The sequence below is a fragment of the Nicotiana sylvestris genome, chromosome 7 (assembly GCF_000393655.2).
Source record: "Nicotiana sylvestris chromosome 7, ASM39365v2, whole genome shotgun sequence".
NCBI lineage: Eukaryota > Viridiplantae > Streptophyta > Magnoliopsida > Solanales > Solanaceae > Nicotiana > Nicotiana sylvestris.
In genome coordinates this window covers 16,225,440-16,297,528 of record NC_091063.1, presented here as the reverse complement: position 1 = coordinate 16,297,528, position 72,089 = coordinate 16,225,440, and the positions used below count along the sequence as shown (strand labels likewise).

General features: G+C 37.1%; 3 protein-coding genes across 3 annotated transcripts; 1 reads left to right on the top strand and 2 right to left on the bottom strand.

Moving 5' to 3' along the window:
* The first annotated feature begins 30,917 nt into the window (after positions 1 to 30,917).
* Positions 30,918 to 31,922, top strand: LOC138872780 (uncharacterized). Its single transcript, XM_070151196.1, has 4 exons — positions 30,918 to 31,032; positions 31,120 to 31,295; positions 31,380 to 31,463; positions 31,608 to 31,922. Exons 1-4 carry the CDS (start codon positions 30,918 to 30,920, stop codon positions 31,920 to 31,922), a joined length of 690 nt encoding a protein of 229 aa, XP_070007297.1.
* Positions 31,923 to 39,556: 7,634 nt separating this feature from the next.
* LOC138872779 (uncharacterized) lies at positions 39,557 to 42,445 on the bottom strand. Its single transcript, XM_070151195.1, has 6 exons — positions 42,228 to 42,445; positions 40,814 to 40,962; positions 40,618 to 40,706; positions 40,134 to 40,328; positions 39,738 to 40,070; positions 39,557 to 39,583 (listed from the first exon to the last, which is right to left on the bottom strand). The coding sequence occupies exons 1-6, from the start codon at positions 42,443 to 42,445 to the stop codon at positions 39,557 to 39,559; spliced, it is 1,011 nt and encodes a 336-aa protein (XP_070007296.1).
* Positions 42,446 to 51,061: 8,616 nt separating this feature from the next.
* LOC104231099 (nudix hydrolase 2-like) lies at positions 51,062 to 54,906 on the bottom strand. Its single transcript, XM_070150911.1, has 9 exons — positions 54,872 to 54,906; positions 54,096 to 54,239; positions 53,513 to 53,578; positions 53,292 to 53,429; positions 52,701 to 52,772; positions 52,238 to 52,288; positions 52,086 to 52,120; positions 51,506 to 51,614; positions 51,062 to 51,410 (listed from the first exon to the last, which is right to left on the bottom strand). Exons 2-9 carry the CDS (start codon positions 54,222 to 54,224, stop codon positions 51,237 to 51,239), a joined length of 774 nt encoding a protein of 257 aa, XP_070007012.1. The 5' UTR covers positions 54,225 to 54,239; positions 54,872 to 54,906; the 3' UTR covers positions 51,062 to 51,236.
* Positions 54,907 to 72,089: the final 17,183 nt, after the last annotated feature.

Genomic DNA, 72,089 nt, shown 5'->3' with positions numbered 1-72,089 from the left:
AATCGCTATATAACCTTACCATGCACATACCCGGTGTGATCCCATGTCACCATATCTCATATAGGTCTGATAACACAATGTAACTAAAATTTCACAATCCAACCTAACCCATAAACTTTAGAACCACATTTCCACTTCTGAAATCATCTACAAGATCAGAATCTTACATCTATACTTTGAATGAGTCCAAAAAAGCTGTAGCAAACCATATATGCAACCCTAAATGCAATCACGAAATATACCATATAACTCAGACACTTGCAGCGATAACTTCAAATCACAACAGCTGTAAACAACAACCGAATATCGATAATAACCTCTTATCAATTAAAGTCTCATACCAACACTTTCATATAATGCCAACTATAAATGACAGACTTAGAAAGTCATAAGCACTCCTCAGATCAACCATTCGTGAAGCCACTTCTCTTTTGGCAAGTACCATGGCAATTTCTAAGCCGAACATCGATATTATCCTCCTAACATGCTGAAATCAAATCTGTTCGTATTCATTATAGATCCCCATGATCACATCTAATCCAACACAACTACTCTGGTGACATGACACATCAATACAATCTAAAGCCACAACTCGTCAAGTTGCGCATCAATAAGCAACAATCCAAACATACTCAAATCATGAAAATGACTCAAATGAGAGAGCCGTACCTTAAGCTCACCAGTACCACCACAACACAATGCTAGGAACCCGTCACAAATCATAGAAACAGAACACATGAATCTAACCCGAAGGGTCATACTTTCACATAACTTTGCTGCAATATGCGACCTTATCCCATCACTAGTCCACATGAAACACCTCAAGTCACTATGCTCAAAATCGACAATCGCGCGCTATTTGATGTCTAGAACCAAAGCAAATCATCATAACCATGACGAAGCAATTGACATAACATTACACAAACCCGAAAGGACACAACTGATACGCCATCCATCGAGCAATACCCAATGCCCCTCCTGCTCGCATTCCACTGAGAGACCCCAATAATACCGCACCACATGTGTGCCACGATCCAAACTGGAGGGCCATGACTAGCACCCGACCATACTTGCCGAGCACTAACATACATTTTATCTAACCTTCTTTATTATCTTTTAGGGTTGATGAGATCAATATAAATGGTAGACATGGATTATGGACAACCAACAATAAAAGATGATGGCATGAACATACATAACATAGGATGACTAAACAATCAAGAAACTATATATAAGGTACGAGCTACCACGCTACCATGAAAGACTATACAATAAAAATTCAGCCGACAAGGCATACCAAACTATACATGAGTCGACACTTGTCTATGAGCTTCTAAAGGAACATACGTGTTGCAACATAGCTGGAACAGAGCCCCGCCATACCTATAATGTCTATAACAAAAATGCATACCAAGACCACGGCAAGTTCGGAGAAGGGATCTTGCCAATAACCGTTGAACTGGGCAGCCTACTGTGGTGGGGGAACTGCATCTACCCATCTATCAGGACCTGCAGCACGACATGCAGCGTTCATAAATAAAAAGGACGTATATACGAATAAAGTACTGAGTATGCAAGATAGAAAATCATAAGTATGAATAGTAATGTGAATAAGGATAGAGAATATACAACCTATAACATCTAGATACCTCTGTGGCTACTGACATGAAATGCATAATACAAACATATATATACATAAACTTTTAAAACACACACCTCTGTGGGCATCATCATTATATCGTACCCGGCCTTAGAGAGGACTCGATAAAATCGTACCCGGCCATCATAAAGCTCGGTAGAATAGTACCCAGCCATATGGAGCTCGGTAAAACCCAACTGACCACTAGTTGCACAATAGGTGCTGTACCCGGCCGACTATAATGCGGCTCGGTGGAGTAAAATAGATACATATATATAATGCATGCTGGACTCATTAGAATAATATTCTGAACCTTTCGGAATGACGTAAGGTCGGTATCCTCTATACACTTTTATTAGGACTAACTCTTCATTATGAATCTTATAAGAATAAGGAAACAACATTGATAACATAAGAATAAGAGAGGCAACATCAGCATCAATCGCTCCATAAGAAGGGAAACAATGTAAGTACTGCTAGCTTCTAAGAGTAGAGTATCTTTGGAAGCTCGTTCATTACATTATGTACAATCGGAGTCGTGCAAAAGAAGGAAAGGGATAGCCTCACATACCTTGTATATACTTCCCCAATCTCAAGCTATGCAATTGTCAAAACTCCTTAGTCTACAATAAGAGAAACGATACTATCGTTATCATTTAAGCGTCATAACTATTATGTATCGACCACAACCTATTTTACGATGAAACGGACAACACCTCCCCTATATATATGACCTCACACCATTCAAAACAGTCACCAAACAGCCCAAACAACATCAATAATAAACATATTGAGCCTCCCAAAATAGTCCACACACAGCCTAATCACTTCATACATACGACGACCACCGTAGTCGTGTCAAACAACCTGGAAATGTTACAACGAACGACCATCAAACCACCCTTCCATTATGTGGTGTTTCTCCACACCCTTTCTCTTCTGAACTCCATAAAAATAGTAGCAAAAGATACAATCCAATAGCAACATGAAACAACCCCACAAGTTCAGCAACTCAAAATTTATTTTTCATTTTACTTAAACATGTTTCGACTTGACTTTTCTTTCAAATTGATAAACACAACCAAAAGTACATAATTAAGCCTCTTATCCAGTAAACCATCCATGAATTTAACTTAAAAATAAGTTCATCAATAGCCAACTATGATGCAAGGACAAACAACATACCACTCTTTCGAAACTCGCTAGGTCTAGTTCTTACGATAGAGTTACAACTCGCAAACGCACAGATAATAAAAGGAGGAGCATAACCTTACCTTGTACTGAATATAACCCACGAAACCTGGTACTTCTTAATCAAAAACCATTTCCTCAACTCAGTTACAAGAAGGAGAAAGAGAAACTAGCAAGTTGTTCAGACTTTTCGGCACTAGAATCACGTCGTAACACTAGAAATACCCTAGGGTTTGTGTGGGATTTTTGGGAAGGAGTTGCAGGGGTTCAATTTGGTTTTGAAGGTATTAAATATGGGTGAAATACTGAGTTGATAATCCCTTAAAAGTCCCCTCTTGGCCGACTTTAGGGTTTTTAATTTTGTCCTCTCATTTTGGCAAGTAGGTGATGCACCTACTTGTCACCTTACCAATCTACGCAGGCTCGGAAAAATACAAATATCTCTACACTCCAAGGTCATAAATATGAATGGTTTAATGCGTTGGATACTAGACTCATAGATGTTTAATTTTGTGGGTCGATCACCCCATAATTATTAGTAAATTGGGAGAAAAGTTTAGTAACATTCGACCTAAAGTTTAAGTAAAACTATGAACCTAGGTTGCGACTACTTTTGTCGACTTTTGTTTTATAACTTGTTTGACTTCAAGACTTATGATACGGATATTATATTATTCAAGTACCTTAAAACACAACCTCTTGGGTATATTAAGCACCGCTACGTTTACCCAAAAATACGAGTTACAACATCATTGATTCATATACACCCTTGTATCACTTAAGACCAATAGGGTTAACTTCTTATCATCTCAAAGATAATTCCTTCTTGGATTTACGTTGACTAACTTATGGCATGAACTAACGCATGTGGATATGGGTTGTAACACCTCCCCCTCCCCCTAGGAACATTTGTCCTCGAATGTAAGGGTTCATGGGGAGTTTAAATCATCGTGGATTCCGGCCGAGTTTCTACCATAAATAGAGGACAAACTTGCAAGCAGTTAACTCAACGTATGGACTTACAAGAGTATTCAAAGCATTATGGACATGTACATTATCTGCATATCACCATTTTATATTAAGGAAGAGTATTCTCAAGCTATTGCTTACCTCATAGAGTTGTTCCACCTTCTAATGCATCCTGCATTCCCCTAGAATCCTCGTTATCTTTATTCTAGAACAGGTAAGGGTATTTAGACTTCATCTCCTCTTCTACTTCCCAGGTCATTTCTTCCATATTCTTGTTCCTCCACAATACTTTGACGGAAGCTACATCTTTTGTTCTCAGCTTGCGAACTTGTCGATCTAATATAGCCACTGGCACTTTTTTATGTGATAGATCCTTTGTAACTTGTACATCTTTGATAGGGACGACTCAAGAAGGGTCTCCAACACATTTCCTCAACATAGATACATAGAATACCGGATGGACAAATTCCAATTCGGATGGCAATTCTAACTCATAAGCAACCTATCCAATTCGTCGAAGAATTTTATATGGACCGATATACCGCGGACTAAGCTTACCCTTCTTCCCAAAATGCATAACACCCTTCATCGACGAGATCCTCAGGAAAACCCAATCACCGACATCAAACTCCAGATCATGACATCAAACATCGGAATAAGACTTTTGCCTGCTTTGCACCGTCCTTAATCGCTTTTATATCACTTTCACCTTCTCAATGGCTTGGTGAATCAAATCTGGCCCATATAATTCTGTTTCACCGATTTAGAGCCATCCAATTGGTGATCTACATCTCCTCCTGTATAGTGCCTCATATGGAGCCATTTTAATACTGGAATGGCAGCTATTATTGTAGCGAATTCTATGAGTGGAAGATGGTCATCCCAATTCCCCCTGAAATCTAGAACACGTGCTCGTAGCATATCTTCAAGTGTTTGAATGGTACGTTCAGCCTGTCCGTCAGTCTGCAGATGAAATGCAGTGCTGAGATTCACATGTGTGCCTAAAACCTTCTGAAATGACCTCCAAATTTAGCCAAAATTGATCTCCTCGGTCTGATATAATAGATATTGGTACACCATGAAGCCTAACAATCTCCTTGATGTACAACTTCGCATAATCTTCAGCCGTGTAAGTTGTCTTAATTGGCAGAAAATGGGCATATTTGGTAAGTCGATCAACTATCACCTAGATGGAGTCAAACTTATGATAAGAGATAGGTAATCCAATAATAAAGTCCATATTAATCACCTCCCATTTCCAGGTCGGAATCTCTATATTCTGAAGCAATCCACCGGGTTTGTGATGTTCGATCTTTACTTGTTGACGATTAGGATGCTGGGCTACAAATTGTGCAATAGACTTCTTCATGTTATCCCACTAATACTGCTCCTTAACGTCATGATACATCTTTGTCGAGCCAGGATGGATGGAATATCGGGATTGATGAATCTCAATAATAATATTCTCCTGCAACCCTTCCATATTAGGCACACATAGTCGACCATGGTATCTTAGTGCCCCATCTCCTCCGATCTCAAAAGCCGTAATTTTACACTGTTGAACCAATCGTACTGAGATAGGATCTTCATATTGCCGTGCTTTTACCTCGGCTACCAAAGATGATTCTGATGTATTCTGGACAGTAACACTTCCGTCATAAGAGTTTAACAATCTGAATCATATATTGGCTAGCTGATGAAACTCTTTAGTCAACCCTTGTCTACCTACCTCAATGTGTACTAAGCTTCCCATTGACTTACGGCAGAGAGCGTCTGCCATAACATTGGCTCTACTGGGATGGTACAATATCTCGACATCGTAATCTTTCAGTAATTCAAGAAACCTACGCTACCTCAAATTCAACTCCTTCTGCTTGAAGATGTATTGTAAACTCTTATGATCTGTGTAGATGTCAACATGGACGCCGTATAAATAGTGCCGCCATATTTTCAAAGAATATATTATTGCAGCCAATTCCAAATCATGGGCCAGGTAATTCTTTTCATGCTTCTTTAATTGTCTTGATGCATAAGCAATAACCTTCCCACGTTGCTTCAATACGCACCCCAAACCTATACCTAAGGCATCACAATATACCATATAACCTTGTGTTCCTTCTGGGAGAGTGAGCACTGGCGCGGATGTCAATCGATTCTTTAGCTCCTGAAAACTTCATTCACAAGTGTCAGACCATTGGAACTTAGTAGCTTTCTATGTTAACTTGGTCAATGGTGTTGATATAGAGGAAAACCCTTCTATAAACCGCCTATAATATCCTACTAGCCCTAGGAAGCTACGGAATTCTGATGGTGTTGTAGGTCTCGGCCAATTTTTTACTACATTGATCTTCTGAGTGTCGACACTAATACCCTCGTCAGATATCACATGGCCAAGGAATGCTACTGAGTTCAACCAGAATTCACATTTGGAGAGCTTAGCATATAACTTACGATCCTGAAGCGTTTGTAATACTATCCGCAAGTGGCCCGCATATTCTGCCTCCGAACGAGAATACCCACCAGAATGTCATCAATGAATATGATCACGAACACATCAAGATAGGGCCTGAATACAATATTCATGAGATCCATAAAAGCTGATGGGGCATTTGTTAGCCCGAACGACATCACCAATAACTCAAAGTGCCCATATCTTGTCCGGAAGGCCATCTTTGGAATATCCTTCTCCTTAACCCTCACCTAATGATACCCTGAACATAAGTCAATCTTGGAGAAATACTTGGCAATCTGGAGTTGGTAAAAAAGGTTGTCAATCCTTGGAAGTGGATACTTGTTCTTTATAGTAAACTTATTCAACTGTCGATAATTGATACACATCCTTAACGACCTGTCTTTCTTCCGCACGAACAGAACTGGCGCACCCCATGGTGAAATGTTAGGCCTAATGAAGACTTTATCCAGCAAGTCCTTCAACTGCGCCTTCAACCTCACAACTCTACCGGGGCCATCCTGTATGGAGGAATAGATATGGGTTGAGTGTCAGGCAACACATCAATGCTAAACTCAATCTCCCTTTTAGGAGGAAGGCCTGGTAGTTCATTTGGGAAAACATCTCGAAATTCATTAACCACAGGGATTAGTTGTATAGTAGGATTATTCGCCTCCGCATCCCTAACGCGAACGTGATGATAAATATAACCTTTTGAGATCATCTTCCTTGCCTTAAGATAGGAAATAAACCTACCTTTTGGCGTAGCAATATTCCCCTTCCATGCAATGGCGGGTTCACCAGGAAACTGAAACCTAACCATCTTCGTACGACAATCAACATTTGCATAGCATGAGGCCAACCAGTCCATCCCCATTATCACATCGAAATCAATCATTTCTAACTCAAATAAATTTGTCGAGGTTTGACGACTACAAATCATCATTGTGCAACCTCTATATACCCGTTGTCACACCTCCTTTTTACCCGCGCCGCTAGGGCACAGAGGGAGTTTTTCCAATTAAAGGACAATCGAAATGGGATTTGTTTATTTAGTTCAGAGTCGCCACTTGGGAGATTTATGGTGTCCCAAATCACCGATTTAATCCCGAATCGAGGAAAAGAATGACTCTGTTAACAATCCGCGAATCAAAAATCCGGATAAGGAATTCTGTTAACCTGGGAGAAGGTGTTAGGCATTCCCAAGTTCCGTGGTTCTAGCACGGTCACTCCACTGTCATATTTGGCTTAAATATCTGGTTTTTATACGATTATGAACTTATGTACAAATTTTAACTTTTAGCTGCTTTTATTATTATTATTATTATTATTTTTAAGAATGTGAACATCGTTTAAAACATGTCTTTGAATTGCGTCACATGAAATGCACCCGCAATCCGAAACACATTTTATTCAATGTTTTGGGATTTGGATTTGGGTCGCATGAAATGCACACCCGAGTTTAAGAAGGTAAGATTATTAGAATGCGTGCCTAAAACGACTAGCGCGTGGTTATTTTTTGGAAAAAGCCGTGAATTTCGCTAAGCGGCTGATCCCGAGTTCTAAGTAATTAATACATACATTTGTGGGGGCCCCGCAATCTATACATTTTACTAGGCTCATCTCATCTCATTTATTTTTTAAATGGACAATCCTAAAATGACTACATTTTTCTATTAAAATTAGTCTCTAAAATAAAGAAAGAAAATCCTAATTAATTAGGAGCTTTCAAAAAATTAAGAAAACGTAACATACTAATTGCTAGATTAAGACAAATATTAGTGGAAAGGAATTTTACTAAAAAAAAGAAAATTCGAAATTATAAATAAAATAAGAAATTCGACAACTAATATTCAAAAGAAATCAAATATAGTTAGATTGAAGCTCGCATTGTTATATAAAAAAACTATTGGAATTAATTATTCACAACCATTTGAAACTAAATTTAACCATAATTACTAAAGCTTAATAAAAAGTTTATTAAACTTAAACATTATCTAGTCTTGTTTGGCCTTAACTAAATTTAGCTACCCATTCATGATTAACCTACTATTGACCATATTAAAACCTTCATAGCTAGTGAATTAACCCGTTTTGCCAAGCTGATTCACTAAAGACCAACTTATGTTATTTTCCTCTTATTCCAATTATTAAACAGTAATACATGAAATAGCCTAAATACAATCAGGAAAAGAAACGAAGACAAAGCGAAATTAAAACTTCAAAGTTCCATTCTTCATATGTATTCATGCTTTCACATTTTCAGCTTACAATATCGACAAGGTTACAACCATGTACCTGGTATTGAATACAAGAGAAGAGGAAGATGAGAATCAGCAGCAGTAGTAACAATACAACACAGCAACAACAGTCTAGCAACACAGGAATAGACCAGTAACAGAATTTGCAAACCGGCAGAGTAGTAACCCAAGAAAGAAGCTTCAAGCTTCGATGAAAACAATAGCAATTAATGCTGATTTCAAACAATGAAGGAAAGTAGAAGATTTTTTTTCCAGTTTTGTTCTCTCTCTCCCTGTTCTTTTTTTTTTTCAATTACGTGTCAAATGAGTCCTCTTATATCCAAAGCAAGACTCCCTTTTCTTTTTACCTCTTTACTTTTTCCCCAATATTCTTCTACTATCTATACTTTTTAACTTTTTATTATTACCTATACTATGTCTGATTTTTACTTAAATAAAAGTAGTCAACACGGACCCCACGGTTCCCCTCTTTTTGAATGGTCAAAGAAGACATCATCATTAACCCCCTCTTTTTAATTTACATCATTATGCCTTGTCCCCCACTACTATATGTCTTGTCCCCCACTATAATATTTTAATATTATTAATGCCTAGTGGATGAAGCACTTCAAATTAAATAAATTTGCAATTGATTAATTCCCCTATTACCCCTAAAACTACTGTTGCTTCCCTGATTCAAAAATCTGTTCAAACTTCAAACATTATCTAAAACTAAAATCCAAATAATAGCTACAACCAAGTCACCTAATCAATTAACCAAAATATAGCAGCTATAATCAATCCTTAATCAAATTCAATCAACAAATTCAAATTAAACGATGAACAACAAAGAAACAACCGGAATTATTTTGACTGAACAATATTTTTAAACAACATCCTATTTTCAGATTCAACAACAATAACAAACAAACATATTCAATTTTTTTTAAATTCAAATTAAGCTTAAACGGAACAAATAAACAGATTCAAATCACTAAACTACATAACCAATTGATCCTCAAACTAGATCTAACAATATTACAGTCAAGACGAAGGATTCAAGTTATCAAACCGATATATTTCTATATTAAAACTAAATCCTTTTAAACGAATAAAAACAAACTGAAGAAATAATTAATTGAACTTCAACTTAAATCTAACGACATTATAATTAAACTAACAGTTTCTTTATTAAAAATAAACAATAACAAATGAAACAACCTGAAGCAGTAATCAAGAAACGATAAACATGAACAAAAACAAGAATCAAACATCTACTGATTTCATATCCGAGAATATCAAAACAAAATATGGACAGAAATGAAACTTAAACCCACTAACCGGATCGGAACGACGACGAACTCGAACGAAAACAAATCTGCCCGGAAACAATTATCGCACCAAAATAACTTGCCGCCGAAGATGACCACGAACGGACGATCGAAGAAGAAGGTCGTTTGAAGACGAAGCAGTGGCGGCGAGGAGGCGGTGAAGCAGTAGTAGCTGCTACTGCTGAACATGCTCGACGGAGGGCAGCTTTGGAGGTCGTCCATGGCTGGACGTAGCAGAAGGCAGCAGAAGCGATGGGGTTTGTTTGGACGTGATGTACATGGTTGGACGTAGTAGAAGTAGCAGGAGCGATGGGGTTTGTTTCAGGTGGTCGTCCGACATGGTGAGGAGGAGATACTGTCGAAGGCAATGAAGAAGATGAAGGAGTAGCCATGGCGGACTGGACTGGAGGTGCAGCAGCAGGTGGTGATGAAGATACGGAGATGAAACAATAGCCATGGCTGCGTGTGTGTATTGACGGAGACGAAAACGAGCAGCTATGAGAGCTGGAGTCTCGAGGGTGGTCGACGACGAGGTGGGGGAGGTTGCCGGACTGCTGGTCGTTTGAGAAGGCGAAGCAGCAGCGATGGCTACTTGTCGTGGTGGAGTTGGACGATGAAGCACGAGGGGGGGGGCAGCCACGGATGTGTGTGTTTTGGAGTTTTTTGGAGAAGATGAAGAGAGAGGGGAGGGCGGATGGTTAGGGTTTTTTAGGTTAGGAAAATGAAAAATGAAAAAATGAAGAAAGGGGTTGGGTCTTTGGGGTTATGGACTGGGTCGACCCGGTTTGAAATGGACCGGGTCGTAGGGGAAGGTTGGGTATCTTTGGGCTTGTGGTTTAAAATTGAAGAAGAGGCCCAATTCCGATTTTCTTTGTATTTTTTGGTCTCTTTTCTTTTACTTCCTAATTAATAAAGCTAAAATTCTAAATTAAGTTATAAACTAAATTGACTAATCAAAAATACTAATCAATTCCTAGCAACAATTATCGCACATTTAAATAGCAATTAACGATAAAATTGCACAATTTGGACGTTAAATGCTAAAAATGCAACGTGCATTATTTTATGATTTTTTTCATTTTGTAAAACAAACTTAATTACTCCTAATTGTAGAATTACATATTAAATGCAAATGTGACATATTCTTATATTTTTTTATTAATTTAACACATTAACATGCACCGGTAAAAATACAAATAATTATCGAAAAATGTCACGAAAATTCAAAAATTGCACACAAAGGAAAATTATTTTATTTTGAAATTTTTGGGAGTAATCCTCATATAGGACAAAAATCACGTGCTCACACCCGTCTAGCAATCACAGAATCTCCTATCAAAGTAGATACCTCAAGTGGTTTACTTATCAATTCAGGTTCAACGCCAAACTTATTAGCCACAAAGGGTGTAACATATGATAATGTAGATCCCGGATCAATCAACGCATATACATCGTAAGAAAATGCAGACAATATACCTGTAACAACATCGGGAGACGACTCGAGATCCTGTCGACCTAATAGAGCATATGTTCGATTTTGAGCACCACTCGAACCCGGCATTACACCTCTACCTCTACCATGACCTGTCGACTGCTGAAAACCTCATGCTGGAGGTCGAACTGATGAGGAAGAACCAGACATAGATCCAGTCGGCTGAGCCATACCACTACCTCCTCTGTTAGGACAATCCCGCATCATGTGGCTAGGCTGTCCACAAGAATAGCATGCATCAGAACCTCGATGGCATAGTCCAAAATGGGCCTTGTCGCACTAATCACAGTGTGGTGTTGGGGGTCTTGTCTAAATAGTATCCTTATGATATTGTGAGCTTGATGCCCGCGAACTCTGACCTAGACCAAAATAGGTAAATCGATCATATCGAGGCCTCTGAAACTGTGGAGGAACACTAGCTACAGATGGCGCCGAACTCCTCGAAGACTAGGGCCTCACACTACCTCTGAAGTCATCAAAATACCCTACAAATATCGCCCTCTTATGCTGGCCCCTATCCTGCTCCTTATCTGCCATTCGCTGGCGCTTACGATCCTCTAGGGTCTGGGCATAAGCCTAAATATGGGAAATATCCATGCCATCCACCACGGAGGCTGTCGTGCACTCATTTATCAGATGTGGTCCCAACCCGTTCACGAACAGATGCACCCTATCTCTCATCTCTGCTACCATATGGGGAGCATACCTTGCTAAAGAATCAAACTGCATACTATACTCTCGCACACTCATATTACCTTGTCTAAGGTTCAATAACTTATCAGCTCTAGCTCGTCGTATCTCAACTGGCAAGTAGTGACGAAGAAAGGCCTCAGAAAATTCCTTCCACACAGCTAGAGGAGCGTTCGGACCCCTGGATCTCTCCTAACTATCATACTAGAAAACCGCTAAATCCTGTAGCCAATAAGAAGCTAGCTCTACTGCCTCTGTATCACTAGCATGCATAACCCGTAGTGTACGATTATCCTGATCAATAAAAGTCTGTGGTTCCTCCTTGGGGTCTGATCCGGTAAACACTGGAGGGTCTAGATTAATAAAATCATGAACTCTCGTACTAACCAGTTTATCAACAACACCGGTATTCTGCCTCTAAGCCTGAGCAGCTACCAAGCTAGTCAACAACTGCACCGCATTCCGCATATCTTGGTCTGTAGTGCTAGATGGAGGAACAGGTGGTCCTGGGTGCCTCCTAATTTCCTCTGGAGGAGACGGAGTAGATGAGGTATGAGACAACTTCTCACTTTGGCCTGCTCTGGCTTGGGGCACCTGACTGGTACCCTCTCTCATAGTTGTATCAAGCCGTCTAATAATTATTTGCTTCCTAGTCGAAGGCGTCGCTGAAAGAAAACAAAGTGAATATTAGAGACGAACACTTACGACTCAACTCTACGCACGATCTAGATTCAGGAAGAAGGTAACAACCCTAGATGTCATGTAGCCTCCTGATTATAAATGTGGCGCGCTACACATCTATAATCAAGACTCCACTAGACATGGCTCATAGATAACCCCTAGAACACATTTGCTCTGATACCAAGTTTGTCACGACCCAAACTAGAGGGTCATGACTAGCACCCGGCCATACTTTCCGAGCACCAACGTACATTTTATCTAACCTTCTTTATTATCTTTTAGGGCTGACGAGATCAATATAAATGGTAGACATGGATCATGGACAACCAACAATAAAATATGATGACAAGAACATACATAACATGGGATGACCAGACAATCAAGAAACTATATATAAGGTACGAGCTACCATGCTACCATGAAAGACTATACAACAAAAATTCAGCCGACAAGGCATATCAAACTATACAGGAGTCAACACTAGTCTATGAGCCTCTAAAGGAACATAAGTGTTGCAACATAGCCGGAACAGGGCCCCGACATACCCATAATGTCTATAAAAAAATGCATACCATGACCACGACAAGTCCAGAGAAGGGATCTCGCCAATAACCGTTGAACTGGGCAACCTACTGTGGTGGGGGAACTGCGTCTACCCGTCTATCAAGACATGCAGCATGGCATGCAGCGTCCATAAATAAAAAGGACGTAAGTACAAATAAAGTAATGAGTATTCAAGGCAGAAAAGCATAAGTATGAATAGTAATGTGAATAAGGATAGAGAATATACAACCTATAACATCTGAGTACCTCTATGGGCTACTAACATGAAATGCATGATACAAATATATATATACATAAACTTTTAAAACACACGCCTCTGTGGAATCATCATCATGTCGTACCCGGCCTCAGAGAGGACTCGGTAAAATTGTACCCAGCCATTATAAGGCTCGGTAGAATCGTACCCGACCACGTGGAGCATAGTAAAACCCAACTGATCAGTGGTTGCACAATAGGTGTCGTACCCGGACGACTATAGCGCGACTCGGTATATATAATGCATGCTGGACTCATTAGAATAATATTCTGAACCTTTCGAAATGACGTAAGGTCGGTATCTTCTCTACACGTTATTAGGACTAACTCTTCATCATGAATCTTATAAGAATAATGAATTACCAACAACATTGATAACATAAGAATAAGAGAAGCAACATCAACATCAATCGCTTCATAAGAAGGGAAACAATGTAAGTATTGCTAGCTTCTAAGAGTAGAGTATCTTTGGAAGCTCGTTCATTACATTATGTACAATCGGAGTCGTAAAAAAGAAGGAAAGGGATAGCCTCACATACCTTGTATATTCTTCCCAACCTCAAGCTATGCAATTTCATGGCTCCTTAGTCTATAATAAGAGAAATGACACTATCATTATCGTTTAGGCGTCGTAACTATTATATATCGAACACAACCTATTTTACGAGGAAACGAACAGCAACTCCCCCATATATATGACTTTACACAAGTCAAAACAATCACCAAACAACCCAAACAACATCAATAATAATAATATTGAGCCTCCCAAAATAGTCCACACAACCTAATCACTTCATACATAAGACGATCACTGTAGTAGTGTTAAATGACCCGGAATATTACAGCGAACGACCAGAAAACCACCCTTCCATTATGTGGTGTTTCTCCACACCCTTTATCTTATCAACTCCATAAAAACAGTAGCAAAAGAGACAATCCAGCAACACAAAACAGCCCCACAAGTTCAGCAACTCAAAATTCATTTTTCAGTTTATTTAAACATGTTTCAACTTGTCTTTTCTTTAAAATTGAGAAACACAACCAAAAGTACATAATTAAGCCTCTTATCCAGTAAACCATCCATGAATTTAACTTAAAAATAAGTTCACCAACAGCCAACCATGAAGCAAGGATAAACAACATACCACTCTTTCGAAACTCTCTAGGTCTAGTTTTTACGATAGAGTTACAACTCGCAAACGCATAGATAATGGACGGAGGCGCATAACCTTACCTTGTAATGAATACAACCCACGAAACCTGGTCCTTCTTAATCAAAAACCAGTTCTTCAACTCAGTTACAAGAAGGAGAAAGATAACTAGCAAGCTGTCTGGATATTTGGCACTAGAATCACGTCGTAACACTAGAAATACCCTAGGGTTTGTGTGGGATTTTTGGGGAGGAGTTGTAGGGGTTAAATTTGGTTTTGAAGGTCTGAAATGTGGGTAAAATAACTGAGTTAATAATACCTTAAAAGTCCTCTCTTGGCCTACTTTGGGGCTTTTAATTTTGTCCTCTCATTTTGGCAAGTCAGTGATGCACCTACTTGTCACTTACCAATCTGCGCAGGCTCGCGAAAATACAAATATCTCTATACTTAGAGATCGTATTGACAAACTATTTAATGCGTTGGAAACTAGACTCATAAATCTTTAATTTGATGGGTAGATCACCCCATAATTCTTAGCAAATTGGGAGAAAACCTTAGTAACATTCGACCTAAAGTTTAAGTAAAACTATGAGCCTAAGTTGCGACAACTTGTGTCGACTTTTGTTTTATAACTCGTTTGACTTCAAGACTTATGATACGGATATTATATGATTCAAGTACCTTTAAACAAAACCTCTTGGGTATATTAAGCAGTGCTAGGTTTACCCAAAAATACGAGTTACAACATATTTGATTTGTTTATCTTCTAATACTTGTTAATCACCTTTTACACCCTTGTATCACTTAAGACCAATATGGTTAACTTCTTATCATCTCAAAGATAATTCCTTCTTGGATTTACATTGACTAACTTATGGCAGGAACTAAAGCGTGTGGATATGGGTTGTAACAATGTACCTATAACCAACAACTCCTAATGCCCCCCAACACGGAAAGGTAACTCATAGATTTCCCCAGATCACTAATAAGCTCAATAACAATCGAATCAACACATCCCCCAACAATACAACTCGTAGTCAACCAAACAGACTCGATGTAGAACACACATCCATATTGGCCTACCAATGAACCCCTTATCAAGGAATTTCTGAAGCTGCTCCTTCAACTCTTTTAACTCCGTTAGTGCTATACGATACGGTGCCCGGCACCAAATTAATACCGAAATCAAAAACCCTGTCCGGCGACATGCCCGACAACAGGAAACACATCCGGAAGGTCCCTCACCACCGGAACTGAATCAGTGGTAGAAGTCTCTACACTGACATCCATCATAAAGGCCCAAATAAGAAAGACAACCCTTCCCAACCATCCGTTGGGTCTTCAAAAATGAAATCACCCTACTGGGAACATAGCCCGTCGAACCTCGCCACTCAATCCGTGGCATCCCCGGCATAGCCAATGTTGTTGCCTTAGCGCAACAGTACAGAATAACACGACACTAAGACAACCAGTATATATCCAATATCACAGCACAATCTAGCATACTAAGCAACAAGGATCCACTCGGTTCTCCAAACCTCCAATAGTTACCTGACAAGACCGATATACGCGGTCCACAACCACGACCTAACCTGTTATGAGAACTTCTAGTCTCCAAATCCATACAGCACGTGAATCACCATATCTGATCCCAATTCCATCGTCCAAATATACCACACTCCTCTAATACCCAATCATCCCACGAGGGGTACTCCTAAAATTCTTCTGTGCTACCAAGCAAACTCGAATATCAGCAGTCGATCCAACAAGAGAGTGCCGCAATACTAATGAAGTATCGTCAACTCAATCACATTTCCCTCTTCTAAAACGTATACCCTTATCAAGCCATCAATTAGTAATATCATTTCCCTAATCATCTGAAGCTGGCCGTGATGCCCAAGAATTTGTGACCTTCCTTTCAAAACTAAACTGTGACCTTACGTATGCCAATCTCAATCCTATACAACATACCACATATACTATACCCTCTTAGGATAAACATGAGAACTGCATATCCCTTCCGAGTCACAAGCAACTACGTCCTCACTCACCAAGAACTTCCATTGAGCCCATCCAAAAGAAAATCACTATACATCTCATGCTCCTCACACTGGTAGAAAATATACATCTCTAACCGTGGTAGAAACCATAAAGAACTCTCCGAATCCCATTTGCACAAAACTAAACCATTAGGACTGAATCCTTCTAACTCAACCAAGCTATGCAGTCCACTAAAACCCAAGAGCATTGCCGCGAGACACCTACAGAAGCTCATTACTCGTAAGCATCCAAAGAACTAATCATATCCTTACCATGTCGATCCGGCCTACTACCAAGCTATCCCATCTATCCTAGTTCCTTCTGATTTACCTTCAACTTGATACTTCTTCTTGCTATAACACTACAATTCCTCAACCCAGACTCACCACATGAGACCCAAGCATAAAACCACACCATCTAAGGTCATAAACCGCTGAATACTTTCTTAAATATTCCCAAACGCACCACATTCAAAATACCTACCCGGAAGTGACTCCCTACGAATCCAAAGCCATTACCTTCACCTTCTTGATACTGATATATATAAAATCCCATAATGATATAAAAATACCACAAGTCTTGACACCCTCCAATGCAAACCTCAGTTTCTATCCAAATATACAACTTGAAAATCTCCAATTATTACATGAAAAATCTTGAACCTATTAGAACCATTCTCGAGAGTCACCCACTCCACTCAAACCGCAATTAGACCGATTAAACGAACCGGATGACTTGTGCTCCATTAGCACTCCGACACCGCAGAATGTAACCTCACATTAATGTAACCAAGCAACTTCTTGTTCTATGCACCGTACATTCTTTACCAATAATAACTCAAGTCATTCCATGATTCTCATACACCCATAAAGCATAACATAACCTTTATTGAAATTTCCTTTACTCGAGCCATCCTCGGTCTCAACCTCCTTAAGCCATAACTGATTCACCAGTATGCCTTAAGCTGGAACCAACATAGCACATGACCGTGCAATCAACTAATCAATAGCAGACTCCCTCACTTGGCTTAAAGTCATAGATCAAAACACACAATAACTCATGATGCATATACTCTATTACTATCATAATACCATAGCGAGATTAAATTCAATCCTTCATAAGCTCGTGCAACACAGACCATCTAGTACTTCAAATCTTCTACAAATCTCACATTCACCCTCGTAATAGTCAAGTTCACTCTCTTAGGTGACCCATATTCAAATTGCAATACATATATTTCACTGGTAACAGAGATTTTCCAATAAACAACATAAAGGATCACACAAACTTCAGAACACTCTGCAGGAGATAATCCAACTGTCTCGCCTCAAACTAACATCTCTTTATACCCTTCCACCGTCATAAACATTTCGCAGTCACTTAATCTTCCTGAGTCTGAATTCGTATCACAACGTGAAATCTACTTCACTTCCCAACTAGGCAACATGAAAAGGTCCTTCAACACGCCCACAACTCGGGATGAACATCAACTCATGATGTAAGTCAAGCACCGGATAGCTCTTACTATACACCAAGCAGGCCCTTCTTGTCACGTTCAAATCATATGTACACATATCGCCATCACATCATACTTATCATATAGTTATCCAGTCATTACTCCCACTAATAGGGACACTGTTGGACATACAAATCCAAAGGCATGTGCTCACATGATCAATGCCTCAGTGCTCAAGCTATAGGCAAAACCCAGCCTCAAGTCCTACAGACTGCCCAATATCAACACACAGAGATCACACATTGCCCCTCGATAAAAGAATCACAAGTCATCGATGCATATCTGATACTAAGAACTCATGCGCGCATACGAATGTGTGGAAAGAAATCAAGGAGTTACATTTCAAGCTGAATCAAGGACGCATGATAAGAATTCAAGAATGTGAAGTTTTTCTTAAAGGTTCTGCAGCCTCCTGAGAATAAGTACAGACGTCTCCGTACCGATCCGCAAGACTCTACTAAACCTGCTCATGACTCGTGAGACCTATGTAGCATAGGCTCTGATACCAACTTGTCACGACCCTAAATCCAGACCTGGTCATGATGACGTCTCTCGTGAAGACAAGGACAACCGATACAACACCCAATTCATTTTAAACAATTATAATAACACAATTTAAGTCATTAATATGCTAATAAGCCCAAAATAAAAGTGAACTAGAACAATTTGCGGAAATCAACACAGCCTGACATCGGGGTGTCACCAGTCATGAGCATCTAAACATATGTCTAAGAGTCTGAAAGAGTTTATATAGTCTATTATGAAACTAGAAACAGAAAGTAAGATAGGAGGGAGAAACACTGGGCTGCGAATGCAGAGGAACTACCTAGTGGACTCCGAATAGCCTGCTGGGAGCAATCAACCCTCTCTGGCAGGACCTGAAGTTCATGAATCTGCACACAAGGTGCAGGGAGTAAAGTGAGTACTCCAACTCATTAAGTAATAACAATAAATGAAGACTGAGCGATAAGAAATCACATAAAACATAATAACATGCTATAAAGAGGCAGAGTAAAACCAATAAAATGCAATAAAACAATGAAATCTTATAAAAAACACCTTAGTTCAGTATAAGCTTTTTTTTAAAACATCTTTTTAACAGTTAAACAAGTAAATGAAAAGCAGCAAGGAAAGATAAACACATAAAATCCGCCCCTCGGGCACAATGTCAACAGAATCAGCCCCTCAGACAATAACATGGAACAACACCAGCCCCTCGGGCTATATCACATATCACACTGGGTACCCGTGCTCACTGGGGGTGTACAGACTTCGAGATGGGCCCCTTACGGCCCAAGCGCAATATCAAGCCATCTCGTGGCATAATCAATAGGCTCTTGGCCTCATATCAAGCCACATTGTGGCATACAACTCAGGCCCTCAGCCTCATAATCAGAATCAGAACAACACTGTTGCGGCGTGCAGCCCGATCCCATAATAATCCTCACAACACAGGCCCTCGGCCCTACTCAGGCAGAAATCTCTAAAAGCCACTCAGGCACAGTAAAATATGATGCTTAGCCCAAAATATCATTTAAAGTGTTAAAATAGAGTAAACATGGCTGAGTTATGAAAACAATATAATATAGCATGCCTGAGTACAGATAAAAAATCAAAACAGTGAGGAAATAGCAGTAAAAATCCCCTAAGGGTCCAAATAGTTGGCACGAGGCCCAAATATGACATTCAGCCCAAAACATGATGATAGCAAACAGTTTTTCAATCAAATACGCAGTAAAACAGTCATTCGGGATGCACTAAGTCACAATCCCCAATGGTGCGACCCCACACTCGTCATCTAGCATGTGTGTCACCTCAATATAGCACAACGATGTGAAATCCGAGGTTTCATACCCTCAGGACAACATTTAAATCATTATTCACCTCCATTCGGTCCAAACTCTAGCCCCTGATGCCTTTGCCTCTCAAATCGGTCTCCGGATGCTCCAAATCTAACCAAAATTAGTGCAAAACCATCAAAATATGCTAAGGGAACAAAGCCCACCCGAAAGAAATTAAATTACAACACAAATCCAGAAATTGGCCAAAACCCGAGCCCCGGGCCCACATTTCGGAATCCGATAAAATTTACATCAATAGAACCCTTACCACTCCCCGAGTTCATTCATATCAAAAGCACCAAAACCCAACCACAAACGACCCCTCAAATCCCAAATTCTAGGTCTCCAATTACAAGCCCTAGTTCTTTAATATTAAGGCTTAAATTCCACGATTTCCATGATTATTTAGATAGAAATCACATTAGGATTGAGTATTAAGTCCATAAATCTTACCTCCAAGTGATCTCCCTTGCCCTCTTCAATCCTCTTCAAAAAGCTTCAAAATTGCCCAAAAATGGAGGAACTTAGGCTAAAAATCGCATAAATGAGCTTTTAAAACATTCTGCCCAGTCATTTCAATATTTCATCGCGAACACGGTCAAAGCCTTGCATTCGCGAAGCACAACCTGACGATGACCACATTTTCCTTCTTCGCGAACGTGGCTCCCCTCTCGCGAACACGAAGGCTCATCTCCACAACCTATCGCGAACACGGCTCCCCTATCGCGAAGCGTAGCTCAATGACCCCAGCCCTTCGCGAACGTGGGATCTCCCTCGCGAATGCGAAGGCCAAACCTTCAGCCTCACCTACTAACCCTTTGCAAACTCAAGGTCCCACTTGCAAACGCGAAGGCCAACTGTCTGCAACATCAACACCAGAATTTCTGCAACTTTATCCAACTTGAAATGGTCCGTTTAACCACTCGAAACTCACCCGAGGCCCTCGGGAGCTCAACTAAACATGCCAACATATCCCATAACATCATTCAAACTTGTTCCAACCTTTGGAACGCTCAAAACAACATCAAAACACCAAATTTGCATTGGATTCAAGCCTAAGAATTCCAAAATCTTTCAAATTTTGCTTTCGATCAAAAAGTCTATCAAACCACGTTCGAATGACCTGAAATTTTGCACACACATCCCAAATGACACAGCGGACCTACTGCAACTCCCAGAATTCTATTCTGACCCCTTTATCAAAATCTCACTATCAACCAGAAAATGCCAAAATTCCAATTTCACCAATTCAAGCCTAAATCTACTCTGAACCTCCAAAACACATTTTGATCATGCTCCTAAGTCCCAAATCACCTAACAGAGCTAACCAAATCATAACATTTCCAATCCGAGATCATATACTGATAAGTCAAAACTTGGTCAAACCTTTCAAACTTTAAGCTTCAAACTGAGAATTGTTCTTTCAAATTCATTTCGATTACTCTGAAAACCAAACCGACAATTTGCATAAGTCTTAATATATCACATGGGGCTAGTCATGCCCGAGAACTGGCGAGCAAAGTGCAAAAGCTCAAAACGACCGAATGGGTCGTTACAATAAATAGCAACACTTGGCTTCACACAACTGTCAATTATAAATTCTAAAAGTCAAAAATAAGAGCTTACCTGATGACCTACTAGCCTGAATAGAGTTGTGCTGAGGTATCCCACCTCGATCCATATCTTCAATTTGAAATAGGTGGGGGTATTTAGACTTCATTTCTTCCTACGCTTCCCACGTCATCTCTTCCACATTCTTTATTCTCCATAAAACCTTCACGGAGGCTAACTCCTTATTTCGTAGCTTATAGATTTACCAGTCTAGGATGGCAACTGGAACTTCCTCATATGACAAGTCCTCCGTAATCTGTACATCATCTGTGGGAACCACTCGGGTGGGATTGCCAATGCACTTTCGTAACATAGATACGAGAAAACCTGGATGGATAGACTTTAATTCCGAGGGCAATTCTAACTCATAAGCTAGTCCATTCTATGAATAATCCTATAAGGCCCAATATATGATGGGCTAAGCTTGCCTTTCATAGGTGACACCTTTAAGAATACCCAATCATTAACCCCGAACTTTAAGTTTCATCGTCGCACGTCAGAATATGACTTCTAACGACTCTGGGCTGTCAACAGTCACTCTCCAATAAGCTTTACTTTTTCTATGGCCTGCTGAACCAGGTCTGGCCCATGTAATCCAGATTCTCCAACCTCAAACCACCTTATAGGAGATCTGCACTTACGCCCATACAAAACCTCGTACCGAGTTATTTGGATACTAGAGTAGTAACTGTTATTATATGCAAACTCGATATGAGGTAGATGTTCATCCCAACTTCTTTTAAAATCCAACACACATGTTCGTAACATATCCTTGAGTGTCTGAATTGTGCGCTCAGCTTTTCCATCAGTCTACAGATGAAAAGCTGTGCTGAGATTCACCTAAGCCCCTAGACCTCTCTTAAATGACCTCCAAAATATGTTGTAAACTGGGCCCCACGGTCAGATATAATAGATACTAGTACTCCGTGTAACCGTACTATCTCTTTAATATATAACTTTGCATAATTTTTTATTGTATATGTAGATCTGACTGGTAGGAAACGAGCTGATTTCGTGAGCCTATCGACTATCACCCATATGGAATCAAACTTATGATGAGAACGAGGTAAACCCGTGATAAAGTTCATGTTTATCGCCTCCTATTTCCATGTCGGGATCTTTGTAGTCTGCATTAGCCCTCCGGGCTTCTGGTGCTCTATCTTCACCTATTGGCAACTAAGACATTGGCTGACAAACTCAGTAACGTTCTTCTTCATATCGTTCCACCAGTACACATCCTTAATGTCATGGTACATCTTCGTCGACCCAAGGTAAATGGAGTACCACGAATAATGTGCCTCTGACATAATCCTGTCTCGTAGCCCTGCTACATCTGGAACACACAAACAACCCCTGTATCTAAGAACCCCATATCCATTGAGCTCTAACAACGGCTTCTTCTACTACGGAGCTCGCTCTCTAAACTCGAACAACTTTGGGTCCTCGTACTGCCTATCCTTTATTTCAACTATGAGAGATGATTTTACAATATTTTGGAGTACAACTCTACCATCGCTAGAGTCTACTAACCGAACCCCTAAACAAGCCAATTGATGAATCTCTCTAGTTAATTATCTTTTCTCGGCCTCTACATGTGCTAAGCTACCCATAGATCAGCGACTTAAGGCATTTGCTACCATATTAGCTTTCCCTGGATAGTAGAGAATGTTAACATTGTAATCTTTCAATAACTCAAGTCATCGCCTTTGTTGCAAATTTAGTTCTTTTTGGTTGAAGATATATTGCAGGCTTTTATGATCTGTAAATACATCAACATGAACACTATATAAATAATGCTATCATATCTTAAGTTCATGGACAACCGCAACTAACTCGAGGTCGTAGGTCGGATAATTCTGCTCGTGCTTCCTTAACTGCCTTGAAGCATACGCAATTACCTTCCAATATTGTGTTAGGACACATCCTAACCCGACACTAAGGTATCACAATACATGGCATAACCATCTGGACTCTGGAAGCGTTAGAACTGACGCTGACGCTGAGGTCAACTTGTTCTTAAGCTCTTGGAAACTCTACTCGCAAGCCTCCGTCCATTAGAACTTAGTTGCTTTCTGCGTCAACTTTGTTAATGGTGTCGAAAGGGAAGAAAAACCCTTTACGAACCTCCGGTAGTATCCTACTAAGCCTAGAAAGCTATGAATCTCTATCAGAGTGGTAGGTCTAGGCCAGGATTTCACAGCCTCAATCTTCTGATTGTCTACCTTTATACCTCCATCGGATACAATGTGCCCCAAGAATGCTACAGACTTCAACCAGAACTCACATTTAGAAAAGTTAGCATACAATGTACTATCACGGAGGGTTTGGAGTACTACTCGCAAGTGGTCCGCATGCTCATCCTCTAAATGTGAATAAACCAAAATATCATCAATAAATACTATTACGAACAGATCTAAAAATGGCTGGAATATTCTATTCATCAAGTCCATAAATATGCCAGGTGCATTCGTCAACCTGAAGGACATGACAAGGAACTCGAAGTGGCGATATCGGGTCTTGAAAGCTGTCTTGGGAATATCTTTCTCCTAAACCCTGACCTGGTGGTACCCCGACCTCAAATCTATTGATGGGTTTTCAATATCTTTGCCTTATGCTTCTTATCTTTTGATGATCTAACAAACTTATTGTTAAGAACCAAATAGAGAAACTGACTCACTTGGTATACATTTCAAATGAACGCAGTCCATTCTGATCTCCAGCAAATGAACTACTATAAATAGGAACATAACAGGGACCTGATCCCTTGGTGTTCTCTGATAGAAGTACAAGTCAATCATAAAGCTGGAACACAACTGCAGAAAGTGACTGTCTGCAACTGTACACGCAATAGTGCAGCAGACAAGTGCAGCAGTCACTTTTCATTGGGAAGAAGCATGTACCAAGAATTGACATCACCATTGTGATGTCTTTTGTAGCATAACAACCTGGTGCAAGGCACAAATATTCACTTGAGCACTTAGTGATATTCTCTCAAGCATTAAGTGTTAATCCATGCATTGAAGTCACAAGTAAGTCAAGAACAAGAAGACAACTCCACTAAAGGATCAATTTCACAATGAGTCTATTTGTATCCGTAGTTGAGTTGTAATCTTGTTATTTGTTCTTTATTGTAACTCCTATCTTGCTTTCTTAGAAGCTGTGTTTTAGGAAACCCAAAATTCACAAACCCTTTAAGTTTTTGTTGTGACTAGAGTTAGTCATAAGTTAAAGTTTTTGTAACTAGAGAGTGACAAAGTAGTTTATGGTATGAGTATCACAAGTCAGTTAAGTTGAAGTCTTTGTAATAGAGTCATTACAAAGTGGCTTGTAATAATGAGATTACAAGTTAGTGAAGTTGAAAGCCTACAAGTGTAGGTCGTGGTTTTTGTCCCCTTGAGTGGGATTTTTCCACGTAAAAATCCGTGTCTCTTTTACTTACTTCTTCATAAGTATTCTCAGTAGAAACTCATAAAGGATCAAGTGCTCTATAGTTTGGTAGACTCATATAAGCTAACATTTATCTTTGAAAAGCATCTAGCTCCCTACAACTGATCAAACAAGTCATCTATCCTTGGAAGTAGATACTTCTTCTTAATAGTTTCCTTGTTCAGCTGCCTATAATCGATACACATCCTAAACGAGCCATCTTTATTCCATACAAACTGTACCGGTGCACCCCAAGGCGAGGTACTGGGCCTGATGAAACCTTTCTCTAGCAAATCTTTTAACTACTTCTTCAACTCCTTCAATTCGGCAGGTTCCATTCTATATGGAGGGATGGGTATTGGTTGAGTTCCCGAAAGCAAATCGATGCCAAATTCAATCTCTCGCTCTAGAGGAATACCTGGAAGCTCATCTGGAAATACATCCGCATACTCCTTTACTACTAGAATAGACTGAAGTGTAGGTATCTCAGCATCTACATCTTTAACTTGCACAATATGATAAATGCATCCTTTTGCGATCATTTTCCTCGCCTTCAGATAGGAAATCCTACTTCTGGGTGTCACTGTATTACCTACCCATTCAAGGACTGGCTCACTCAAAAAATGAAATCTGGCTGTATTTACTCGACAATCAACTATGGCATAGCAAGCTGCCAACCAGTCCATGCCCATGATAGCATTAAAATCCAACATCTTTAGCTCAACTAGGTCAACTGAGGTTTGACGACCACAAACTGTCACCATACAACCTCGGTAAACCCGTCTAGCAATAATTGATTCTCCGACCAGTATAGATACCACAAAAGGATCACTTAGTATTTCAGGCACTATACCAAACTTCCCTACAACCAATGGGGTAATACACGATAAAGTAGATCCTGGGTCTATCAAGGCATAAGCATCGTGAGAGCAAATGGTCAACATACCTGTCACAACGTCTAGTGAAGACTCCTGGTCCTGTTGACCTGCTAAAGCATAACTACTATTCTAGTTACCATCTGAACTGGAACCTCTACCTCTACCTTGACCTCTACCAGCCGAAAACTGAGACTCGTGCCTTGAAGAATGCATCGACATAGATGATCCTATAGTTGAACTCGCTAGTTGTACCCTACCCCCAGAATCTCTATTTGGGAAATCTCGCATCATATGTCATGGACGTCCACATGTATAACAAGCATCGGAACAGGCTCAGCATTGGCCCAAGTGTCCTCTACCACAGATGTCACACCGTGGCGAAAATGACCATGTCTGCCCTAAATCTTGCTGTCGTTGCAAACTCGACGCCCATGAGCTCTCACCTGGTCCTGACGGAGTATAATGGTCATACCTGTAACCCTGTAACTGAGGTGGTGGAGGCCTAAGTGGCCGTACAAAGTATTGGGGCCTATAACTACCCTGAGACTGCTCCTGAGACCTGGAAATTCTCATCTTCTTACTCTGCCCTGACTCATTCCTCTCTATACCTTGCTGCCGACGCCTACCCCTTTCTATATTCTGGGCGAATGCCTGAATCCAAGAGATATCTATACTATCTTGCAGTGCAGCGGTGGCATATACCTCAGTCAACTCTGGGGGAAACCCTGCTATAAACCTGTGGATCCTATCCTGCATAGTAGCAACAATGGATGGTGCATATCGGGCCAATGAGTCAAAACGGAGACTATACTTTCGACTCTAGCTTGGAGGATTTCCCGTGATAAGTACTGGCCAAAGAATTCATCCAAAAAATTCTCCCAAATAGCTGGAGGTGCATCACGTCCTGTGAACCTTTCCCATCACTCTTACCAAAGAATGGCTATATCTCAGAGCCGAAAAGCTGCTAGCTAAACTGCCTCTTTCTCCATGGCATGCATAACCCTAAAGATCTTGTGAAGCTAATCTATGAAATCATGCGGGTCCTCTCTTTGATCTGTCACCGTGAACTCTGTGGGACTCAAATCAATAAACTCTCGGATCCTTGAACTCCCAGACCCCTCAGAAGATCCTACACTAGCGGATGCCCTAGCCTGTTGCTGGGTAGCTTCTAATTGTGTCAAGAACTGCACCACACTCCTCAAGTCCTGATCCGATAGATGCAGAGGGGGAACTGGATGTGCGGTCTCCCTAGGAATATCCTCATGTGGTGGAGGAGCCGGTAATGGCTGAGTAGGGGTCTCTCTCTAGGACTCCAATTGGGCCCCATCTACTTGGGGTACCCTGCTAGTCCCTTCACCTATTGTTATATCTCTGTTCTGGCTAGCCGTAGTCTTCCTAGTCACCGTCATCTATGCACGCAAATGCCAACACGTAAGTTTAACTCAAATTTCTTATAACTCAGTTCTATAGCATGATTTAGATTTGAAAAAAGGGTAACCAACTCCTAAATACCTTGTAGTCCCTTGCTTATATAATGTGGTGTCACAACACATCTATAAACAAGACCCTACTAGACATGACTTGTAGACTCCCTAGGATAGAACTGCTCTGATACCACTTTTGTCCCGCCCCGAACCTTGGGGGTGAAACCGGCACCCGGTGCCTCATCTATCCTTGCGTATCTACTTGCGACTAAGGGACTCTGAACATATAATGTCATACTTTGGCCATGGAGCCACATTGCAAGAAAATTTGTGAAGAAAAATATAAAACTAAATGAAAACTACCACAGACTAAACATCAATATAAAGTTGAGCCGACAAGGTCGTCATATCTAATACAGCTAACAAACCAACATAATATACATACAAGGCCTACAAGCCCAACATATTGTACTAACTGATAGGATATGTCTACAAGCCTCTACTAATAGATGTACTATGATCGGAACAGGGCCCCGACCTACCCATAACCTATCTACATATATACACAAGATACACACCACACTGCTAGCCCTGGTAACTCTGAAAGAAGGGGAGCTTATCGATAAAGCTATATATATATATATATATATATAAAGGATGTACACAGAACTCTAAACCTAGCAACTCTAAAGGACATGGCGCTTACCGATAAAGCTGAACTCGGGCAACACCTACTGAGGAGGTCTAGCCATCTGTTTGACTAAACTTGCACGCATGAAATGCAGCGTCTCCCTCAAAAAAAGGACGTCAGTACGAAATAATGTACCGAGTATGCAAGGCAATAAAATAACTGAAAGCTGAAACTGAACTGATAATATAATAACTGAAGTAACTCGGAGTCAAAGATAATCTGAAGATAGGCTTACCTGCTGATACTGACTCAACTCTCTTAATATAGTAAGTAAAATAGTTGTCCGGCCTTATTAGGCTCGGTATATATATATATATAACTGCTTTGTCGTATTAGGCTCACTCATAGGCGCTCGGCCATACTAGGCTCTATATCTCGGCCAACTAGGCTTGCTCAGAGGAACTCAGCCACAGTAAGCTCGGTATATAACTTACCATCTAATCAGAGGTTTCCCAATAGGCTCCTGCCCATCAATTATAGCTTAATGGTAGTGAAAATACTGTAATATTGTATATATAAATTCTCTACTCTCTTGACTGGAAGAAGACAATACTCAATTGAATATAAAGTCCCGATAAGGAGAATACTGTAACTTACGAGACTAGGAAAATGTACACAAATTCAGGAATATGAATTTCTCCTTATGTCTCGTTATTAAACACATGTTGTTACGAGATCATGCCAAAATAAAAGAAAGGTTTAGCCTTAACATACCTGGAGTAGGGAAAAATCTGTATGATATTCTTCGAAAAGGTTGCACCGTACTCCTTTAGAATCGCAAAATCTCACATTGCTAAGGTGCTAAGAAATCTCGTTGGAATTTTTGTAGGAATTGGTTAAAGATGTTATGAACTCTCTTTGAAGATGTTATGAATCCTTGTAGGAAGTGCTAACGTCTGTTTTATAGTGTTTGAAATATAAAGAAAATGATATGATTACTTACTTGATTATCTTAAGGCCAAATGAAGCCAAAATGCCAAGCTTCTCATTATGTCTTTACACGTAAGTGTCATGTGTATAACTTTTAGTTGGCCACCTTTCAATCTAGATTATGAGTCACTTAATTTGAATGGGGGAAGGGTGGGGGCTGCCACATAATGTCATTTTAATTCTTATCCAATATATCCCTAATTAATTAGGTAATATCCCATTACCCAATAATTAACCAATTACCCTCATAATTAAGAATTATCTCAACCTGCTGAAAATACTACTCACTTTTAACATACCTTGTACACCTTACTATCATGGTCATATAGTATCTTGTATGGCACTAGTTCATAAATACCGGGTATTATTGCTTGGACCGTATTTTTTCCCAAATCAACAACCTACAATGAAACTCATTTTCTTTGATTCGTTTACCCTTTATCTTTTATGGTACTTACTTATTGCTTGTTACAAAATAGCATAAATGCTTATAACCTCAAGAAAATCTCATCACCGATTCTACATCAATTAACTGAAGACGGAACTTTAACGTACGAAAATACGAGATGTAACACTGGTTCTCCCCTAAATCAAACCATGCATAGAGACATCACTGAATCACTACTGTATCTCATTGCAAGTTAACCAGACATCGTGTTCAGAGTTGGGTTCTCTGCAAGGTTTCAGTCAAATCCAAAGAAGTCTCATCTGAAGGTTGGTGCAAGAATTTTGAGATATCTTAGAGGAACACATGACTTGTTTCTCTACTATCCTTCAAGTAATGGATAGGAAAAGCTCGCCTGAAATGGGACATTCTTTGGGTTTCTATCTTGTCTCATAAGGCTCAAGGAAGCAAAATTCAAGTGCACTCTCAACAGCTGAAGCAAAATATGTATCATCCGCCTCCTGTTGTGCTCAAATGTTGTGGACCAAGCAGCATATTGGAAGACCTTGAGACCAACTCAAGAGGGTCAAATACATTGATTGCTGAAGATCAAGTTTCTGACACCTTCACCAAAGCCCTAAGAAGAAAATATTCTAAGAAAAATCATCTTACACTGGGGATGATAAAACCCAACTGAGAACCTGGTTCCTCATGATTGGTTATGAAAGTCATAATCAGCTAAAAGTTAGCTAAAGTGTTTTCTGACTAAGTCTAATTCACCTCTATACCGTTATAGGTAGACACGCATGATGACTACAGAAGCAGATGATGCAATGCATGCTGAAAAAGGGGTTAAACTCACTTGCTAGACCTATCAGGGAACCTAGTTTTCTTGATACATGTTAGTAGCTTCTTTGTTATTTTATACACAATTTTAAATGGACAAAAACAATGCCACATCATCATTATCAGCGTGACAGTCTCTTTAAGTTGTGTCTTTTTATCCAAAGCATCACACTTTTTCTGAACGATACAACTCCCCAAGCAAAAGGTTGCCACCATTTCAAAATTGGTCCCTCATCATAAATAAATCAACATTACAACCCTTCTCTTCCAAAATTCAAAGCCTCCTCTTTGTCTTCTCTCTTCTCAATCTACAACCCTTCGAGTACAATCTCACCATGTCTGAAAATCAAGCAAACTCCAGTGTGCCCGACAATACTGTGATTGAGTCGACACTAGTCAGCATTCCAACGGTGAACTCTTCCCCCAACACAATCACTAGTCCAAACCCTAAAGCAAAATCTCATCCACACTCCACTTCCTCTCCTACCCACTACGATTCTATTCCTCATCTAGGCAAGGTTGAGAATGTCTGTCCTCCTCTAGTTTCACCGATCAAATAGAGTAAATAGGGTGAATAGGGTAAACAAGGGAACCTTTGTCAGGAATCATCAACCCTCTCCATGTTTGGGCACTCGAGTGAAAATCCAGTGATTAGTCATGAAGAAACTGAATCAACCATGACAGGCTGCAATATCACTCCTCCTTCTGTTGAAATTTCCATGAAACCACAAGAAAAGAAGGGAATGGAAAATATGCTCTCCATTGCCTCAAAAGGGGTTGTTGTAGAGGAAGGTGGATGAGGGTCTGAGCCTCAAGGGAAAGAGCCTCAGTCTACAGAAGACTGGGGAGCAATTTTTCTATTTGAACAACCGATTTAAGATGACACTACTGGGGTCCCAAGTGATGAACCTTATCCCTTTGCGAATGATCCAGGTCAGGGGTCATCTCCCCAGGACAGTGTTGATCCTGCTCCTTCTCCCCACTTCTATGTTGAGCCTCTAAACATGGTGGTTCCTGAGATAAATTATGATAGTGAAGAAGACACATATGATTTGGTATATGCTAGTTTTATCAGGGCTAGAAGTAAGCCAGTTGTAGATCCAGAGTCAACCCCTAAGTGAACCATTTGTCGGTTACAGCAAAAAGGAGGCTATGGAGTTTGCTCTCAAGAAGAGTCAAAGGAGCAAAAAAAAGAGAAGGATGATAAAGGATGGAAAAGTTATGTATGAAAAAGTCGTTCCTGTAGTAAATGTGGATGAGGAAGCAGAAGAGGAACCTAGTTCCTTAACCCACAAGACCTCGAAGTAGAAGCACTCTCTCTCTCAATCTATAAGGCACACTTCTACAAATGCTGAAAGTACTTTCAGGGTGCTGATACTGCTTCCAGTGAAAAGTTGGTGAAGAATTCTGGTGACAGGTCAGTGAAAGAGAGTGGTGACAAGTCTAATGATGAACAAGTGGAAAAATCTTGTAGACGTATGCAGAAAAAGTCAGTGGAGAAGGGAAAGTCTATTCGCAAGTCAGTAAAAAGAAAAATGGATGATGATGAGGAACCTAGTTCCATCAAGAAAGCAAAAGTTAGTGAGTCTTTGAGTTCTGGGAAAAGGAAGTTGAAAAATCATAAAGTACTGTGGGGTCGCACATTTGCCTCTAACATTCTAGAACTTGCTGCGATGAGATAATTGATTGAAATTTATGATTCTCAACAATGGTCAAATTTGTTTATAAATGAGGTTCCCAAAGTGTATGAGGAGGAGGTACGAAGTTTCTATACCAACCTCTTCATAGTAGAGGGTGATCGAATTTTTGTTTTGATAAATGGGGTTGACATAGTGATGGACTCTGCCTTATTGGGCTCAATTCTGGGTTTTCCTATCGAAGGATTGTCGTCTGCTCAGGGTGCCTACACATCAAACTTCATAAATGTCATTGTCAAGGACAAAGCAATACAGCATGGGGAACAAGTGCATAAGAAGGTACTCCTTCCATGTATCAGTTGCTTTTTGAGATGGTTAACAAAGTATTGCTTCCCCACGCTGAGAGAAGATCTGTTGCATCCAAAGCTGACTTGTTCCTAATAGAAGCCCTGGATAATTTTACCACCATCAATTTGCCTGCCATAATGATTGAGCATATAGAGAAGGTAAAAACCTTAAGGATGGGAATCTTGGACTACCTTATGGTTTTCTTCTCACAAAGGTCTTTGAGTTCTTCAAAGTACCTTTGGGACAAGCCAAAGTGGGCACTAAAAAGCAATCTTTTTCGAACAATACTCTTGAGGAGTGTGAGTGTATTGACAAGGTCGGAAGAGTTGGAAGCACTTTCACTATCTCTCAACTGATAAATGCTCAGAACAGTGCCACAGAGGAGATCCAGAGGTTGAAGGCTAGGAACGTGATTCTTGAGAGTCAGCTCAGTCAGGTACAAAAGGCACCTGGTTTTAGTAGTTCTCACAGCTCAGAAGTTGCATGCCTAACAAAGGAGAATGTTGAACTCAAGAAATAGGTGGAGTACCTAAAAGAAATACTTCTCAATGAGCAAATGTCCGCGAATGCTCGCTTGGATCTTGTTCTCCAAACCCTTACTTCCTCTTCCAAGCCCCCTTCCTCTAGTGTCCCCTAAAGAATGTCCCTTTAGTGTCCAGTTTCCAGTGTCTATCTTCTTAGTTGTTTTTGGTGATGTTTTTCTTGGTTCTGGTAATTGTTTTGTTTATTTTAAACTATGGATGATAATAATGATTCTGATCCCGCTTGTAAAAGCCAAATTTGGTTAATGCAAGTGCTTTCCTTTTTGTTGTTTATGTTGCTGCTCTTGTGTCTCTGTTTTTTATCATGTTGTGTGCACACAAGTGGCATGAGTTAACCATGCTAGACTTCTTTATGCTACTTTCTTATTTTGTGCTTTTTATGATGCCAAAAGGGGGAAATAGTTTAATTGAATAGTAAAGAACATAAATGAATTGAATAATTTAGGGGGAACTCACAGAGGTTCGGGTACTGATTAAGGGGGAATGAAGAGATTCAAGGGGAAACTTAAGGTCTTTGTGGTTCGCAGTCTTGTTCTGTGTGGTTCTTTCTGGGATTTTCAATTATGAGTTTATCATCATCAAAAAGGGGGAAATTGATAGCTTATAAGTACTTTGGTCACAAGTACTTTACTTTATGTTTTGATGATTTAACAAACTTACTATCCAGAACCAGATAAGGAATCTGTTACATATTTACAAGACCTTAAGATCACAAGGTTCCAGGTTGGGATTCAGCATGAGTTATGATTCAACTCTTCAGAGTGGAAGGAATAGCTGAGGGAACATGTCCCTACCAGTTCTCGAGGAGACAGTACAAAGTCAACTCTCCAGTTGGACAGTTGTTGCTTGCACATGCTACAGTGTATGAATAGTGCAACAGTCAACTTTCCAGGGTAGACTTTTTATGTACCTTGCTTATATCATTGTAAGTGATGTCATACATGTATATATACAATAAAGGAAGATAAAACATACTCACTTGAACACTTAGAGATTTTACTCAAGCTCCTCACGTGACTATCTAGCAAGAAAGTCTCAAGTGCTTCAAGAACAAAGAATAAATCAACTACTGACCAGTTCCCACATCAAGTCATTATATGTCCTTAGTTGAGTTGTAACTTTGTAATAGTTCTTCAATTTTAATTCCTATCTAGATGGTTTAGAAGCGTTCTATAGGAACCCCTTTGTAAACCTTAAACATGTGTGTTTGAGTATTGGCTAGAGTTAGTCATGTTTTAAAGTCTTTGTAATAGAGTTATTACAAAGTGGCTTGTAATAGAGTATTAAAAGTTAGTGAGGAATTAAGAGGTTAATTCCTAGGATGCATAGGTTGTAATCTAAAAGTTGTTCAGTAATTAAGTTAAATTCCTACAAGGGTAGGTCATGATTTTTAATCCCATTGATCAGGGAATTTTCCATGTAAAATTCCTCTTATCATTATATTTACTGTAGTGTGTGTGTGTGTACTGTTGAATCTGATAAAGAACTTGGTTCTCTATAGAGTTTGGTGGAGCCTTATATTCTATCAAAAAATTTAGTGAAAAAATTTCATAAAACTTAATAACTTTTTATACTGCTCCAATATATCACAATAAACACTAACAAAGTAAATCACAAGACTATATTTCATTCACTAAAAGTCAAAAATCAAAACAAACTATTCAAGAGAATGTCCATGATGCTTATGGGATATCCAACACATCATTTTCATCAAACACATTTGAATCCGCTTGTGAGAAGGTTATCTTAACATTTTCACTTTCATCTACATCTACATTTTGTATGCAATATTAATTAGTTAAATATTAAGAATAATTAAATTTTTAAAACTAATTAAAGTTTTAAGACTTTGATCTTTTAATATGATGAGTTTAATAAACTTTAAGCTTGTGTACTCTTCTTGTTATTTTTTGTGTCATATACTTTTTATATTTTATATATTTTAAAATAAGTATTTTTATTAGGCCCATAGGCCAGACCATCCCAGCTCCAGTCAAGCCTCACGAGCCACGGGCTAACTCGAGCCGAGCTTAAAGCCTCGCTTTTAAATGGGCTCCAAAATTTCAAGCCCAGCCTTGCTAAATCACGCGCTGGGCTGGGTTGGCCCAACGAGCCAAGCCCATATTGACGACTCTAGTCCCGACCGAACATAAAACTATATGGATTATAATTAGACGTGATGATCAAATAAATAAAGAGAATAAAAAGGTCGGAGAGTTTTATTATAATACACGAGAATTCGTACAAATCTTAGTGGCTACCATGATATAACTACATTGGTCTGTGTCGAATGACTAAGTGTAGATCACAAATTCATAAAGGAAAGGAGAAAGGGGGGTCCAAAGTTTTTTAGCCTAAAGGATCATCCCATGCAACATAAATAATACTTCGCAACTCCTTTAAGATAGGGCATTATTCATATTATTCAAGGGCACAGACTATCATCTCCTGTTACTCAATTACTATGTTAAAGTTATTTACTTAAAGGCGCTATAATTCAATTCTAAGTTGTACCCTATGCGTGCACTACCCGTCCCATGCCTATGGTCCAGGAGGCATTGGACCTCTATTTGGGTGGTTCTAGATTTTACTTAGGTTGCTCAAAAATGATAAAACTAAGCGACATTCAAAACAAGTAGTATTTCATATAAAGACAGTTAAAGGCCCAAGTTAGCCTTCACACATAAGCAACAAAAACACGCGGACAGATTTCACATTATGTGGTAGGCAGTTTTCAGAATCGCGGTGTTGTCTAAAAACCTATAGGCATGGCTTCTAAGTGACTGAAAAGTTTAAGAATATCTAGTGCTGCTATTCGAGATTACAGATTATGAGTTATTAAAACCTATAGACATGATCTCTAAGTGATTTACGCAATAGGGCAGTGAAAGCCATTGGAAAAACTCAGAATTATTCTCGTTGATCCTGTTGGCATGCTTCATAAATGAGTAGCACTGTTTTATAGCTAGGTTCCAATAATTGGCAGATTTATCGTTTATTCCTATAGGTATGCTATGTAAGTGAGCAGCGTAGTAAGACAACGAAAACAGTTGATTAGCTAATTAATTAAAGCCCTATATGCATGGTATCTAGCAGAATATAAATTAGTATAATCCTATAGGCATATTATCTAAGAAATAAACTGTAGTTACGCAAATTTAATGAACAATTATTGACACTTGTTTCCTATAGGCATGTTGTCTAGTAATACATAGCAGTAGACATGGGGAACAAATAAAGTGCTTAAACTCATGCTTTGAAAGTAAATAGGTTTAGTGTGATTCTTATAGGCATGGTTTCTACTAGTGTACAACGCACGAACGCCAAAATAACAAGTAGAGCACATAGGTCCTATATACATGCTTTCTACCCATTTGTGCGAGAATTAAAATACCATACCCCTTTCACTAATCTCTCCATCTGTTCAATTACAAAATTATTACAGACCCAAAATTAATGAATACAATTGTGAATTCCATATATTAAAAATTACAGGCTTAGTATACATAGAAGACCCCAAAGGATTGTAACCTAGTAAAGTCTGGGCCTTCAACAGGTTCTTCGTGCAGCAAACCCAGGTTCAAATTCATTCCAAACCTCAGAGTATGTCGATTTCTCAATTCAAACTCACACAAGAATCCACACTAGCCCAAATGGAAGACCTTCTTGCCAGTCACAACAGATGCATGACTTAACCATACCAATTAATAAACTACACATGACAATCAAGTAAACAGCTCTAAAAACCTACTAACAGTGACTAAGTGATGCATTTTTGTATTTTAGAGATAGACATAACAGGGTTGATTAAACAAAGAACATGCAAATCAATAAGGCTTAGCAAGTAGATATTGACATTACAGGTTCAAACACTTAGCAAGAGATAGCATATTGGGCAGAAAAACATATTGAGAGAGTTAGGGGAATCAGGTTTTCTAAGATTATAGTATAAATATATAAGGGTGCATGATGCCAAACAATTTCAGAATAGGGAACTAACCTAAAGGATTTCAAATGTCAATTTGGTATAATCACTGGCATGAGACAAGTAGAGTACATGTCTTACATGAAAGTTCTAACATGACAGTATATTCAACATACTAGTGGCACAACTTAACCAATATCATGAAAACTAAACATGATGGGGAATAGATCATAGTACAAAAACTTATGGCATGTAAGAAGGGTAGATTAGCTACACATTAACATGTTAGTTGGCCATACATAAGAGAGAAAATGGGATATTTATTCTAAAGTCTTAGGTGGTGCTAAAGATCAGGATTTCAAATAGTAAGGAAGCATGTTTAGGGTAGATCTTAAAGTAGTATTGTAACATGAGACACATATAGTTGTGGCCATTTTGCAAAGAACAGTCGATTAAACATAAGATTCAGCACCAAATGATTCATTCAAAGTAGAGGGATGGTTTCATAAGAGTTTTAGTAGTACCCAAAGCAAGGCATGAAGAGGATTCTATAACTAACAACAGGTAGTCATGACAATCAGATTCATTAAAAGAACATATATAATAGTCATGCATTAAAACTCAAAGCTCAAACATGCTCAGATGCTTGAAAAACACAAAGGTACATAACTGATTCTAGAGGAAAACAAGGAAAACCAACATAGAAGTGCATGACATATTGAAGAATACATATTAGCCTAACACAAACTAAGAACAAGCAGAAAGCTATCACATGTACTAAAATGCATTCAACTATCAAAGAATATAGAATGACATGGGAGTATTGAACGATATCATAGCAGTGCAATATTATGGATTCACAACTAAATCATGCTCACATAATTCAAACACATATAGGTATGCAGAAGAAAAAATATTTAACATTGCAAGGGTTAAAAGCACTAACCAGTAGCAAGATTAGACGAGCAAAAGAATAATAAGAAGCTTAGAATACTGGTAGCAAGAACCCCATATCTACGATGCTTCAGAGTTCATAAGAGCCTCGTAAGGTCCCCGAGTAGTGCTTGCACAAGAGGAGGTTGATAATATTATCGCCTTGGCTTTCAGCCGGCCAAAGAGCCAAGTGTTTCAGAGAAGATGAACAGGTGAGAGAGATGTATTAAGCGTAATAGCAGTGATATCTTAGGTCTGTCTAGCGGGGAATTGGGGAGGGGTTTATATAGTGGTAGGAGTTGAACAAACAAACAAGAAAAACAATCAATCAAATATAAATAAGGGAAGAAAATACCACATGCAATTAGTAATGAAATGGGTAAAAGGAAAAGTATAAAATTTCAAACCCTAGTTTGACAGAAATAAGAGAATCGACCAAAGATCTTGGTGAATCAGCTTCATATTGACTTGCCATGAATGTATACAGACGGAATACCATCTAGACTTTGAAGATTGGGGACGGTTTTCACATGATTCCAGTCCTGGTACTTGCCAAAAATAGGCAAGTACTAAGTGACTACCATAATCGTGCAAGAATATGAAGCATATATGGAAGGCAAATCATAGGAGGATTTCATATAAAGGTTGGAACCGGAGAGAATCAAAGGGTGTGGTGGCTAGGGGTTGTGAAGAAGTAGAGAAGAACAAAGAGAATAGAGGCGGTTGTCTCAGGAGAGTGAGGGCTAGGGTTTTGGGTTGGGTAATTAAAAGTGAGGGGTTAATCGTGAGCCATTGATCTCTTAAGATCAATGGCCGGGATTTTAAAGAAGGTGGGGCGGGTCATTTCAAACAGTTCGTGCCCGGATTTTAAAGGGTTCGTTTGATTGGGCTACTGAAGAGGAGAGTGAATAGGCTAAGTGTTTGGGACAAAATTGGTCCGAAAATTACCCTAAAATTAGGCCATTTTTTAAATAAGAGATTAAAGGGGAAATAATTTAATAAAAATAGTTAAATAAATATATAAAAATGCTATTTATGCAACTTAATACTTTAAAATAATAGTAGAAGATTATAAAAATATAGAAACTTATTTTGACCTTGAATAAAATGACAAATGCAATAAATTGCAAAATATAGGCCATTATTACAAGATTGTGTAAATAGCCTAAAAATACCAATATAATTATATGAAATGAAGTAAAAAAAAAATTAAAGCATGTATATAGATGCAAATAGTAGCTTTATATGATTAAGTCATCACAAAATAATTTGAAGGAGTAATAAATAAATATTCAAGTAATTTAAATGCTAGAAAATTAATTTTAAAGCTATATAAATTATAAAAAATTATAAAAAATGCTTGTATAGATCTTGTAAGTTAAATAGTGATGCAGAATGACATTTTGAAAGTATATATGCTATTTGAAAAAATATGAGGGCAAAATTGGGTATCTACAATACACTGTTGTACATATACGAATACAACTATGTATTCAATACTCCCCCTCAAGCTAGAGGGTGGAAAGGATCAAACACTCCGAGCTTGGATAAAAGGAAATTATGTTGTGCTGAACCAAGGCCTTTTGTCATTAAATCATCCAGTTATAGGCTTGTAGGATTGTAGTGAGGACTGATCAATCCTGCCTTGATCTTTTCACGAACGAAATGACAATCGATCTCGATGTGTTTAGTTCGCTCGTGGAATATGGGATTGGCAGCTATTTGTAAAGCTGTCTTTCTATAATAGTACAAATTGAGTGGAACATCAACTACAACTTGTAGCTCCTTAAGCAATCCTAGTACCCAAGTAATTTCTGCAGCTACTGTTGTAAGACTGGGATACTCAGCCTATGCTGAACTCCTACTTATTGTAGGTTGGTTCTTTGATTTCCACGAGGGCAGGGAGTCCCCAAGCTTGAGAATGTAACAAGTTACTGATCTCCTAGTGTTTGGACACCCTGCACAATCAAAGTCACAATATATATAAAGGTGATTTATGGAAGAGTTATGCAGTAGAAGACCAAGGCCTGGGGCACCTTTAAGATATTTGACCACTCGTAGGGCTGCATCCCAATGAGACTGTTTGGAATGCTGCATAAATTGACTCAATACCTGGACTACAAAACATAAATCTTGCCTGGTAACTGTTAGGTAAAAAAGCTTTCCAATGAGTCTTTGGTAACTTCCTACATCCTCCAATTCTGCATCTCTAGTATGCCCAACATATGTGTCATAATCAATGGTTGTCAACTTTTTATTGAGCTCTACAGGTATGTTAATAGGTTTAGCAGCTGCAAGTCCAACATCTGAGATTAATTGAAGTGCATACTTCCTTTGAGTAAGAAGCACTCCTTTGTTTGACCTCAGAACTTCAATCCTAAGAATATACCTAAGTGCTTCTAGATCTTTTACCTTGAATGAACTATGTAATATCTGTTTAGCTGCCTACACAAGAACAGAATTGCTTCCATTGATAAGCAAGTCGTCTATATAGACTAAGATAATGACAATAGTTGATCCAGCCCTTTTTGTGAACAATGAAAAATCATAGGGACTTTGTGCATAACCAGCTGCTAATAGTGTCCCAGTTAATTTAATATTCCACTGTCTAGAAGCCTTTTTAACCCATACAAAAATTTCAGCAGTCTGCATACCTTCTGCCCCCATGCTTGTGGAATCCTTGAGGCAAGCACATGTAGACCTCTTCATAAAGATCACCATGTAAGAAAACAATATTTACATATATTTGGAAAAGATTCCATCCCTTAGAGGCGGTTATACTGATGATGGTCCTCACAGTGACCATCTTTGCAACAGGAGAAAATATTTCATGAAAGTATACTCCTTCCTGCTGTGTATTGCCTTTTGCTACCAGCCTTGCTTAAACCTTTTTACTTCCCCATTTGTCTTATATTTAATTTTGAACACCCATTTTGAGCATATAGCTTTCTTACCAAGAAGAAGGTTTACCATTTGCATTATCTTTAAGTACTTTAGTCTCTTTCTCCATTGCTTCTACCCAGGCTTTGTCAAGACAAGATTCTTTGAAGGACTTAGGTTCAGTAAATTCTAAGAATGATCCTAAAAAGGATTTCTAGTTCTCAGAGAGGTGATCATAAGTGATGAAATTGGAGATAGTGTATGGTGTATCCTTGGTTGATTTGACTGTAGTCACATAAATTTTGTACCAAATAGAAGGTTTGGAAGTCCTACAAGATTTTCTAGTGCACAATACAGGTATAAGATATTCTTGATGTGGTAGTTCTTCAGCCGGTGCTTCCTCTGAATAGGTTGCTGGTTCTGTATCTGGTACTTCTGCATGGTCTGTATATGGTTCCTGCAATATAGGTAGTCTAAGAGGTTCTGCTTGTGGCTATAGTGTGGCTAATGGTGGAGCTGGTGGTGGTGATACATGTGATTCTAACACAACTTGCTCAGCAATATGAATTGTAGTAGAAACATTGCTACAATGTGGATTATTGCTATGATGAGGCTGATTTGTCCCTTCAGGAGTAACCCCCACTAGTTCACAAGAAAACCGATCTTCATTTGCATCTGCCTCTTTTTTGAGTGGAAAGAGATGTTCTCTAAATGTGACATCTCTACTACCATTACTCTTCTAGAGTTTAAGTCATATAACCTGTACCCCTTTTGAGTCTCTAAGTATCCTATAAGGACACACTTCTTTGCTCTAGCTGTAAATTTATCTCTTATTGGTAGGTTGTTTGTAAAGCATAAACAACCAAATATCCTTAGATGGTCCATCTTTGCAGGTTTGTTATGAAACATCACATAAGGACACTTGTTTTCCAAAGTCTCAGTAGGAAATTTGTTAATCAAATATACAATAGTTTTGATGATGTCTCCCTAGAATCTTAGTAGTATTGAACTCTGGAATTTCAGAGCTCTTGAAACTTGTAAAATGTATCTATATTTTCTTTCCAGAGTCCCATTTTGATGTGGAGTGTATGGGAAACTGCTTTGGTATATGATGCCAAGGGAAGCTAAAAATTCATTACACTGGGAGTTAAAGAATTTTGTACCATTATATGTCCTCAGCACCTTAATTCCAACATCAAATTGATTTCTTATCATTGCAACAAAGTTCCTTATTACAATAGCTATTTCACATTTAGACTGAATCAAACATAGTCAATTGTACCTACTGTAGACATCCACAATGGTGACAAAGTAATGCTTTCTATCATAGGTACGGACTTTGTGAGCCCCCCACACATTTAGATGGACTAATTGAAAACAACTAGTAGATTTATAATTGCTAGTCAAAATTTCAACCTACATTAAGGACAAACTTCACAGTTTTGTTGAACCTGGGAATCAACTTTATTCCTAAGAGCTGGTATACTTTACATTGCCTTTGTTGATGGATGTCCTAGTCTCAGATGCCAAAGCTCAGTGTTAATCCCTTGTTGTAAAAAATATTATGTTGCTACTAATGTTATGTTCTCCTTTAGTAGATATAATCCATTGTACTCTTTACCAATCCTCATCACCCTGCCACTATAAAGATCCTGGAATATACATAAATCAAGAAAAAAGGTTGCAGAACAACAGAGATCTTTAGTGAGTTTAGACACTTACAGTAGGTTGAACTTAAAATCTAGCACATACAACATATTCTTCACTGTCTTATTTTCTAATATAGCTGTATTTCCCGTGTGAGTGATTTTTGACTTGTTTCCTGTAGGCACATGCACTCCTTGTATTCCTTGGCTATCAACACTTTTAATATCCTTTAGAACATCCTTACAGCAGGTGACATGATGAGTTGCCCCTGAATCTATCACCCAATCACACATATATACGCTAGACAATAGAGAAATTATACCTGTCATATTTGCAGAACATTCCCCTGCATTAGATTTTGACAATAGATTAACCAATTGCTTGTACTACTCTTTTGAGGAATTGGCCTGGTGCCTGAATTGTTGGCATTGTTCTTTCTTCCTTTGTAGTTGTTGTATTTTCATTTGCGTTGTTGGCATATGCCTTTCCTCCAACTGTTTGATTCTTCTTTTTGCTTTTGAAATCAGGTGGATATCCAATTATCTTAAAATAACTCTCCTTTAGATGTCCTTTATACCCACAATACTCATATATTAAGCTGGGATTTCTAGGTCTAAAGTCTTGACCTCTTCCTGCTAACATTGTGAGTGGATCTATGTGCGTATCTGTGATACCTAAGGTCCTCTGACTCTCCTCTTGGCTAAATATAGCATAAGCCTTATGAACAGTCACAACTGGCCTTTTTGCCAACACATTACTGCGTATATTGCTGTAACTTTCGTTTAATCCCATAAGAAATTGCAACAGCCTTATGTTTTTCAAATGATCTACAGAAGGTCTAGATTCTTCACAATCACAAAAGGGGAAAGAGGCTAATACATCAAGTTCATCCCATAAATCCTTTATTTTCGAATAATAGCTAGTGACTGAATTCATACCTTGTCTTAAAGTCGCAATTGTTGTCCATGGATGATAAATTCTGGTGAGATTAGATTCGTCAAAATCTCTCCTGAAAGTCGTTCTAAACTTTCTTCACATTTGACGCGTACACAATACTCGGCATCAATTCACTTGACACGGTGCTTCCGTTCCATGACAACACAATAGCATTGCACTTTTCCCATTGCTCTGCCAATTCTCCTTTGTAATTGCTTTTCATACAAGTACCGTCTACAAAACCAAGCTTATTCTTTCCTCGTAGTGCTAACTTCATCGCTATGCTCCAAAGGGCATAATTTTCTGGTCCTGTGAGTTTGAGCGGTATCATTACGAGTCCCGGAGCATTTTCAACTTGTAAAAATAGAGGATGATTGTGGTCAAATAAAGAAACATCATTTTCAGCAATGGCTGCTAAAAAATAGAGCTTCGTTAGTGCTTTGTTTCCTGATTTCCGGTGAAGCTTATATCAGAGCTATAAATCCAAAGACCGGTGCTCTGATACAATGATAGAATCTATCAAATCTTCTACTATAAATGACATGCAAGTGAGGGAAGATAGAAATTAAGAGAAAGAGGAAGAAGAAGATTTATTACTGTTTGATTGATCACAATACAAAGGGAGGGGTTGTTTTATATTGGTGGTTAATGATTGACAGTTGTACCTAAATAGCCACTTAACCAACTAACTTCTGCTAATTACACAATGACCTCATTCTCTTATACACACACGTACACTACTGTACATATACGAGTATAGCTATGTATTCAATATCTAGTTATTCTTCAAGATCAACTCGAAATAGGATTCAACGTTTGTTGTCAATCAAATACTTTAAGAACATCCAACCCAATCCTTCGGTCTTTGTAATTGTATCTGCTTACTCTATATTATGGACTTTTTTATAGACTTGGTGATGAAAAATCCCGTTAGCAAATTTTTAGGTGACCTAAATCACTAGGGTACAGGAGAGCTTTTGGGACCAAAATAGGTCAATTTCTTCAACATTGATAAGAATGTATTTCTCGATTTTAATCTTATTATTTTAAAAAAAGAGTATACTGCCGAAATAGTACGGTATAGCTAGTTTTCGGACTGGCCATTCAAAATAGCCAGTGTTTACTAAGTCAATGAAAAATAGCCATTATTTTGTTGCAATAGAGACCGGTCCAGTATAATATACTAGAGTTCGGTGCACCTGTGTATGAACTCCAGCATATTATGCTAGACCGGTATACTTTGCTGGCTCCAGTATAATATACTGGAGACTGGAGCACCGGTGCTCCAAACTCCAATATATTATACTGGACCGGTATACTTGCTGGAACTCCAGTATATTATGCTGGAGTTCTAGTGTACTTATGCTGGAACTCCATCATATTATGCTGCAGTTCCAACATACTTATCCTGGAACTCCAGTATAATATGTTGGAGTTCAAGTATACTTATGCTGGAACTCCAACATAATATACTAACATATTTTTCGGGTTTTGAACACTGTTTTCGCTCAGATTTATCTTTACATGAAAAGTGACTAAATTTCGATTACTTTTAAAACTGATTTATTTTTGAACGACCAGTTATAAATCTGACTATTTTTGAATTTCTCCCGCCAAATCCCAACTGTCAAATACACTCTGGGCCCTTATCTTGGGCCATTTGTTCCCACTTCGACCCACTTTTCTTCAGCAGGGTCCAAACAATGTACATCATACACAGGCCAGATCCACCTTTTGGTTAACAATTTTTCTATGGCCCAGGAAATTTGATCCATTCGTCATCAGCAACATCATAAATCTACCTGGTATATATAAATTGTACACTTATTATATACGGTTATATACATATTATATATAAATTTAATATGTGTTATACATCCGCCGGCTATTTTAAGTTTAAGCGCTGGGTGAGTTGCTATTCGAATTAGTTCTTCTAAATTTATTTTATATTCTAAGTGATATACAATCGATAATGTGGATATTTTTTGTCAGTAATATTAAAAAATTGACACTTAATATAAACATGTAACCAGTATCATCCTTACTATTTCATCTTAACTTTGAATTTAAAATATTTTACTTAACAAAGAACATCTCTACTTTTTATGTTCATCTAATAATAGAAGGTATTACATTACATAAATGGAAGGATTTATAATGTCAAGGACACAATAGATTTTTTGGGTAAAAGTTTTATAAAATTTTGTCAAAGTGATTATTGTAATAACCAGAGAATAGTAAAATGATTTTTGTAAAACAAAAGAAAGAAAAATGACTTTACAATGTTGAATGACTTTTACGTAATAAAAAAATGACTTTCAAGTAATGAATACAAAGTTGAATGACCATCTATAAAATTTACTCTAATATGTACACGGTTAAGGAAAAATGAAAAGGTAAACCTCTCATCAATTTTTGATCGTAATTAGGTGAGAAGATAATCTTCCGTACACATATATGTCGTTATTGCAAGAACCTATCTAATAAATTGCATTTTGTATTTTGTTTTATCAATAGTTCTTTTGGCTCAAATTGTTGAACGGCAATGTTAGGCTAAACCAATACACTTATATATATTAACATGGTATACTATTGTCTCCTCTGGAACATTTGATCGCACGTCCAACAATTTCTTCCTCAAACTAAGTTCTACTCCACATGGCCAATTAACAAGCGCCCCGCAACAATTGGCCCATCACAAGCCTCTCGAAATTCCATGTGACGATCCACTAATTAATTTTCGTGATTCATTATGTGCCTTTGACATGATCAAGCATTTACGGCCATCGAAACCCAGAGCTAGCTACTGCTTGTATGCATGCATCTCCAAGCTACATTTGGCATGGTGAAGGTAGCAACTCGATTCCTATATATATTGTCATTCTGTATTTTCATATTCGTATCGTCAAACCATTGGCTCTAACTATTAGCAGCTCTTAACGTTGTATGATATTTACAATTTGGTCAAGCTCGTGCAATTTTTTTCTTAAAAGGTCTCACACCATATATTAAAAGTATGCGTACACTTTTATTGTGCAACAACAGATAATGAATGAAAGAAATAAAAAAAGTGGAAGACTGCTAGTAGTTCAGTTGCGTTGAACTTACAGTGGATCTTCTATCTTCTTTTCCTTAATAATTTCTGACTCGTTCTCTATATTTTTTTGTACACGAAAAAAACATTACATTAAAGTCGATAGAGGGCAAATGAAGAGAAATTTCATGCACCAGTTGAAAGTTGAACTTTTCAGTTTGCAATTCCGTATAAGGAAATTAAGCTGACTCTGCATTAGCCTAAAACTGGTAGTAATATCAATATAAAACAGATAAGAAAAGAGGGTCTGATATCTGAAACCATTATCAGTCTTTTATGAAATTATTGTTATTGACGTTGACGGACTAAAAGATTCATATATACGTGACTTCGTCTTGCTTTTGCAACTTTCCACGTTTTCATATTTAGCTGTCAGATTTTCGGGTACTTAAAATTAGTTGTTTATTGCACGACTAAAAGTCTAAGTTCCCTTTTGGCCATTAATTTTATCTTTATTTTTTAAAAAGAAAAATTGAAATATTGTATGTTTATGAAATATGATCATGTTTTGGCAAATAAAAATTAAAATATTTTCAAGTTCCCCAAAACTGGTTTAGGGCAGTTTATGGGTACAAAATTTTCTTCCACTCATTTGTAACAAATACTAGCAAAATGTTTGTTAGCTTCTAACCCTTTATGCTTTTTGCTGAGATTGTCACGCGTACACTTCAACAATTGATGATACAAATTATATTATTCTTTTTGTCTTCTTATTGCTTTTAATTTAAAGAATTATAAGAAAATACACATGACTTCACACTATAACAAAAAATGTTCATATTTTTAAGTTTAATCCGATCTAGCCTATATTGTAACTAGCTTTACAAATTTAAAATCTATGTTCTTACAAGTTATGGAGTTAAATTTGTGTTCTCACAATCATTGCTTTCACTCTCTCTTCTTCTCACATCTTTTATATATGCTTCAAGGGGCCATCCGCCGTTACTGATTCTCCCCCTATGTCACCTGGTTGCAATATAAAAAAAATTGAAGAGTAAAATTCCATCATTAAAGGTCATACAAAGCTTTACTTTCGAAAATAAAATCTTTTGAGTTTGCTAGTTGTTTGGATTGGGTGTTATTCCAATTGCTTGAAAATATCAAAAGGAGTTCAATTTAAATTTGAAGTGATTTGGAGTAGATTTGAACAAGATTTGAGTTAAATTTCAGAAAAGACGCAAGGAAGAAGACGAAGTCAGTTTTTTTGTATAATTATGTATAATCTTGTATAATAGTGTATATGAGTGTATAAACACGTCTTCTATATTGTTATACATTTCTATACACCTTTATACAAGCTTCTGTAGACGAACTTCTTCCACGATTGCAATTCTTGTTCAAAACCAATCCAAATCTCCATTAAACAACTTCAAGTTTTATATACAACCTCCTTATACTATTTCTAACAAGTCTAAATAATATTCACTCTAAATTTCTCATAAAATCAAATTCGAAATTTAAACCCACATATTTAAGCTTGTTAAAAATCTAATTTTTACCACCCAAATGGATTTGGTTTTTTGAACTAATATTTGAGTCATAGTTACTGATCGAAAATTAACTTAAAAGCTTAAGCAATCTTTTTTAAAAATTAAATAGTAATTTTGAGAACCAATTAGAGTTGGATGTTGAATCTTAGCCTATTATTTTTGGACTAATTGGTTGTAAATTGAAATATGAGCTATAAAATTGAAAAATAGGGAGCCCAATTGTTCTTATGTGAAATTTTTCCTTTTATTTATGCATATTGTTTGGTCCTCTTAATTTGGATGCGTAGGATCCATTCTGTGCCCTTTCTTTCACATCTCGTAATACTAGTGTCTGTCTGTTGAGTGGAAGAAATTCAAAAATAGCCAGATTTATAACTGGTCGTTCAAAAATAACTCAGTTTCAAAAGTAATTGAAATTTAGCCACTTTTCATGTAAAGATAAATCTGAGCGAAAACACTGTTCAAAACCCGGAAAATACGTCATTATATTATACTGGAGTTCCAGCATAAGTATGCTTGAACTCCAGCATATTATACTGGAGTTCCAGGATAAGTATGTTGGAACTCCAGCATAATATGATGGAGTTCCAACATAAGTACACTAGAACTCCAGCATAATATACTGGAATTCCAGCAAGTATAATTGTCCAGTATAATATACTGGAGTTTGGAGCACCGGTGCTCCAGTCTCCAGTAAATTATACTGGAGTCAGCAAAGTATACCGATCCAGCATAATATGCTGGAGTTCATACACAGGTGCACCGAACTCCAATATATTATGTTGTACCGGTCTCTGTTGCAACAAAATTGTAGCTATTTTTTATTAACTTCGTAAACGCTGGCTAATTTTGAATGACCAGTCCGAAAACTGGCTATACCATGCTATTTTTACTCATTGAGTGGATGACTACATATAGTCGTATTTTTGGTGGGAATATGCATGTCAACTACCAATGGTGGAGAGGAAATGTTTAAAGCTTTTCGACGAGAGCAAGTCAAATATCATAAATCGGAAAAAGAAAATGTTTACTGAAAATGACGAGCCTATAGCTAAACAATATTTTCTTCCTAACCAAAAAAAAAAAATTACTCAATATACGAAGCATTTCACGTTTATGTAAGCTCAGAACCAGGACTGTATCTCAAAAGATATAATATAGGTAACCTATTTTTAACCTAAGCGTTAGAAGCTAATTTCATGCACGGCTCAAACTCGTAACCAATAGATCATAATAAAACAACTTTATCGTTACTACTCCAATACACCCTTCTTCTTCCGGACTCCTTTTTTTCCCCTTATACTAGAGTAGAAGAGCACTAGCATGTGTTTTTGTTCGAGTCAATTACTCAAATGGTCACTCAACTATCTCAAGTTATCTCCTAAAGTCACTTTACTTTCGTTTGTAACAACAAAGTCACTGAACTATGTCTATTGCACTCAGAAGGTCACTCAACTAGATTTTTTAAATTTTGGATTGCCAAAGTACCTATTTTACCCTTTAAATTACAAGTATTTATCTACTTTTACTTTTTTAAAACTTTTCAATATTATGATTTTCCCTTTTTAATTTATATTATGGACTTAACTCTAGACTAAATAAATATTATTTACAAATTTTAAAAAAATAAAAAGTATTTAAGCATCTATAATGCTGAAATAACAAAATAATAAGCATAGTAACAAATTAATTAGAATAATTTGTTTGTAATAATAATTTAATATTAACAACAAAAATTTAAAAATTTATTTACACAATTTAGAATGAAAGAAATAAAGGTTGTAAAATATATATTTCATGCACTTAATATAAAAATAATTATTTAAATAAAAGTATTTTTATAATATACGTTATATATTCTTACAAATTATGCTCAATTATATATATATATATATATATATATATATATATATATATATATATATATATTCCATGCACGATTTAACATAACATATTTTACCCTATACATATAGCCCATCTGTTTTCCGGTGACATAACTTTATGTCGTCGGAAAGTTGATAGAAATATAATAATATAATTGAGCATAATTTTCAAGAATATATAATGTATATTATAAAAATACTTTATTTAAATAATTATTTTTATATTAAGTGCATGAAATATATATTTTACTACCTTTATTTTCTTTCATTCTAAATCGTGTAAATAAAATTTTCAATTTTTGTTGTTAATACTAAAATTATTATTACTAACAAATTATTCTAATTAATTTTTTTACTATGCTCATTATTTTGTTATTCCAGAATTATATATGCTTAAATACTTTTATTAATTTATAAATAACATTTATTTATTCTATAGGTAAATCCATAATATAAATTAAAAGGGAAAATCATAATATTAAAAAGTTTTAAAAAAATAAAAGGAAGATAAATGTTTATAATTTAGAGGGTAAAATAGGTATTTCGCAATCCAAAATTTGAAAAATCTAGTTGAGTGACCTTCTGAGTGCAATACACATAATTCAGTGATTTTGTTGTTACAAACGAAAGTAAAGTAACATTAGGAGATAATTTGGGATAGTTGAGTGACCATTTGAGTAATGAACTCGTTTTTGTTCAGGTTACATTTGAAAGGAAGACAAAAAACTACGGACAATTATTTGATGCATGAAATTCGAAGGAACTAACGCTCAAGAAGGTATATTAAGCAAAAGAAAAATCAAGCACGAGGTAATTAAGGCTTAGTAAATTCTTACTTATCATCAGATTTCTATAAGGAGTTCTACTAATTATTTTAACAACTTATTCAGCATAGTGCATATCAAAACTCTTGGCGTGGGATCAAAAAAGGAAATAAAGAAGAAGAATATTTACACCAACAATATATATATCTTTGGAGCCTTGAAGTAATGGTAAAGTTGTTTCCATGTGAACTATAAATAAGTGGTTCGAGCTGTAAAAACAGCCATTAATATTTATATTATGATAGATTGTCTATATCAGATCTCTTGGGGTACGACCCTTCCCCCAAACGTTGAGTAAATGCAGATTACTTTGTGCACCGAACTGGTTTTTATTGTACATATCTTTGATCCTAACACAAAATCATACGTAGCAAACGAATACGGCAAATTGTAGTAATTGATGCCAAAATCACTGACTTTATTTGCATGGATTCCCCACAAATAAAAGGCAAACCAAAAAAGAGAATTAAAAAGAAACCTAACAACAAATTAATTAAATGGACTAAGACAAAAGTGTTCTAACTAGACTACTAGCCAGTATTTTATTTTCCACATGTCATGAATATGGTTACACTACCACCCATAACTGTATCATCAAACTAGAGTTTTTATTTATATTTTCTCCCAAATAGGATGAATTTGAACTTTAATTGGCACAACATCATAGCGAAGTAAACTGATCACTGTTTTGATTTTCTTGCAACGATACAACAACAATAACCCAGTGTATTCCCACAAGTAGGGTCTGGATTTTCTTCCAACAATGACAAATATTATTTCATTCACCGTAAACGGGAAATTCACAACTTTATTGCAAACATATGCATAAAAGAGTGTGTATTTTAATGATCATGTGATCATTTATTAGAGTACAAATAACAATTCTTAGCAGAAAGTCCTGTAGTTGTAAGAACAGCAGAGAATCCAGTGTATTCATTATCTTTTTTTGCTAGACATATCTTGGCAATGTTTTTGGAGAGTTCACTTTTGTTCAACTTTGGTTGAGCTGAATATTCTTCAATTGCCATCCACTGCAAAGAGATCAATAAAAGGGGTTATTTTTTACATACTGAGCTTCCTCAATGTGAAGTATAGCTGAAATGCAAAGTGGTTATTTTTGACATACCTGAGCTTCCTCAATCTCAGCATTTTGCTTGTGGATAGTAAAATTAAGGGGTTTTAGCATGCATATGAAGAACAAATCCGACTTTCCAAAGAATGATTTGTGACTTTGTCTGTAGTGAACAAAAATTCAAAAGTTTCAGCTGCTGAATTATTTTGGAAGAACAAGATTAATTAGGACATATATATAATCATGTGTTGTAGAAAAATTATCCGGGAAAGATGTGTTTGTAATTTATTGCTTTCTATACCTTACTTTTTCTTATGAATATTTAACGATGGAACTCGCAGTCGCTATCTCTCAGGTGCAAACACTGTAAACATTGTTGTTATATGTAATAGCCTGCAAACCACATAAGAGGATAAACTGCACTAGGCAAGTCTCGTGTGACGGACTCGACTGAGGAGGTATACAAGTAGATTTCGAATCCTAGACCTCCCATTTGTGAAGTCCCCTAATCAGCCAACTCGGCCACCCCAAAGGTTTTCTTATGAATTATTATTGCACTTTACTTTTTCTTTTGTTTTTCTTCTTAAAATTTTCCAATTTCTCAATGGCCAAAAGGATGAAATATCGTTCTTACCTGAAGGCGAGGATTTCAATAAATTCTGTCTCAATCTAAAAAGAAGAAGAAAAAGAAATATTTGTGAGTTCAATGCTCTATGATTTAAGGGAAATTAATTTGTCTACTTTTATTTTTCTTGTTCATCAAATGATTTAGATGTATCAACTTACTCCTGTCTCTTCTTGTACTTCTCTAATGGCTGCCACGCATATATCCTCGCCCTATAAGTGAAAGAATTCCACAAATTATACTTACATAATATTAGTTAAATCATTACGCAGAGTATTATTTTGTATATACAATAAATCATTACACAGAGAATTCCACAAAATGCTGATTCCCTTACGAGATTTTAGTGCCTAAAAATGCTCTAATAAAATGTGAATGTAATGCACTCGCTTCTTTTAGAAAAGAAAAAATTCCTCCAATTGTATCTTTTTAGAAAGAAAAAAAAACCGATACTACTCTCTTTGGAATCCCCCTTTAAATTTTGGAATATTGACAATTAAAAATATTACTACTAGGATAAGAGATGGAAGGATAATATTTGGTTGTAGACTTCAAGGAAACTGCAAAAAAATAACTTTTTTTTTAATAAAAGGAAATGAAAAGAAAAAGATACAAATGGTTAACCTCTTCAACAACGCCAGTAGGCAGCTTCCAAATTCCAGTGCTTTTTCCAGATTTTTCTTTAACCACTAGCACCTGCCAAGTTGAATAATTTTTTTACTTTTAACTTGTTCAATGTGAAATCTGGAAATAATATCATGTTAGTGGTGGCAAAATGATTAAAAAAAAATAGTTATTCACTCATATTATCCATTAAAAAATGGTTTGGTTATGAACTTTTTAAAAATGGGTCAAATATGGATAAAACTCATATAATCCACATAAAAAATAGATAATCAATGAGTTTAGTTTTTACATTTATAAAGTCTCAAATTGGGGGTTCTTCAAATTTGGCAAACTAGAAATGTTCCCAGTCATGGATAAATGAATATCTATATCATCTGCCCGTTAACCCATTTATTATCCGTATTAAATATGATCAGATCGGATAATTTATCCGTTTTTTGTATTATCAATTTTCAACCTGACCTTATCCGTCCCGCCCCGCCCATTTGCCCCCCTAATTCCAGTTATACTTTTATACTTGTAAGTGCATAGAAGTTAATTTCGTTATACTAACATATATTCACAAGAAAAAGAATGTGTTATTTGGACCTCTCCATTATTGTTGAGAACGAGAGCACCAATACCAACACGATGAGAAGCATTAGCAGGTAAAGTATGAGGGGTTTCTGGAATCCAATAAACCAGCATCAAATATGTTGCCTCAGCATGATGATACCAAAATCCCTCCTACAATATAATTAAATATATCACTTAATTAAAATCTAATGTAAAGTAGTCTGTGTTAGTGGGAGTATATATGTATATTTTACCTTAACTGCTGCTTCAACAAGATGAGCAAGTTCTATAGGCAACTTGATCCATATACCCTTCTTTCCCTGAACATCAAAATGAAGAAAAAAAAAAGATATTAATGTATTACCTATGATTTTTCTTTTTCTAATTTTAAATTCCTTGAGAGACAACTATTTGTCATAATTAGTATATGAATTAACTAAGATCTATCTTATTAACGGCGTTTATAAAAAGGCAGTCAAGTACACGAAGTTTTCCGCATTCAGGCTCAGAGAAGGGTTGCACCCCAAGCAAAGGGGGATGCAAAGTTGTAATATCAGTTTCAATTGAACCCAATACTTCCAACGCGAAACATAAAATATATGTATAAGAATTCACTAAAATTATAATAAATAATAGGTTTGAACCCATAGTTTTAAAAATATAATGGGTTCATGGCAAAAATTCTTCAGGATTGAACCCATAGCTTAAATATTGCATTTTCCTCTGACTCCAAGGGGTGTGATATAGACGGTCTATCCTAATACAAACATTAGTGGCTGCTCCCACGACTCGAACTCATCACCTAGCTATAAATGAATAAATAACAAGTATACGTACCTTTTGCCTCCAAGTGGATATGGAAGCCATCAGCATAGTATGAAATTTATGAGAATCCATAGGCTCTTCCTTCTTCATGTTGACAGTAACTCCTCCATAATTATCTTCAGTTGCCTCAAATATTTCCATTTCTTTTTCGTTAATCTGATCAGAAGTTGGAAGAATAAAAAAAATATTGAATATATGTTGGAAGAAATTTGAAATTTCAAAAGAGTAATTAAACTTTTTAAGCTAAGTATGTGCAACGCATTATATTTAGGCACGTCTTTAGCCTAATGTCAAATTTATTAGGCTTTTCATTTTTACTTTTTCGAGTCATGATAGCTACTCGATTTCTTAAACAAGACTATTTCATATATATAGAAATTTGAATTATTTTAAGTTTCGAAACGTGAATGCATGTAAGTTTTTATTCAGAAAGCGCTAAAGTTATCGATACAAATGATGTAAAATACAAACATTACATTGTCACTGTAATTCAACTTTTTATAGCAAGTTCTATATTTTATTTTTCACGTTATTAAATTGTGTTTCTTATAGTCAGTTACCTCAGGTAACTTAATGTGATAGGCGCAAAAATATAATATATTGTTAGTGCATAAAATTTGAACTCTTACGATAATAATATATGCGTGCTAGCTAGGATAACTCAAATTTGAAGAATTTTATATATCAATAAGAACTAATAGCAATAATTAACTTTTTGGAACCTCGGCTATAAGCATGGCAAACTTTATAAATAAAAAAGAAATTGTGCATAGAATTTTAAACATAACCTGGTGTTACCAAAGTGTGAGGTTTTGAGTCTTACAGTATGAGGATGAGTGAAGAAAGGTTTGCTATGAATAGCCCTTTTTATAGAAGGCTTATAGCATCATTAAGCTAACGATATGCAGCTGTTGTATCATCATATGGAAATTGAGCCAAAATTTACTTGGAACATTTTCACATTGTAGGAATTTAATTGATTGTCAGGTCTGCACTGATTAATCACAATTTAATGTGATGTCACATGCACCTGCCACCTGGTCTCGTATGAAACTCGGTAGTTTCTACTCATACACATACCTAGCAACAACCTGCAAACAACAAAGCACGAAATCCCATCAACCGTGTTAGGTTGGTGCAACCCTACCCCGACCCAAGGTAACGACTGAGTCTTATAAGTTCACTATCATATGTCATGACCCGAAATTTCTACCATCGGAATCGTGATGACGCCTAACATCACACTTGCTAGGCAAGCTAACATTAAAGTATTATTAACCAATTTCCTTTACGTTTCAATGATTAAAAGTAAACAAACTAAAACAAGTATAAATAATTGCGGAAGTAAGTAAACAGCCTCTTTGTTTATATACTATTATCAATACGTACCGTTGCTATTACTATCCAGAATCCGGTGTCATAATCCACGAACACACTATGATTTTCTACAAATATCGGTCTGAAAGAAATTACAAATGTTTTGGAAATAAAGAAAAAAGTACTATAGAGACGCAGAAGGGGACGCCAACAGGACTCCTTGGGTCTCCGAACTGTGTAACCTGAAGCCAACCTCACAATCAGCTACTACCTGCTCCGAAATCTGCACAGAAAGTGCAGAGTACAGTATCAGTACAACCGACCCCATGTACTGATAAGTGCCGAGCCTAACCTCGACGAGGTAGTGATGAGGCTACGGCGGGGCAATTACAATATAACCTACATACAGTGTATAATAAAAGCAGAAAGAAGAACATGACAAAATGAGCAGTAACTTGCAAGGAATGAATGCAGAATTCAAGTGTCTTATTAGTATCGAGCTATAACCAATCCTTAAGTAAAATGCAAAGCTACCAATTAACTTACACAGTAGAAGTAAAATAGATAAACACACAAACTGATGCGGCATGCATTCCGATCCACCATATAATCAATATCAATATGAATATTCACATTTATTACTCCATATCAATCCAACCTTATTCCTCCTGTTGTAGCGTGCAACCAGATCTCACCGTATAATAGCAATTCAAACTTATTCCTCCTGTATATATATCACCCTTATTTCTCTTGTTGCGACGCGCAACCCGATCCCACTATATAGTAGCATTTCACCTTTATTCATCCTCAATATATAACCCTTATTCCTCCTATTGCGGCGTGCAACCCGATCCCACCATATTAGTACCAATTACACAATAAAAATAGAAATTCCACAATTTAATCCAAAACCTCAAACCAAAGCAAACGGAAAGCTTGTACATTATGAAACTTCACTCAAATAATACTACTCAGCGAAAACAATCCAAAATATACAATAAAACACCGATAAACCAGCTTTAGCCAACAATATGAGACAATGAAACTACGGGGTAGCTAATACCTTCAACAATGAAAAACAATGTCAAACAAGTGGCAATTAAGCATGGGAATACTAGTAAAGCATGTAGCAGTTAAGGCAGAAAACCAATATATTAAGAACGGGAAGGAGACATGCAAAACACATAAATTGGCGGCCATAGGTACTCATCACCTCACCTATACGCGACTCACATGGATTTTCACATAGCAATTAAGTCAATGATTCCTAATCCCTCGAGTCAAAGATAGACATAACACTTACCTCGCTCCAACAGCCAACTCAAAGCTCAATCACCGTTTTCCCTTCACACAAGCCTCCGGACCATTAGAATCTAGCAAATTACCAACCAAACAATTCAATCTAAGCCTTAGTAACTATCCATGATTGTAAAGAATTCAATTAAGGCCATTTTTGAAAAGTCAATAAAAGTCAACATCCGGACCCCCTTGGTCCAAACCTAAAATTCAGACCAAAATCCGATTACCCATTCACTCCCGAGCCCGGATATATAATTGGTTTTAGAATCCGACCTCAATTTGAAGTCTAAATCCCTCGTTTCTACCCAAAAATTACCAATTCCACCATGAAAATCTTAGATTCTAGGTTGAAATCTTGTAAAATGAAGTGAAAGATTGAAAGAAATTAGTTAAGAATCACTTCCCTATGATTTAGGGGAAGAAATGGTCTTTGAAAAATCGCCTCTTGTGTTTTAGGTTTTGAAATTTTGGAGAATGAATGAAAAATCACGTCTAAGTCCCTTATACACAACTACATATATCACATTTGCGACCTGAGCTTCACAATTGCGAAACTCGCAAATGCGAGAAAACCATCGCATTTGTGATGTCTCTCACACTCATGCTTCCTTTGCAAAAGCGAAGAAATGCTCGCAATTGCGAGCTGAGCTGATCGCAAATGTGATTAAATGGTCGCAAATGCGAAGTCAACCTCCCCCTTGTCCGCATCGCAAATGCGAAGGTTTGTTCGCATTTGCGAACATAGGCTGGCCTAGCTTCTCTCCTCGCATTTGCGATAAGAAGCTCGCAAATGTAACCTCAACAATAGTCACAAATGCGAAGCTTGACCTCGCATTTGCGAGGTCTGAGGCCTGCTACACAGCTGAAGAACACCAGTAATTTTTCTAAGTTTCAAATCACTTTGTAGCCCATCTGAAACTCACCCGAGCCATCGCGGCTCCAAACCAAACATGCACACAAGTCTAAAAACATCATACAAACTTTCTCGTGTGATCAAATCGCCAATATAGCACCTAAAACTACGAATTTAGCATCAAATCACATGAAATTCTTAAGAACACTTTGAAATTTTTATTTTCACAATCGGACATCTGAATCATGTCAAATCAGTTCCGTTTCTCACCACATTTCATAGATAAGGTATAAATATTATTTTGGACCTGTATCGGGCTCCCGAACCAAAATACGGGTCAGATACCAATAAGATCAAATATTAACCAAATTATTAAAACCATTTAATATTCAGTCTTTCAATTTTCATCAAAAATTCATATCTCGAGCTAGGGACCTCGGAATTCGATTCCGTGCATACGCCCATGTCCCATATTTTGATACGGACTCATCGGGACTGTCAAAACACGAACCCGGATCCGTTTACTCAAAACGTTGATCGAAGTCAACTAAATCAACTTTTAAAGGAAAAAATTATTATTTTTATCAACTTTCAACATAAAAGCTTTCCGAAAATATTCCCGGACTGCGCACGTAAATCGAGGAGGATAAAATAAGGTTTTGAAGGCCGAAAGCCTCGGAATACGAAATCGAGTTCTAAAACATAAGATGACCTTTTGGGTCATCACATCATATTATTATTATTAATACTTTGATGATGTCAAAAATATCAAGGATAACCCGATGCACTAAGCTCCCGCTATGTGCGAGGTCCAGGGAAGGGCCGGATCACAAGGGTCTATCGTACGCAGTCTTACCCTGCATTTCCACAAGAGGTTGTTTGTACGATGTCAAGATGTCACGTAAACCAAAAAAAAAGATGTTAAATTCTAGCAAATTTAGATAGTTATTTATTGGAAGCTAGTTATGTGACGCTCATAACAGATGGCGGGCTGATGAGAGCCAATCAAAGAGAAGGACTTGCAAACTTCTCAGCTAGCAAGTTTTTGAAGAAGGGGTGCACTTTAGGCGAATCACACATCTGAATGAAAAAGGATAACTAAAAGTTTTATAAGGCGTAATACAAGTTTGCATGGTACGTATGCTATTCAATTCATCAATGGCGTAGCCCAAAGGATAAATCTGTAAGGTCCGTGGCCGGCCTAAATTAAGCGGACCATATATGTGTCATGTGCTTGAAATGTGGCATACTATGTATATGAGTTTTCTTGAGGCTTGTGTAATATGAGACTCTTAATTTGCATATTTTTTATGCTTTATTAAATCTGAGGTTTGATCTTTAAGGATGAAGCATACGTTCTTCGAATAAACGAATTAGGTAGAAGAGAAACTGAATGCAGTGCACTGTTGCCCAATTAAGCAATGACCTTTTATCATTTCTAACTCCTTTTAGAACTAAAGAGAGGAAAATTTACATATAAGACGGATAAAGGCCAAATTTGATTAAGAGATAAGGAGCCTCCAGCTTATTCATGATAACACTAAAAACGAATACGTCAAAAGTCAATATGATACACTAGATAGGTTGAAGACTTGACTTACCATAAATAGTGTACTTAAATTCTTGGTACTTAAAAAGGAAATAATTAAAGAAAGATTGTTCCCAGAAACTCTTATAGAAAAACTACAAGGAGGGACCATTACGAATATTTTGTTTAAATTATTAGTATTACTCACGTTGAGGGACTTAAGAGATATGTACTTGCTTCTTCTTGCTTTTTTGGTTTTGTAACTTTCCGCGTATTTGTCGAAGCGGATCTAGAATTTTTATAACATGGGTGCACCACTAAAAAAATGAGAGAAAAAAAGTATTAAGTGAGATTTGATCTCTGTTGCTCTAGGTAAATAACTCAGCATTCAACCAAGTGCATCATTTAGGCTCTTTGGATGATGGGTGCCAACAGATAATATTAGACTAATTTTTAATATATATACATATATATAATGCACTTGGTTGAAGGACCATGGGTTCACGTTCCCCGTATGCTTGCCTATAAATCTGCCCCTGCGTATTTGTGCATAGCTCTTAGAATATTTGGGTACTTCATATATACTCATCCCGTCCCGATTTATATTGGGGTGTTTGAATAAGTACAAAATTAAAAAATTAAAATAAGACTTTTGAAATTTGTGATTTAAAATAATCCATAGATATTTGTATAGTCATAAATTATCTCATTATGAATAAAATAGAAATTTAAAATTAAATTATTTTTAAATAATAAAATTTAACATTCTTTGTAGGAACCAATTAAATAGAAATTGGCAATTATCTATGGCGCACTAATCTCTAAAAAAAAAAAAAAAAAAGCAAAAACTACATATTATAGTCGCTCCCAAAAATAATAATGGACAATATATATATATATATATAAAGTTTTAGCCGACTGAGGGCATCTCCAACCTTTACCCCATTTTTGGTCCTCAAAATGGGGATTTTCCTATTTTGGGGACAACTTACTCCAACCATTCCCCCATTTTTTCCCCAAACTTTTTTATATTCTTCTCTCCCTTCTATACTATATGATTATCTTTCATTTCATTTCATTTTTTAATCTCCATTAAACAAATTCCATCTTTTATTTTTATTAATTTGTAATTTCCATAATTAAAACAATTCCATAAAATTTTAAATAATATAATTTATAAGCAATTATTATAGATTAACTAATAATTCAAATAAAAGTGAAATCATTGTGATACAAGATTAATTAAATACATATTACATAACGATAAAATTCATTCGAAATACTAGATAAATATTCAACTTCAACCTCTAGTATTCTCCCATAAATGATCTATTAATGCATTACGAAGTGCAAAATGAGCATCTTTGTCCTTAATTCTTCTATGTCGAAATAAAAATTCTTGAAATCGTTGATTTTCATCTACTGTCATTTCTACATAAAAATAATAAATGCACGAAAATTAATTTATTAAAATTATACACCAAAGTTAAGATATAATATTAATATTATAAATACATTACATAAACATAATTAGGTATATATAAAGAGATAAATTAAAAGATTAAATAATAAAATAATAGTAAAAAAGTGATGAATAATAATAGGGGAGATGAATAGTGTACCCCCATATTTGAGGGAACACTATTCATGTAAAAATGGCGTGTAGTAGCCACTAGTTAAGGGTGTCTTTAATTTTTATCCACTAATTATAATGCTCAGCAAAAATAGCTACTACTAATAGGAAAAAGATAATTTTACCCTTTCTTCCTCTCTTTCGCGTTTCATTTTCATCTGGAATACCCAAGGTGATTTCATGGTCGGTCTCCTCCATGCTTGGTCAACAACATCAATCCCTTATCTGTGCACATCAACCCCTTGTCTCTCTCTCTCTCCAAAAGAAAATGTCGGAACCCCTCTTCATTTCACACACTGTTGCTGCTTCTCTCAAGCACAAACTTCAACTTCCAAAACCCAGAAACTTTATAATAAACCCATGGATGAATTGCAGTTCAGTTCGACTCACAACTACTATCACTGCCACTAAGTGTAGTGAAAAAGTGAATAGATGGTCCCTTTATGGCATGAATGCTCTTGTAACTGGTGGCACTCGAGGCATTGGGTACTTTTTCATTTGCTAGTTCATGATTTATGTTCTGTTTCAAGATATTTATAGTCTTCAGTTCATCTACCATTAAAAACAACTATTATGCATATTGTTTCCATCCTACAAGTCAAGAGAATGAGAAACAAATGACATACGTTATAAAGCAATCCTTGTAGAATTAAGAACAGGTGTACTGTAAGTGCAAGACCAAGATAAGGACTGCATGTCCTTAACATTTAAACATGGAATTAAAAGTTAAGGACTTCGAGTCCTTAACTTTTGAACAAGAAATTAAAACTTAAGGACTGTCGGTCCTTAACTTTTGAACCAAAAATTAAAACTTAAGGACTGCATGTCCTTAACTTTTGAACCAGAAATTAAAAGCTAAGGACTGCCTGTCCTTTAACATTTAAACATATAATTAAAGTTAAGGACTGTCAGTCCTTAACATTTAAACATGGAATTAAAAGTTAAGGACTGCCAGTCCTTAACTTTTGAACCAGAAATTAAAAGCTAAGGACTGCCTGTCCTTTAACATTTAAACATGTAATTAAAGTTAAGGACTGCCAGTCCTTAACATTTAAACATGGAATTAAAAGTTAAGGACTGCCAGTCCTTAACTTTTGAACAAGAAATTAAAAGCTAAGGACTGTCTGTCCTATAACATTTAAACATGGAATTAATAGTTAAAGACTGCTAGTCCTTAACATTTAAACATGTATTTAAAAGTTAAGGACTGTTAGTCCTTAACATTTGAACCAGAAATTAAAACATAAAATTTGAAACTCAAGCTACAGGACTTTGTATACAGAAACAACAACAAAGTGAAGGACATTTTGTCCTTAAGTTTTTTTATTCAATTTGCAAAATGAGGCTAGTAGAATCAAAGTTAAGGACATAGTGTTCTTATTTTTTTGAATTCAATTTCTAAAATGAAGACACTATGTCCGGAATATAGAATTATCATAGGAGGCGATGTCTATAACTTTATCAATCCTCAGTTGATCGTCGCTGGGTAACTGCTGCTGCTACTCGCTTCTTCTCTTTGTGTAACTGCTGCTTGTGTTGATAGCGTAGGTATAAGTTATACCATAAGAGTATTTTCGTCCAGTCAGGTATAAGTTTTTTAAGGAGTGGCTAAAGTCTAAATACATTGAAAACAGTGGCTTTAAAATAAAAGTCACTGCTCTTAGTGGCTATTTGTGTCGTTCGCCCACTATTCATCCCCCATTTTGGGGACAAAAATGGGGGAGGGTTGGAGCTAAATTCCCCCAAATATTTCTCTCATTATGGGGGATGGAGGCAAGGTTGGAGATGGCCTAATAACTTGCCCAAAAGAATACTTGCTAAGGACAAGACTTGTAAATTGGGCCAACTCGGCTTTGCCGGCCCCTAAAATTTGATGGGTCACGAGTGTGTCCAAATTTTGGAAAATTTACACAGTATAGTTACTTGGCTAATTGGCTGTAATTATTTTTATGGGATTTTTTCATTCCTATACATTATTTGAAATTTTATTACTTATAATATCCATGTTTAGTTAATTACTTGGCATAAACAAGTTTTATTTACAAAATATATACAATCCACCTTAATAGGCTCCCAATCCATTATTTGTGCCGTCAACCAAGGGATTTAATTACACCCTTTTCCTTTTATTTTTTTTGTCTTCTTCTCTTTCCTTATTTTTCCCCAATTATCGGCAGTCGTCAATTGTTTACCACAACATGTTCCTTTGCAAATTCAGCTCTTGCAATTCTTTAACAATTTCTACTTGACTGAAAAAGATGTACCCCTCTTCCTCACAAAAGAATAATTGCATTTTTTTCGTAACTCAGAGAAATGAGTATAATTATGTAAGAGCAGAATACACATTTCCACATCCAAGTTTAATCTAGAATTTTCTAGTAGATCAATAAGAAGAGAATAAGATTACACAAACAACCATCAGCCAAGTTGCCTTGGAGAGTAGAGTTGTAGAGTAACATAAAGTAACATGAAACAATCCAGGTTCTCAAATTTTACAAACAACGTTAACTAGGAAAGCAGCCTTTTAAGTAGTTACCGGTTAGGATTAAAAGAATTGATCTGAAAGATTCAATAAAAGAGACTCTTGTATCGGAACTTGAGATGAAAGAAGCTGTAAATGAAGACAAAATAACCTCTTCTTCCTCCCTAATGAAGACATGGGCATAGTATAATCTTAAATGGAAATTTTATACAAAATTTATACAATATGCCTTTTGTATATTATGTATATGATTTATACATAGTAAAAATAAATTTCATACAACTAATTATATATTATATAATTTATCTACAACTTTCACACATTATTTCTGCCAAGTTAAATACAACTACAATAACATACAACTTAAATAAAAAATTTATACAAATGTGGTTTAAGTCGAGTCTGTGAAATTTGATAAGAAACGGACTTGAAATGATATGAATTGGACCTTATTTGAGGAAATTAGGAAATTTGATGTGCTTAAGAATTTTCATGATTTTGATGCTAAATTCATAGTTGTTGATGTTATTTGAGTGGTTTGAATGCACGAACAAGTCCGTATGATGTTTTTAGGTTGGTGGGTATGTTTGGGTTGGAGTCCCGAGGGCTCGGGTGAGTTTTGGATAGGCCACGGAGTAAAATTGGACTTGAAAAAATTGCAGGTTTCAGCTGTTCTATTGCAGGCCTGGCTCGCAAATGCGAGGGCTGGGTCGCAAATGCAAACTAGCCCAGGCCAGCCTTCCCTCGCAAATGCGAGTTTTCCATCGCAAATGCATTGGCCCCTCAGTTACTGACTTAGTCGCAAATGTGACTCCTGTATCGCAAATGCGACTTCGCATTTGCGAGAGGTCTATCGCAAATGCGAAGAAGACCTAAAAATAGACTGGATCGCAAATGCGAAGGTCTCAGAATTCTGAAAGGTTCCCAATTGCGAACCCTGGTCGCAATTGCCATATCAGAGACCTGTAAATTCACACTTAGACGCATTTTCAACCATTTTTCACATCTTCTTAGTACATAAACTTTCTTGGGCGATTTTTCAAAGAAAACTTCTTCTCCAAATCAATTGTAAGTCGTTTCTAACTAGTTTTCTTCAATCCTTAACATCTTTTCACATGATTTCAACTCAAAATCAATGATTTTCATGGAGGAAATTGGGTGTTTTTGGTAGAACCTAGATGTTTCAAAAAATGGGGATTTGGACCTCAATTTGAGGTCAGATTTCAAAATAAGTTATATATTTGGGTTCGTGGGGGAATGGATAATCGGGTTTTGGTTCGAACCTCGGATTTTGACCATATGGGACCGGGGGCAATTTTTGACTTTTTGGGTAAAACTTTGAAAAACTTATTTTCATGCATTAGAATTGATTCATTTAGCACTTATTGATGTAATTAAGTAACTTGTGGATAGATACGAGCGAATTGGTGGTGGAATCAAGAGGTAAAGCGATAATTGAGACTTGAATTATGTTTGTGGCATCGAGGTAAGTGTTTGGTCTAACCTTAGCTTGAGGGATTAGGAGTCATGTCTTATTTGCTACGTGGTAACTGTGGAGTACGACGTATAGGCATGGTGACGAGTATCTATACGTCAGTGTCAAGCATGCCCGTGAGTCTTGTATTGTAATTGTTATGACCCGTTGTGGTTTATTGTGTTTCATATGAGGATTATCATTATTGTTCCCTTACCGGGATGTTATTATCATTATTGTTCCCTTACTGGGATGTTATTGGCATACTATTGTTACCTTTCCAGGATGTTTGTTTTGATATTATTGTTCCCTTGCTGGGATGTTGTTGAAATATTATTGTTCCCTTGTCGGGATGTTGTTATATTGCTCTTGTTCCCTGCCGGGATCCTTTTGTGATTGTTGTTGATTTGTAAATTTGATCGGGTGGCACACCGCCACGGAAATATATGAAATGGGAGCGGGTTGCACGACTGCAACAAGATATATGAAATAGGAGCGGGTGGCACGCGTGCAACAAGATATATAAAATAGGAGCGGGTTACACGCCTGCAACAAGATATATGAAATGGGAGCGGGTTGCACGCCTACAACGTGATATATGAAATGGGAGCGGGTTGCACGCCAGCAACAAGATATATGAAATGGGAGCGGGTTGCACGCCTGCAATGAGATATATGAAATGGGATCGGGTTGTATACCTACAACGAGATACGTAAAATGGGATCGGGTTGCACGCCTGCAACAAGATGTGAAATAAAAGTGAATTTTGCATTTGTTTTCCTTATCCTTGTTAGTAATTGGATTTTGGTTTCTTTATATTCTTCTTGATATTCTATTGTTATCTGTTTTTCCCCGAAGCATGTTTTCCCCCGCCCATCTTTAACTGTAATTATCTGCTTTTATTTTTCCACTGTATATGATTTAAATGCACAAGTTTATTTGGTAGTCTGGTCCTAGCCTAGTCACTACTTTACCGAGGTTAAGCTAGGCACTTACCAGCACATGGGGTCGGTTGTGCTGATACTACACTCTGAACTGTGTGCAGATACTGATACCGGAGCGCTTGGACCGCAGTGAGGGTACTGTCTTCAGTCCACACAGGCGACCCGAGGTAGTCCTGCAGACGTCCGCGGGCCTTGGCGTCACCTCCTATCTTTCCTTTATCTTGTTTCCTTTACTTATTTCATAAACAGTGTATCTTTTATCTTTCAGACTTTGTATGTAGTATTCTTAGACCGTCTGTGAAACCGTGACACAATTTCTGGGTAGTCGATGCTCAAACAGTTGTATTAGATACATATTCGGATAATTTATTACTTTTCTTCTGCTTATTGTAAATTTCGCTGTCTACACGTTATTGCTTTATAAATGTTAAAGAATTTAAAAGGGGTAAAAAGATAATTGATTCAAACAGTCGGCTTGCCTAGCTCACATTAGTAGGCACCATCACGACTCCCAAGGGCGGAAAATTTGGGTCGTGACAATAGTTTAATTAAATTCTTGGTACTTAAAAAGGATATAAATAAAGAAAGATTGTTCCCAAAAATTCTTATAGAAAAACTACAAGGAGGGACCATTACGAATATTTTGTTTAAATTATTAGTATTACTCACGTTGAGGGACTTAGAGATATGTACGTACTTGCTTCTTCTTGCTTTTTTGTTTCTCTAACTTTCTGCGTATTTGCCTATCTAGAATTTTTATAATATGCGTGCACCACTAAAAAAAAATTAGAGGAAAAGAGTATTAAATGGAATTTGATCTCTGCTGCTCTAGGTAAATAACTCAGCATTCAACCAAGTACAACATTTAGGCTCTTTGAGGATGGGTGTCAGCAGATAATATTAGACTAATTTTTAATATATATAAAACCTAGTTTGGCGGAAGGACCATGAGTTCACGGTCCCCATATGCTTGCCTATAAATCCGCCCTGCATATTTGTGCATAGCTCTTAGAATATTTGAGCACTTCATATATACTCATCCCGTCCCGATTTATATTGGGGTGTTTGAATAAGTACCAAATTAAAAAATTAAAGTAAGACTTTTGAAGGCTAATTGGCTATAATTATTTTTATGGGATTTTTTTAAATTCCTATACACTATTTGAAACTTTATTACCCTTAATATCCATGTTTAGTTAATTACTTGGTATAAACAAGTTTTGTTTATAAAATATATATAATTCACCTTAATAGGCTCCCAAATCCATTATTTGTGCCGTCAATCAAGGGATTTAATTACACCCTTTTTATTTTAATTTTTTCTCTTCTTCTCTTTCCTTATTTTCCCCAATCATCGGCAGTCGTCAATTGTTTACCACATCATGTTCCTTTGCAAATTCAGCTCTTGCAATTCTTTAACAATTTCTACTTGACTGAAAGAGATGTACCCCTCTTCCTCCCAAAAGAATAATTGCATTTTTTTCGTAACTCAGAGAAATGAGTATAATTGTGTAAGAGCAGAATACACATTTTCACATCCAAGTTTAATCTAGAATTTTCCAGCAGATCAATAAGAAGAGAATAAGATTACACAAACAATCATCAGCCAAGTTGCCTTGGAGAGTAGAGTTGCAGAGTAACATAAAGTAACATGAAACAATCTGAAAATCAAAGTGTGCCAAAGTAAATGATCACCAAGTTCTCAAATTTTACAAACAAAGTTAACTAGGAAAGCAGTCTTTTAAGTAGTTACTGGTTAGGATTAAAAGAATTGATCTGAAAGATTCAATAAAAGAGACTCTTGTATCGGAACTTGAGATGAAAGAAGCTGTAAATGAAGACAAAATAACCTCTTCTTCCTCCCTAATGAAGACATGGCCAAAGTATAATCTTAAATGGAAATTTTATACAAAATTTATACAGTATGTCTTTTGTATATTATGTATCTGATTTATACATAGTAAAAATAAATTTCATACAACTAATTATATATTATATAATTTATCTACAACTTTCACACATTATTTCTACCTAGTTAAATACAACTACAATAACATACAACTTAAATAAAAAATTTATATAAAATTTATACAATATGTCTTTTGTATATTTGGTATCTGATTTATATATAGTAAAAACAAATTTCATACAACTATTTATATATTATACAACTTATCTACAACTTATCTATAATTTTCATACATTATTTCTACTCAGTTATATACAACTACATTATATACAACTTAAATATAATTTTTATACAATGTTGTTGAACTTTCATACAATAGTTAAATAAATAAAAGAAAAATATATAAACAACAGAATATAATTTTTTTATAATTTTTCTACAATTTCGTAAATATAATGTATATCATATCTTCTTCTTCTTCTTCTTCTTCTTCTTCTTGTTCTTCTTGTTCTTCTTCTTCTTCTTCTTCTTCTTCTTCTTCTTCTTCTTCTTATTCCAGTTTCAATATGAAATTCAGCCAAAACCAAGTCTAATCTTCACCAAAACCCCTCAAAATTGAGATATAAACTTCAAACCATATTTTCAATTATTTGCAACAACACCCAATCCAAATAAATAATGAGTTTTGAAAACCCAAATTTGAATTCAAAGCTTCAAAGCTTTTTAATGGCTGTCAATGGTGGAATTGCTGCTCACTTTTTCTTTGCTTTACATTACTGAAATTAGGGATTGAGAGATAGTGAGAGACGTAGAGAGAATTCCCAATTCTTTGCAATAACATCCAATTCAAAAAAATAATATTTTTTGAAAACCCAAATTCGAATTCAAAGCTTCAAAGCTTTTTAGTGGCTGTCAATGGTGGAATTGCTGCTCTCTTGTGCAAGATACGTGGGGGAGAGAGGGGTGGGATGTGGAGAGAGAAACGTAGGGGGGCGGGGAAGGGGTGAACGATACATTAGAATGATTTTTGGATACTAATTATTATCATTAATTTCCTTAAAATGTACATAAATGGTAATTTGGTATATAAAATGTAATTATAACAAAACCTGAGTAGGGAGGGTAATATAGTTTCATATAGTGTATAGGAATATAAAAATTCCTATTTTTATTTAATCAACCAAATATGTTAAAAGCCCTTAGTGTATGGGTCAAAATTAGGTTGAGTTTAGTGAATGCAAACGGATGAGCTGAGGCCGAGGTCGAAGCCAAGCACAGCCCAGTAGCGAGGAGTCACCCAGAGAGAAAGACTCACGCCAAGGTCGAGTAGAGAACAAACAGATGCAACGCTTAGAATATTTTTAGGATTATGAATAGGAATATTCTCTTGAACATTCCCCCAATTGTAATTTTTTAGGGTTTTCTAGGAATATTCCTTATAAATAGGAAGAGATAGGGAACAAAAAAGGGGGCTTTTGGACTCTTTTGATAAGAACATCTTGTAAATGATTGATTATCAAGAATATGCAAAAAGCTTGTAGGGAATCATCCAATTCATTCAATATTTGGGTGACAAATTCCTTCTTATTACATTTAATTCTATTTGTCACATTTATTGCATGTTTTCATTCTCATATTTATTGATAATCATTGAGCATTAACTTGGCATTCATTGACTTAAACACGGTCCCTTACCATCAAAATTATCGAACTTCAGATCTAGGATTTATTATATTTAACTACGATTCACCCTTTATATACTTATTAAATTGGTTTAACAAAAAGGGCCTAAAATGTTTTTATCAAACAATTTGGCGCTGTCTGTGGGGAGTTCCAAGTTAAAAAGTTTAGTTTCTTCTAGATCTAAAAAAAGCCTTCTTTTTCTTGTTTGCACAAGCTAACAATGGCAAAAAAAGGAGAGGAAAGACTGAAAGTAGTGATGGGTGTCACTACTAACCTACTAGGCACCATCAACGAGGTGGACATGGAAGACGAGGAGAATGTGACACCGAACGCCTCACCCAGGCAAAGTGACTCACCTCCTCCTCATGGGAGAGTAACCGCTTCACATGAGAAGGGAGCCTCCACGTCCACGACAGAGGAAGCGCCACCCGCAGTGAAAACGTTATTGGATACGTGGCTGACAAGTACCCTAAATAGTATACTCGACAAACCCGTACAAGGGGCGAGTAGGAACACCGCACGAGTTGACACCCCAACAACCATCAACGAGCAACGCGCTCCTACCCTAATAGGTAACACTCACACCGTTGTTGATGCACGTAACGACGCCCTCACAGCTTTTCTGGGGAAAATAGAAGAAATGGAGAATGAGAATAAAACACTTCGCGACCAAATGAGGGAGCACCAAGAAAGGGTTGATAAGATACTAGGCGCCCTGAATCTTCTGCCAAAATAGGACGTCGGCCGGTTTGTGGAACAGACATACAGCGAGGAGGCAGCCCCACATACCATACCCAAAACCTTCAAAATGCCACCATAATTGAAAATATACGACATCAATAGACCCTAAAGACCGTATCATTCATTACGTCATGGCGGTAAAAGGCAACGACCTCCCGAAAAAGCAGGTACCGTCGGTGCTACTGAAGAAGTTCGGCGAAACCCTAATAGGGGGACCTTAACATAGTACTCACAATTACCAGCATGTTCCATAATGCCATTCGAGGAAATAGCAGACAAGTTCGTCACCGCCCATGATGGGGCAAAGAAAGCAGAAACTAGAGTGAATAACATATTCACCATCAAACAATTGCCTGGAAAAAGACTCAAGGACTTCCTCAACCAGTTCAACAAAGTAAGAATGATCCTACCAAACGTGTTAGAGGGGATGGCGGTAGTGGCCTTTCAAAACAGGTAAAACAGGAACGGGTCGAGGGTGACCAAAAAATTATTAAGTAGACTCATGAAATACCCTCCTACCACCTGGGAAGAAATTCGCAATGCTTACTGTGTCGAGGTGAGAGCAGACGAAGACAACCTCAATGGTCCAACTCAACGGTTAACGACAGTCCAAATGGAATCAAGGAAAGATCGTCGGAATGACAGTCGAAGAGATCACGCAGGTCCATGCCTCAATCAGGAAAGGCACCAACCGTACATCAGAGGGCCATCCCACTACCTCCCCATCAAGCCAAAGGGGCGTCGAGGCCATAGACGGGGAGTCACTGGAAATGAAAGAGGTATGCCTCCACTTTTATCTACTCACAATTTTTGTGTTTCTGCTTTAGAAATAGTTTACGCCTAGAGAATCTCGGTCCCAAGGTGAAATGGCCACAAAAGATGAAGTCGAACCCAAATTCCAGAAATTCGAATGGCCTCTGCGAGTTTCATCAGGAACGGGGCCACAAGACCGAGGATTGCATAGCCCTACGACAAGAAGTAGTGAACATGCTCCACCAAGGACATTTAAAAGAGCTGATGAACAACCGAGGGAGAGCCAATTTTGCCCGTGAACGAGAACAACATCAAGGCCCCCCAAAGCCACCCTTCACCGCCTGCACCATCCAAATGATTATTGGCGAAGGCGATGAAGAAACAATCAACCATGTGAAATTCACCACCACACACAACTTGAAGTGGTCGACCACCCATTAACGGTATGATGACCTCAAAGACAGTATCATCTTCGATAAGCCAGATACCCACGATTTGACCTTTCCTCATTTCGATGCCCTTGTCATTACTTTAAGAATTTTAGATACCGATGCAAGAAGAATCATGGTAGAAGACAGGAGCTGCGCTTGTATTATCCACCCCAGAGTTCTCACACAAATGAGACTCGAGGATAAGATAGTACCACATTGCATAACACTAATAGATTTTAACAATGTAGTCAAACGAACCTCTGAAGAGATAACATTGCTCGTTCTGGCCGGGGGCGTCACCCTGGAAACAACATTCCATGTCATGAACCAAGACACAACCTATAACGCCATTATAGGGCGACCCTGGATACATGCCATGAAGGCCATCCCGTCCAGTTTATATCATATCATCAAGTTCCCTACCCCATGGGATTATTCAGCATCCGCGGTGAACAACGCATAGCTCAAGAATGCTACCGCATCGCCCAAGACTGCACATACACTCAACAATTTAGAAGGGAGGACTCAGGATCATAGTAATTAACGAATTCGGGTCCCAAGTCCGACGAACAAATACACGTTGTCAAAGACCTCGACGTCGTGAAAGCCATAGGGTCGACAGTGGAAGACCTTGATCCTGTCCAGCTGGATAAAAGCGACCACAACAAAAAATCCAACATTGGCCACAAACTCACACAACTAGGTAATTTTCATAAATTTTAACTGACAATGCCAATCAGTTTGCTTTCTCCCATGCAGACATGCCAAGTATCCCGAAATATATTGCAACACACAAGATAAATGTCGATCCACTCGCCGGTACGAGAAATCAGAAATAAGTTCAATATTGCAATCAACGAGGTCGTCCATGAAGAGGTAGAAAAATTGCTCGTCAACGGTTCCATTAGAAAGTCAAAGTACCCCTAATGGGTCGCCAGCGAGGTCATAGTGAAAAATAA

What these genes read in the sequence shown, in the direction of transcription:
- LOC138872780 (XM_070151196.1), top strand. Translation starts at nt 30,918, where the DNA reads ATGACAGGCTGCAATATCACTCCTCCTTCTGTTGAAATTTCCATGAAA. An exon ending in AAGAAGACACATATGATTTG is followed by an intron (nt 31,296 to 31,379) that starts GTATATGCTAGT and finishes TGTCGGTTACAG; the next exon opens with CAAAAAGGAGGCTATGGAGT. An exon ending in ATAAAGGATGGAAAAGTTAT is followed by an intron (nt 31,464 to 31,607) that starts GTATGAAAAAGT and finishes AAGTACTTTCAG; the next exon opens with GGTGCTGATACTGCTTCCAG.
- LOC138872779 (XM_070151195.1), bottom strand. Translation starts at nt 42,445, where the DNA reads ATGTGTGATTGGGTGATAGATTCAGGGGCAACTCATCATGTCACCTGC. An exon ending in CAATGGAGAAAGAGACTAAA is followed by an intron (nt 40,329 to 40,617) that starts GTACTTAAAGAT and finishes ATCTTTATGAAG; the next exon opens with AGGTCTACATGTGCTTGCCT. An exon ending in ATTTATGTTTTGTAGTCCAG is followed by an intron (nt 39,584 to 39,737) that starts GTATTGAGTCAA and finishes TTGATTGTGCAG; the next exon opens with GGTGTCCAAACACTAGGAGA.
- LOC104231099 (XM_070150911.1), bottom strand. Translation starts at nt 54,224, where the DNA reads ATGGAAATATTTGAGGCAACTGAAGATAATTATGGAGGAGTTACTGTC. An exon ending in TATCCACTTGGAGGCAAAAG is followed by an intron (nt 53,579 to 54,095) that starts GTACGTATACTT and finishes TTTGATGTTCAG; the next exon opens with GGAAAGAAGGGTATATGGAT. An exon ending in ATTGAAATCCTCGCCTTCAG is followed by an intron (nt 51,615 to 52,085) that starts GTAAGAACGATA and finishes TGTTCACTACAG; the next exon opens with ACAAAGTCACAAATCATTCT.